Source organism: Gymnoscopelus microlampas (genome assembly GCF_963454915.1).
Source record: "Gymnoscopelus microlampas genome assembly, chromosome: 24".
NCBI lineage: Eukaryota > Metazoa > Chordata > Actinopteri > Myctophiformes > Myctophidae > Gymnoscopelus > Gymnoscopelus microlampas.
Window position 1 is genome coordinate 6,358,666 of NC_139961.1, and position 72,089 is coordinate 6,430,754.

General features: G+C 42.4%; 1 protein-coding gene and 1 long non-coding RNA gene across 2 annotated transcripts in view; both read left to right on the forward strand.

Annotated features, from left to right (window-relative positions):
• Positions 1-705: 705 nt before the first annotated feature.
• anos1a (anosmin 1a) lies at positions 706-59,288 on the forward strand (the record flags this gene model as incomplete). Its single annotated transcript, XM_084050854.1, has 17 exons — positions 706-722; positions 2,029-2,230; positions 7,019-7,087; positions 15,969-16,034; positions 18,056-18,278; positions 19,664-19,848; positions 21,548-21,677; positions 25,587-25,798; positions 31,651-31,781; positions 33,294-33,397; positions 35,952-36,040; positions 36,545-36,716; positions 39,702-39,952; positions 40,882-41,026; positions 51,017-51,227; positions 52,126-52,255; positions 59,214-59,288. 17 exons carry the CDS (start codon positions 706-708, stop codon positions 59,286-59,288), a joined length of 2,412 nt encoding a protein of 803 aa, XP_083906980.1.
• A 9,832-nt stretch (positions 59,289-69,120) lies between these two features.
• LOC311040698 overlaps positions 69,121-72,089 on the forward strand; it is a 9,773-nt gene continuing 6,804 nt past the window's right edge. The window contains exons 1-3 of the long non-coding RNA XR_014600288.1: positions 69,121-69,157; positions 69,253-69,359; positions 70,682-70,757. This is a non-coding gene — a long non-coding RNA (uncharacterized lncRNA). The remainder of the gene's footprint in view (positions 69,158-69,252; positions 69,360-70,681; positions 70,758-72,089) is intronic.

Here is a 72,089-nt window from a genome sequence, read left to right on the forward strand (position 1 = left end):
CGTTTTAGGATTATTACGGTCATTTCCGGGTCGCGCGGCCCAATTATTAGTTACGTTAATGTTTGGGCTGGGATGCTTTCCAGCAGGGGCCTCAGTGCGGCTGCAGAGTTCATGTGCAGGGCTGGGCTGAAGCAGTGAAACGGCCCCCCCGCGTTGACAAAACGCCCCCCCCCCCCCCCCGACAAAACGGGGGGGGGGGCCGGTTCGGACCAAAATGCCAGGGCTGAATTTTGGTCCCAGTCCGGCCCTGATGCACAATATCAGCATCCTGACTCTGTTTGACCAGAATGGAACAGAGCCTTAGTAGCATTGGTAAGACCAGTGACGGAAGTAAGGAAGAGGCCCAATGTCTTGCCAGTATGGCTGGCTGCTGCACAGAGAGCCTATTTCCCCTGTGGTGTCTCTAGGTAACAGCCTCTGGACACTTCCACTCTCATGGCCAATGACAGACAGGTGTCAGCCAAGGCCGTTAGTGTCATTAACTAATGTCAGTCAGGTGTGTGTCAGTACAGAAGCCCTCACTTGTACTCCAGCTAGGAGGCTACACAGAACCAAGACATGTTTAGTGACAGCAGACTACAGTGAGTGGACTAAACATTATTACAATAAATACAATGATGATGTTAACAGTAGACTACAGTAAACATTATTACAATAATCATATGATGTTAACAATAGACTACAGCGGTCTTAACAGGGGACAAGATGACAGAAGAGAGAGGGTAGCTTTTCAAAACAGCAGCCTAATGGTTGGAGGGAGATGTACGCAGTGAGAATTGGTGGTCACTTATTTCGTTTTAAATAACGATATGTAGCCCCAAAAGAACAATTAGAATAGAGGGATGTGTAATGTATAAAATGGTGCTATTGTTTTAAGCATTTTATGCTGAAACTTTCACATCAGCTCTGGTCTTGAAGTGAATAATTATGCAGAGATCGTTTTCAATTGTGTACCGTTGAGCACCACTAGATGTCAGTAGAGATCGATGCAGGACATGAGGACAACATAAGCTTTATACTAGAACAAAACATTGTTATTAAAAAAAGATCGGCTATTTTCAAATAGCCTAGGTATAAAATAGGGCTGAAGTGATTAATGTATGTTTCATAATATATGTATGTTTCAAAGTAAATAGTATTACGTTTTTAAATCATTGTAGTGGAGTAAAAGTACAATATTTGCCTCTTGCCTTTGCCTGTAGAGAGAGAGAGGGAGACAGAGAGGGAGAGGGAGAGGGAGAGGGAGAGACAGAGGGAGAGAGAGAGGGAGAGGGAGAGGGAGAGAGGGAGAGAGGGAGACGGAGAGAGAGAGGGAGAGAGAGAGAGAGGGAGAGAGGGAGACGGAGAGAGAGAGGGAGAGAGAGAGAGAGGGAGAGAGGGAGACGGAGAGAGAGAGGGAGAGAGAGAGAGAGGGAGAGAGGGAGACGGAGAGAGAGAGGGAGAGAGAGAGAGAGGGAGAGAGGGAGACGGAGAGAGAGAGGGAGAGAGAGAGAGAGGGAGACGGAGAGAGAGAGACGAAGAGAGAGAGAGAGGGAGAGGGAGAGACGGAGAGAGAGAGAGAGGGAGAGAGAGAGGGAGAGGGAGAGACGGAGAGAGAGAGAGAGAGAGAGAGAGAGAGAGAGAGAGAGAGAGAGAGAGAGAGAGAGAGAGAGAGAGAGAGAGAGAGAGAGAGAGAGAGAGAGAGAGAGAGAGAGAGAGAGAGAGAGAGAGAGAGAGAGAGAGAGAGAGAGAGAGAGAGAGAGAGACACACACACACACACACACACACACACACACACACACACACACACACACACACACACACACAGAGAGAGGGGGGAGAGAGAGAGAGAGAGAGCTATAGTGGAGTGAGTTCATCACAGCTCCCGCAGACGCAGCGTGAGGACTAACTTCTATCACAGACAGACAGACAGAGAACAGACAGACAGACAGACAGACAGAGAACAGAAGGAGAGAGAGGAGAGAGAGGAGAGGAAAGGAGAGAGAGATGTTGTTTCCAGGTGTGTTCTGCGGTCTCTCCGTGTGGAGCGTTGCTGTGCTGCTCAGCGCTGCTGTAGTGGAGGAGGTGGAGGAGGTCGGTAAGAGGCAGATGAAGGATTCCTCCTCCTGGGTGGAGGTGGAGGAGGACCAGCGGGGTGTCCACCAGGCCAGATGCTCCTCCAGGTGCCTCAGCCTCCGCAGGACGCGAGGAGGAGGAGACGTCTCCAAACATGACCATGTGCTGGAGGAGGTGAGTTCAGCCTCAACTACATTTATATACATTTGGCCGTGGACCCCCCCCCATCTGAAAATGTTTTGTACCAGGGACCCCCATCTGAAAATGTTTTGTACCAGGGACCCCCATCTGAAAATGTTTTGTACCAGGGACCCCCATCTGAAAATGTTTTGTACCAGGAACCCCCATCTGAAAATGTTTTGTACCAGGAACCCCCATCTGAAAATGTTTTGTACCAGGGACCCCTATCTGAAAATGTTTTGTACCAGGGACCCCCATCTGAAAATGTTTTGTGCCAGGGACCCCCAGAAGCAAGGATTTGAGTTAAAATGTTTGCTTAAAAAAATTCAAAGATCATTTTCAAGATTATGAATATTTTGGGGGTTACCCAGTTAAATATGATTATTGTGGGACTATGATTTCATGCCTACCCCTCTGAGAAAAAAAGAAAACAAACGTACAAACAAATAAATAGATACATTAATTAATTAATAAATAAATACATTAAAACAGTGCTGTTTGGATCAAATACAATTATTAGTTTTTCCTCAGCACTGCAATATCAATAAGTCATAAGTGGCATGTTGACTAAGCTTACAGTGTTGACAACTTGATAGATTGATTGATTGGATTGATTGAATACTTTATACTTTATAAACTGTTAATATAGCAGATCTACAAGCTCGTAGCGCGGCACCGAGTGCCGTACTACGAGCTTGTAGATCTGCTATGACTCCCTCGCCACTCAACGGTCCTTCTGGTCGATCGACACGGTCACAACTTTTTTCTGTTCTGGCCCCACAGTGGTGGAATGAACTTCCCACTGATGTCAGGACAGCAGAGTCAATGCCCATCTTTCGCCGCAGGCTGAAAACCCACCTCTTCAGGAAACACTACCCTTCCTCTTTGCCTGGCCTACTTGTTAACTAGTTGTAGGAACTATTGTTGTATTGGATCTATTAGCTCGTGCTCATTTGATTTGGCTATTTTATCTCATGTGTTTATGAAAGTAGATAGCTGATATATTGCACTTTTACCTTAGCGCTAGGTATATTCTTGGTTGCTTGTTTTTACAGGAAATGCACTTAAGACCTCTGGTGATTAGTAGTTTCGTTCCCTACCTATGTTGAATGCACTTATTGTAAGTCGCTTTGGATAAAAGCGTCTGCTAAATGACTGTAATGTAATGTAATGTAATGTAACAGCTTGCAAAAAGTACAGAGGTACAGTTACACACACAATAATGCCAAAAGCCCTGAGGGGCTTGTTTCCATTGTGGTCCAGTGTATTCAATTCATCAAGACATATAGAGACACACACTACTATACAAGAGATCATCAGTACATGGAGCAATGAAGGTATATTTACAGTAAAGCAGTGGGGGGTGATTTATGTTGTCAAGCTAGAAGACTTGTCTAGGTCAGTTGTAAATTGCAGACAGTTGCTCTTTTACGGAGGTTTTGGAGGAGGGTAGGGAGTCACACTTTCTGATGGCTGGTGGTGGTGGTAGGGCGTTCCACATTTTGGTGGCATAATAGTAGAATTCATCCCCATGTTTGTGCCGAATCTGGGGGGAAAGAGATCAGTGCAGCTCCCTCTGGTGTTGTGCCTGTGGGCGTCACACACGCTTTTCAATTAGTCAGACAGGTACATGGGCAAAAAACGAATTGAAACATTTTCAAACACTTTCAAGATCTTTAAAAAAAAATGCTAAAATAGCACATGTACTGTAGATGTTTGTAGATCTGCTATATTGGAGAAACACTGTTCTAAATCCTAAGAGTTTTCTGAAAAACTCATGTTGCGAACGCGGGCGTTCTCGCGTGGATCAGCGGGATTGCGGTGTGCCCCTCATGTGCACACACAAACACACGTGTGGCGCGGACAAACCGCTGACCACAGTCCAGCTGTTGTCGCCCGTGGGCGTGTGCACGAAACGAGCAAACTTCAGGGCTTGCCTCGCCGCCCTTCAAATTCTCAGCGCGTCCCAGCATATCGCCTGCCTCTCATTGAAAATGAATTACTAGGCGCGTCAATCGCTCCCCATCTGACACAGCCTTTACAGTTTTCCTGGGTAGGAGGCTCCACTATCGAAACCTTTTGAGTTAGTCACGCATACAAGTTGTGCAGATCTAACTGGGACTCAACTTGCTGTGCGTGTGCGTGGGTGTGTGCACGTGCACGCATGTGCCGTGCGTGCATGTGCGTGCGTGTGTCTAGTTGACATCATTCACTGAGAAGTGAATGGCAGTGGAACGAGTCATTGGTCAGTTGAAGTGTGCACTGGCAGTGACCTCCTGTCTTGGGGCGAGGGGGTCATTCATGATGATGGCTGAGTCTTCTCTGTCCTGTCATAGATCATATCTGTCTGCCTGTCTGCCTGTCTGTCTGACTGACAGACTGCCTGTCTGTCTGTGTGGTCATAGATCATAGATGATGTGATGTTTTTTCCAGTAACAATGAATGACTGTTAGCTTCACCCTCAACACTGAACTACTCTGAGGGGGGAGGAGCACATAGCACACATTTTCAGGCAGCGCAGAGTGCTGAGTGCAGACACGCACACACACACACACACACACACACACACACACACACACACACACACACACACACACACACACACACACACACACACACACACACACACACACACACACGTGCTTCCTAATGATCAGCAGTGTCACTTACTTTGTTCTGTGTACCCTGGTAAATGTGGACTGTACACACACACACACACACACACACACACACACACACGCTCAAGTAAACACGCACGCACGCCTTTGAGCTAAGCCGAGTCTATTTGTCTCCGTCAGGCTGAAAGCGAGGCCAAGACATTTTTTTTGCACCCTGCCTGTCTGTCTGTCCGTCCGTCCGTCTGTCTGTCTGTCTGTGGACAGCTAATCTCACGGGTCCATTTGGTTCCATTTGCACATGTCTCAGGACATTCAGGAGACAAAAAAAAATAAGACGTCTGTGAATTCATATTTATTATCAATTAACTGTGTGACCTGTGAATCTGCAACGTTCTCTCCACACTACAATGTCCTCTCACTCTGTGTGTGTGTGTATGGTTTGACCTCCAATTAGAACATTAAGCATTACTTTTGTATAAATTAAACTAAGTTGGTTAATCGTCGCTGTCGGGCAGAAACCTCTTATATGTCCATATTTATAACGTGTTGTGTTTCTTTCGTACATTTTAACGGCCTACTTGATCAAACTACAGCGTCACACACAAGCATTAAAAGTAGCGTATCTGGGGAAAGGAACTGGTTGGAATAACGTGTTCCTTCCACTTAGACCAGGAGTCTTCAACGTTTTCAGGTCAAGGACCCCCTATAGCTGAGAGAGAGATGAAGCAGGGACCCCCTCTATATTGAATAACACTGTGTTTTTTTTATTCCATTTTTTTTGTTTTCTTGGTCTGCTCTTTTTCCCCTCTAAAACAAACACCTCTTTGCCAAAAATAGCAGATCTACAAGCCCACAACGCCTCGCGCTGCGAGGCGTTGTGGGCTTGTAGATCTGCTGTTTTTGGCTAAAGTTCTCCTCAGAGAAGGGATGCTAGGGTTCAAGTGGTTAAGGTAAAAAAAAAAAAATCCTATCACACAAAGATTTGGTGGACCCCCTGAAGTAACTCTGAGGACCCCCTAGGGGTCCCGGACCCCCTGTTGAAGACCCCTGACCCCTTAGCAATTGGCACCGGTGAAAAAATGGGTTACAAAATCATGGGATAAAAAATAAAAAAAAATAGCGGATCTACAAGCTCGTTTCTGTCACAGACTTTGTCATTGATTGTAGTTTCTAGGTCTTGTGTTTCTGTATGTTGTTCCCAGCTGGTCTAGCGTCCTTGGTTCTATGTCTCTGTTTGCCCCAGCTGTATCTGATGTGTAATCACCCCTCATGTGCGTCAGTCTAGTTCCCCAGTCAGTCCTTGTCAGTGGTGTAAAGTCACTGAGTACATCTACTCAACTATTGTATTTAAGGACAATTTTCTGGTACTTTTACTTTACTAAAGGTATTTCCAATTTTCAATACTTTTACATCCTACGCCACTACATCTCAGAGGCAAATATTGTACTTTTACTCCACTACAATTGTTTGAAAACTTTAGTTACTAGTTAGGCTACTTTGTAGATTTTGATTATTATTACAAAACACTTAACACTTAACCACTTCAGCCCTATATACATTTCGGCCATTTGAAAATAGAGGATATGCGCATGCTTAAAGTGAATGGCACATTGAGTGGCAAAGCGAGTGGCAAAGCAACATGCAAAGTGAGTTTAACATTGTTTAATGTTGTTTAATGCAATCAGATATGACTTTTCTGTTTGGATGCATGAGCTGTCAAGGCCAGAAAGTATTTTTTTGACACTCAGTAGGGATTCCTGCATAACTTCCGGGTTTGATGATGATGTCACACGCATATCCTCTATAGCAGATCTACAAGCTCACAATGTGTCGCATCGCGACGCATTGTGAGCTTGTAGATCGGCTATTTTTCAAAATTGACATTTTACACATTTGAAAACTTGGTCACATTCTGCATAATGAGTACTTTCTACTTTTGATACTTTAAGTACATTTTGATACCAAAACTTTTGTACTTTTACTCAAGTAAATTTTGAATTCCGAATGGTTCTTAAGTACAGTGCTTGAGTAAATGCACTTAGTTACTTTACACCACTGGATTTGCGTCAGTGAACAAAAGTAACTCATAATCTCTCTCTCTCTCTCTCCCCTCTCTCTCTCTCTCTCTCTCTCTCTCTCTCTCTCTCTCTCTCTCTCTCTCTCTCTCTCTCTTTCTCAGAACAATGGATCCGATTCGTTTGGCTGGTGTCATGACAACAAACAATGCTCAAAGGTAAGCACTAGAGCACTGTTGATTTGTTGACTAAAACTATGACGAAAAATGTTCATCGACTTCCTTTTTTTCACTGACGAAAACTAAATAAAACAAAATAAAAACGAAGCTACGATGACTAAAACTAAGACTAAATATATTGACAATTTTGTCAAAATAAAAACTAGACTCGCAGCGCGACGCGTTGTGAGCTTGTAGATCGGCTATTTTCAGCATTCAACCAAGTGTAAAATCAGCCATTACGACGCCATCAAGGCACCGCCAACATACATTTTAGTCGACTAAATCAGCTGTAGATTTAGTCGACTATAATCTTATGATATTTAGTCGACTGCCTACAGCTGGTAATTTGAAGGTTCTTTTATTTGCTTTTAAATCTCAACATGGGCTAGCTCCACTATACCTCGCTGAGCTCATAGAACCATACACTCCAGCCAGGGCCCTAAGGTCTGCTGATCAGTCCCTACTGATGGTCCCAAAGACCAATAAAAGGACCAGGGGTGGCCGCGCTTTTGCTGCTGCCGCCCCCACGCTTTGGTCGTTCCTCCCTCTCCCCATCTGTTCTACCCAGTCCATTGGGGTTTTCAGATCCCTCCTTAAAACCCACCTATTCTCTCTGGCTTTTAATTGCCCTTGATCCACTATTGTGTCTTAACAATGTACTGTATTTGTCTGTGCGCCAATGGGCGCTTATTGAATTGCGTTGATGCCCTGTACAGCACTTTGGTCAGCTTCTGTTGTTTTAAATGTGCTTTATAAATACAGTTTGATTTGATTTGACTAAAACTAGACAAAAACTAAAACATTTCAGATGACTAAAATATGAATAAAACTAAATAGAATTGAATTCAAAATCAACACTGCACTATAGGCAGCATGCGCCGGTGCATTAGCTTGCACTTGGCTGCATGCAAACAGCAGCCGTCCCTCTGTTTCCCCCCATCGTTTCATATAACCTGTGAAACGTGACCTACACACCATCATCTAGATGATTGATTCATGTATATAGAACGACATACTGGGGACACCAGAGTTTTTATCTTGTGCAATAAATCACAGCACGTACACACACAAGACTGTGTGTGTGTGTGTGTGTGTGTGTGTGTGTGTGTGTGTGTGTGTGTGTGTGTGTGTGTGTGTGTGTGTGTGTGTGTGTGTGTGTGTGTGTGTGTGTGTGTGTGTGTGTGTGTGTGTGTGTGTGTGTGTGTGTGTGTGTGTGTGTGCGTGCGTGCGTGCGTGCGTGCGTGCCTGGGTCTCTTATAAAATGGATGTGTGCAGTGGTGGAAAGTAACTAAGTATATTTACTCAAGTATTGTACTTAAGTGCCATTTTGATGTCATGTTTTTGTTTTTACTTTATTGGAGTAATTCAAATTTTGAATACTTCTACTCCACTACGTCTAAGAGGCAGATATTGTACTTTTTACTCCACTACGATTATTAGAACATTTTGTTACTAGTTACTTTGAAGATTTAGATTATTATTACAAAACATACACTTTTTTTTATGGATTTTATACATTTGGAAACTTTACTTTTGGCACTTGAAGTACATTTTGATGCCAATACTTTTGTACTTTTACTCAAGTAAATTTTTAATACCGGACGTTTACAGAGTATTTCTATTTGGTGGTATTGATACTTTTACTCAAGTAAAAAAAATGTGATTCTGTAACAATGGATGTGTGCGTGTCCTGTCGGCGCGCTCGTACATGTGCGCGCGGGGGCAAAAAAACGCCATAGTGGTTAATACCTATTTCTACGTTCAGAGCCAAGCCGTTCCGAGCCATGCCATTCATCACTGGCGTACAGGCACTTCATTTTCTGCCGCTATACACGTAGACAGTAGCTGGTGGCTCTGGGTAATACATCACTGCTCAAGGGCTGGAGACAGTAATGGATGAACAGGACGTTTTATCCCCATGCTTCCTCTGAGATATGATGATAATATAATATAATAAAACTTAGCCTGATATTACGGCCCGATAATTTAGATAATCCAGTATGCACGAGTGTAGTGCAGCCCTGGCATTTTTGGGGGTATGTTTTTGTTTAACACACGGGTTCTCAAACTCAAGGACACCCAAATTGATATATGTATTTGGCCCCGGACCCCCCATCTGAAAAGGTTTTGTGCCAGGGACCCCCAGAAGAGAAGATTTATGTAATGAAAAAAAGTCTAAATTATTCAAACATTTTCAAACATGTCCGATATTTGTTTTTATATTTTCAAAAATAGCAGATAAGCTCCCGTGCCGTGCTGCAAGCTTGTAGATCTGCTATTATTGAATAGCCAACGTATAAATGGATAAAGTATTTAAGATGATTGTGATGCTATGTTAACTACCTTTGCTGGGGAACCCCTGGAACCCTTCCGCGAACCCCACTTTGAGAACTAATGGTTTAACAGGCCCGCAGCAAAGGTAACGGGCTCTTGACAAGAGGCGGGCTCTTGTCAAGATAGATATTAAGGGTCCGCAGCAGCCTCTCACTTCCATACCCCTGCTTTCCCTGTGTGTGCTTTCCCCCATGTTCTAACCCTCCGATGTTCAACGCCAAAAACACAATTGAAATCGCAATTATTTGTGTGACAATTAATCGTCAAATTAAAACAGTAATCGTGACAGCCCTAGCTGGCAGTGGCTCTGGAGGTGAAAGTTCCGGTCCCCGGTTCGATCCTCAGTCCCCCCCCCCCCCCTTGGCTTTGTGCCGAAGTGTCCTCGAGCAAAGCGCTGAAGCCCTCACTGCTACTGATGAGCCCTGTATGGTGTCAAGGCTGTCACTGACTGTGTCACTCTTACATAAATGCACCATTTACACGCAGACGCACACACACACACACACACACACACACACACACACACACACACACACACACACACACACACACACAGACGATCCTTCCATATGGTTCAATAACATGTGCCACTGCACACCGGCACAGTAAAGACGGGACGCCCCGGGGGCAGGATTCTATACAAGAACATTTGTTGAACTGCTGCTGCTTTTGTGACTTTGTTCACTCAAGTTTGATTTACTTACAAGGTCAAAACCTCCTCTGTCATCTGAAGACTCGCCCCCCCCCCCCCCCCCCCCCCCCCCCCCCATAGCACTTAAGAGATTTGTGTTGTTAGAATGTTTAAAAAATATTCCACATTTTATTTCAAGATGTTTTTTTGTTGGAATTGTTTTTAAATAGCAGATCTACAAGCTCACAATGCGTCGCATTGCGGCACGTTGTGAGCTTGTAGATCGGCTAATTTGAAATACCGGTAGCGATGTGAGATCGGCAACCGCAACCAATGCAGCGACAAACCTCCTGATAGAATGCTCTTCTCCTCCGCACGCTTAATTTTCATGAACGCCCCCCATTGGCGCATAACCTTAGATGTGGTCTCTACTGTAGGCTGTCAGAGTCTCTCTGTGATGACAGATGCTCTCTGAAATATTGACACTGAGCTCCACAGTGCTTTCATCTGACGGAAGCCCCCCTGGATCAAAAGGCAACTTCTTCATTTTGTGGAAGCCACGGCTTGTCTGTGACACGGCTGTCTTTTACCTTTGATTATGGATTATGGATTTCTTTCTGTGTGTCTGCACCACCAGCTATGTTCTTGTGTGAACAATGAGCTACTGTATGGGCTGCATACAGTATGTCGTGAGACTGTATGTCCATTACTTTGGCTCATGGAGCAACTGAGCCTCAAGTTGTCACCATGGTCCCTCTGGTGGTAATGAGAGCTTGTTAATTCATTTAATCCAGAAACACATCTGTGTCATTTTAGATTGTAGTCATATTTTATACTAAATGTGGCTAAAATAGCAGATATACAAGCTACGAGCTTGTAGATCTGCTATTTTTTGAAAAATCTTGAATAACTAAATCTTTTTTAAACAACATTCGTGCTTCTTTTGATGGGGGTCGGCGCCCAAAAACATGTAATTTTGGGGGTCCTTGACATGAAAAGGTTTTGTTCCAGGGACCTCCAGAAGCAAAGGTTTGAGATAAATACATTGTATATATATATACGTTGTAAAATATATGTATTCAAAGATTTGCACAAATGTGCAACTGCAGGAGTCATTCTAATACAAGTTTTATCACAAATCTTAGCCTTACTGGGGGTTCCTGGCACACAATCTTGTGGGGGGTCCGTGGCCATATACATATCAATTTGGGGGTCCTTGACAGGAAAATGTCTGACTTCCACTGATTTACAAAGTGCCACAGTTACAAACTCCCCACACAACCCCTTCTTGAAGATGGCATTAACTCACTGCATTCCCTCTGTGGTTTCTGTGGGTGGGGGTGTGAGGGGGGGGGGGGGGGGTGTGGATGATGTCACTGGGCGTGCCCTCGCCCTGGCCTTTCAGCTTATACGCCTGGGCGATTGTTGTCGAGTGCCTTTTGACGTAAACCCTCTCAAGTCCTCCGTCGTTTAAATAGCGCTTGTCGGTCATGAAAGGAGCACAGCGCTTTCCGTATAGCTTTGTTTTTTTTCCCGACACGCGACTCTGACATCCAGACTTCCTCCACTTGATTCTCCCTCATCTTTTGCCCCTCAACGAACAAACCCAAAACATGGAAGAACGCGTGTCTCAAATAATTCACTCACGGCGTGCTTATAGTCAGTGACAGAGAAACAAAGCCGGTGTCGAAACAGGAAGTTCCGAGACAAAGACGGCCCATTCATTCATTCATTTTCCTGTCCTCCACCGGGGGGGGAGGAAGTCGTTTATCTGGTCGTCCAATCAAGCGGTGTCGTGCGCAGCGGCCTGAATGCCGCCCGGAAAGAGAGGGATTGCGAGCGGTCGTCAGAGAGGTCGCTCAGCGGTCTGCCGCCCAGAAAGAGACACATTATGAGCTGTCCACAGAGAGAGGTCACTCTGACCCTTATCTGTGCTCTGTGTGTCACACACAGACACACACAGACACACGCACGCACGCACGCGCGCACACAGGCACGCAGACAAACATACACACACATGCACACACGCACGCGCCCGCACAGACACAAATACTCACACAAGCGCGCATGGACCCAGACACACATGCACACAAATGCACGCGCGCACGCACGCACACACCCTGACATGACCGATTGCACACTGCAAGCCTTGCATTGTTTCCCCAAATGGACTCGAGCCATGGTTGTTATTTTTTGTGTCCTGCATGATGTTTTGGTTTTGTTTGATCAAAAAGAAGCGATTGAATCCCAAATTACCTCTTGTCTTCCATTATCGGGGGGGACTGTAGGTTATTATTATTATTATGTTTTTTTATTTTTGTAGTCCCCCCAGACCCGCTGCATCTCAAAATGTCTCGAGTAAAAGTTTTGGCATTGAAATATACTCGGGAGTACCAAAAACTAGTCATAACGCAGAATGTCCCATTTCACAAGTTTTCGAAATGTATACAAATATAGCAGATCTACAAACTCAGGTTGTATATCTGCTATTGTCCCAAGTACTGTATATATATATATATATATATAGGGCTGAAGTGGTTAATGTATGTTTTGTAATAATAATCAAAATCTGCAAAGTAACGACTAACTAAAGTCTTCAAATAATTGCAGTGGAGTTAAAAATATATATTACCTCTTGAGATGAAGTGGGGAAAACGTAAAAGTCTTGACAATTGGAAATGCTTTGATTGATTGATTGAATACTTTATTTAGAAGGTTGCAGAGAAAAAGCACATGTAAGTACAGTTTACAATACAAGGTCAACTGAAATGGATCGCCCATGAAAGCAGCAATGGCTTTTTTCATAGGATCCTCACATACTGAATTCATGGAGTACGATTCATGGAGTACGATTCAATTCATGGAGCTCCATTACAGAGTAAAAGTAAAAGGAAAGTAAAGTAACAGAAAGTAGGAAGCTGATATATTGCACTTTTACCTCAGCGTAGGTATACTCTTAGTTGCTTGTTTTAGAAGAAAATGCACTTAAGACTGATTAGTAGTTTTGTTCCCTATACCAGTGGTTCTCAAACTTTTTCATGTCAAGGACCCCCAAATGGACACTTATTAGCCCGACAGACCCCCATTTGAAAAGATACATTTTAAGGACCCCCAGTTTGACAAGCATTAGGGCTACAGACCCCCATTTAATGGCATTTCTATCTCTGGGACCCCAATTCATGTTGTAAAATCAATGTTATCTTAACTCTGAGAGTGTACAAAAGGTTCCATTTGTACACTCTCAGAGTTACAGACCCATAAGGGTCCATTTGGTTCCTATCCATCCTTTAGCTGGGGACCCCCTGGAACCCCCTTAAGTACCCCTGGGGGTCCCCGGACCCCACTTTGAGAACCAATGCCCTATACAGTATGTTGAATCGCTTTGGATAAAAGCGTCTGCTAAATGACTGTAATGTAATCTAAAAAAAATCTTAAAAATGTACTCAAAGTACAGTACTTAGTACAGTAAATGTACTCATGGGGTCGGGGAGGTTAGTCGCTCGATTTGAGCTGGAAATGGGGCGGAAAATGTAGCGACGCCGAGGAAACGGCGGGAAGGACGGGCGAGATGGAGACGCGAGGCCGGATTAGAGATGGTCTGTTTATCTGAGGAGCGGACAGCCTAGATCAGAGCTGACAGTACTGGCTCAGTGCAAGACGCCCTAGGGCAGTGGTCCCCAAACTGACGTTCGGGACGCCCAGAGGGGTCCCCAAAAAAAGTTTTGGGGGTCCCCAGAGGATTAGCTTAATGTGCAACATTGTTTTCTCACTCAACAGTAAACACAACCAACATACAGTATAAGTGTGCTATCTGCACATTTCGTTTCTGTGGAACCGAGTCAAACTAAATGCCTCAATTCAACTCCTACAATTCCAAGTGCTTGTCAGGATGGGGGGTCCCCAGTTCAAATATGATTTTTTTGGGGGGGGTCACGGCCTGAAAAAGTTGGTACATGTATTATAGATCCATTTACAATTCAGCCTTTCACTCAGGTGTGTGTGTGTGTGTGTGTGTGTGTGTGTGTGTGTGTGTGTGTGTGTGTGTGTGTGTGTGTGTGTGTGTGTGTGTGTGTGTGTGTGTGTGTGTGTGTGTGTGTGTGTGTGTGTGTGTGTGTGTGTGTGTGTGTGTGTGTGTGTGTGTGTGTGTGTGTGTGTGTATCAAAATAAAAATTCTTGAAAATATAGCCAAAGTATTTTGAATAGCCAAAGTATAAAAATAAAGCTTTTTAGCTAAAATGTAAAATGACTCAGATGCTTTCCCGGTCTTAATGAGTTAAAGGCGTGTCTGCTTAAAACACATTTATCCACAGTTTCCCACATCCAGTATTACACCTGCTGCACGCATGACACACACACACACACACACACGCACACACACGCACACACACACACACACACACACACACACACACACACACACACACACACACACACACACACACACACACACACACACACACACACACACACACACACACACACACACACACACACACACACACACACACACACACACACACACACAGCGTCGCGTCGCTCTAGAATAGAACACCAGCGTTCCGTGCTGCTGAAACAAGTAGGCTGGACATGGATGAGAGGAAGGACATAACTCTCACAGGACCAAACTCTCCTAAACTCTGTGAGGAAACTATAAGTTCATTTAGAGGTCAGAAGCATGTGTTAACCCCCGGGGGGAACAGGACGTGGTCCGCGTAGAGCTTACACCCCACCACCACCCAGTGGTGTAAAGTAACTAAGTACATTTACTCAAGTACTGTACTTAAGTAACGTGGATGGGAGCTACTGTATCTCCCATACACACAAGAGTTCAAACTCATCAGATATAACCTGGTTTGTCTGTGCTGTGTTACTGTACACATCCACGCTTCTCTCATTCGTGATTGTTCTGATTCAAATTTCTTGGAACGGGTGCCTTTAATCACAACCACTTAAACACAATATGTGTTAAATAGTTTAGAAAATAGCCGTTCATGTTTTGCCTACAATGCCCAAAATAGGGAGGCCAGAGTGAACGAGGTTAATATCCATTCAAACCCAGACAGAAAGGCATGCATGTCACAATCTACTGTCTGTCTAGGACATTGATTCTCAAAGGGGGGGGGGGGGGGTTCCAGGGGGTCCCCAACAAAATGTGTTAATATAGCATCACAATGATTTTAACCTTTTATACTTTGGCTATTTATTTTTTTTATTGTGAAAATTTGTGTAAGCCTTTGAATATATATATCTTCAAGGGAACATTTGTGACTCAAATCTTTGCTTCTGGGGGTCCCTGGAACAAAATATTTTCAGATGGGGGTCCGTGGCCAAATACATATCATTTTGGGGGTCCTTGACATGGAAAAGTTTGAGAACCACTGATCTAGGAGATTTTCCTCTGACAACCTCCTATATAATTTACACTGAGCCACTTGTTGCATGCCTGATTAGTGCTTTATCTGCTAATGATACAGTCACATTGTGAGTGGCTGGTATTAGCGCACAGCAGTGGGCAGCGGTGTAAAGTAACTAAGTACATTTACTCAAGTACTGTACTTAAGTACAATTTTGAGGTGTTTTTTTACTTTACTGGAGTCCAATGTTCAGTACTTTTAGCTATACAGTACAAGCTCGTAGCGCCGCCGCGCTATGTATGAGCTTGTATACCTGCTATTTTTGAATATACTGTAGCCAAAGTATACAATAATGGGTATAGCTAAACATCGAAAATGACACACTTATGCGTTCCTGGTCTTAATGGGTTAACGAGCACCATTGAATCCCCATGCAGAGCTTCAGGCGTCACAGAAGCAACAATTCAGTTGATAAAGAATCAATGAATTGATAATATGAGCTCCCTATGAAACGTGTGGACGAGCTGAATGTTTGTAATGTTTCCTCTCTCCTCTGCAGTGTCTGGAGCCTTGCAAGGACACCTGGGAGATGAAGAGGAAGAGTCAGTGCCGGGACCTGTGTGAGGTACAGTATGATGGCACCGGACTCTGTCTTTTCCCGGTGTTTGGCCCAGGTCGACATGGTTTTGAGGTTAGGTGTAGGGTTAAGGTGAGACATAATCTTTGTGAGGTTAGGTTAAAAGGTATAGGCTAAGTGATTTACTTTGGTTAAAATAAGTGTTAAATAGCTCTATATTGTGATAGTACTCATTGCTATAGAGTGTTCGTTCAGTAAAAGGAAGACTCCTTTTACTGAACAAACACTCTGGAGAGACTCTTGTCTCTCCAGCTCTTTATTAAACAGAAAATGCATTTTCAGTGCTCTCTCCTGATTGGCTTAAAATGTATCACCTACCTGAAAATGTGAGCTGGAGAGACCCCTGTGACCGAACAAACGCTCTGTAGTAATGATTACTATCAGAATATAGTGCTTTAACCTTTTTAACTAAACATTTTTTTTTTATACAAAACATCACTTACCCTACCTTTAAGGTTAGGATTAGGCATAGTGTTTGTGAGGTTAGGATTAAGGTTAGGTTTAGGCATAGTTTTTAAGAGGTTAGGGTTAAGGTTAGGTTTAGGCATAGTTTTAAGAGGTTAGGGTTAAGGTTAGGTTTAGGCATAGTTTTAAGAGGTTAGGATTAAGGTTAGGTTTAGGCATAGTTTTTAAGAGGTTAGGGTTAAGGTTAGGTTTAGGCATAGTTTTAAGAGGTTAGGGTTAAGGTTAGGTTTAGGCATAGTTTTTAAGAGGTTAGGGTTAAGGTTAGGTTTAGGCATAGTTTTTTATTTGATTTGATTTATTTGAAAATCAATAAAACAAAACCACATGGTTTCAGCAGTTCGAGGATAACACTATAAAGTCCTGGGACTTATTTCCATTGAGGTCCTCTCACAGTTAACAGTTAAGAATAAATTACAATACAAAACACATGACAGTAACATGTACAGTACAGTACATACATAAAAACAAGCGCTCCCTTATCTTTCCCTAGACTAATGACCCTCTCTAGGGGAACCTTTTCTGTATGCTTTTTTCTGCTGTTTAAAAGACTTCAGATTGGTCATCAGTTTGACAATGGTTTTGAGGTTGTCCCACTGTGTGGCTCCTATTTAAGTAAATCATCACTTTCCCACAGGATGGCTCACATTTGCCACACTGGTTCTGGTAAAAAAAAAATGGTGTACTTTGTTTACCTGAGTAAAACATGTCCTTGGGGACCTCACCATTTATGAGCCATATTCAATCTGGCCATGATAACCCTGGATTCTACTGGGAGCCAGTTGAGCTCTCTAAACTGTTTCCTATACCTATATGGGTTCTGGGCCCCAACCCTAGTATGACCCTGATCAGTCTATTCTGAGCTGACTCTAGCTTGGTTTTGAGGAACTTGATTAGGCCCTCGAACCAAGATGTACATGCAACATCAAAACGGCACAAAATAAGGAAGTTGACCACCACCAGTTTAGTCTCCCTATCTAAGTACCTTGCTGTCGTGTGGGTATAATTTTCAGTACTTTTACTTCTACTCCACTACATCTGGGATCCAAATATGGTACTTGTACTCCACTACATTTATTAGAAAACTTTAGTTACTAGTTACTTTGTAGATTTTGTTTATTTTTACAAAACACACATTACCCACTTAGCCCTATATTCATTTCGGCCATTTGAAATCACAATGCGTCGCGTTGCGACGCAGTGTGAGCTTGTAGATCTGCTATTTTCAAAAGATTTTTATACATTTCTAAACTTGTGAAAAGGGACATTCTGCATAATGAGTCCTTTCTACTTTTGGTGCTTTAAGTACATTTTGATACCAATACTTTTATACTTTTACTCAAGTCAATTTTTAATTCCGGACTTCTACATTGTAACAGAGTACTTCTACATTGCAGTATCGATACTTTTTAAGTAAAAAAATGTGAGTACTTTTTCCACCACTGGTAATCACTCTCATTTTGAGCGACCTGCCGACCTGGTTGGAGGAGTTTAATAATGAAAGAACTCCCCCCCCCCCCCCCCCCCAACCCCTCCCAACAACGCAGCGCTCCTTCCCCAAGAGGCACTGGGAGTGCGTGACCAGCTGTGAGTTCCTCCAGTCGGTGATGGCGGTGAAGCAGGGCGACTGCCCGCCTCCGGAGAGGGCCAGCGGCTTCGCGGCGGCCTGCGTGGAAAGCTGCGACCGGGACGGCGAGTGCTCGGCCCAGAAGAAGTGCTGCTCCAACGGGTGTGGTCACACCTGCCAGGCCCCCAAGAACCTCTACAAGGGTATGTGGAGACATTAATATTAGCTCTATATCACTGTTGATTTTGACAACAAAATTCTGATTGCATTTTAGTCATAGTCTGTTGAAAAAAAATCTGTTTAAATCTAACAGTTTTTGCCGGGCCGTGATGGCATCGAAATTATTTTCACTTAGATGCATGCCGAAAATAGCAGATCTACAAGCTCACAACGCGTCGCGCTGTGAGCTTGTAGATCAACTATTTTCGGTCTGACCATGATGACTTGTCTTAGTTCTACTGGATCTCTTCTCCACTAGACACTCACTAACATTTTAGTCTAGTTTTTATTTGTTGACGAAATTGTCCATATATTTAGTCTTAGTTTTAGTCATCATAGCTTAGTTTTTATTTAGTTTTCGTCAGTGAAAAAAGGTAGTCGACAGACATTTTCCGTCATAGTTTTAGTCGACGAAATCAACACTGCTCAACTTTAAAAGGAAAGCAAAAGAAAACATGGAACATAGTTCTCAGTTACCACGACTGATTTGAGTAATTTAGATTCCATAAAAGCCAAATCAAAAAGAACCACAGATCAAGGAAAGTAAAACAAATATAGCGTCACAATCATTTTAACCAGAGTGCCGCACTATGAGCTTGTAGATCTGCTATTTTGGAAAAAAAACGTGAACATTTGCGCGCATATTTGAATATATATATGTAGCTTTTTAAAGCGAACATTTGTAACTCAAATCTTTGCTTCTGGGGGTCCCTGGAACAAAATATTTTGAGATGGGGGTCCGTGGCCAAATACATATATTTTGGGGGTCCTTTTTGAGAACCACTGGTTCAAACCACTTGACTCCAACTCAGTTTTTTCTTCCATCTGACTTTGTCATTCTAAACAATATGATGGACAACACAACTATCTCCACATTCCTCCAGGATGAGCGAGAAACCTCCTTACTCCACTACAATTATTTGAACACTTTAGTTACTAGTTACTTCAGATATAAATTATGATATTATGAAACATTACATTAAAGGGATTGTAGGCAAGTTCAAACCCGGTCGGCTGCACTCGGTTCCATTCGGTTTCACTCGAACAGTTCACACGGACACGGACGGACGCGCACATGCGTGCGTTAATTTACGTCCCGGACAAACATAAACTATAGGGAAAATACGGATTTCAGAAAGAGGACTGTGTTTCAATGCAGGAAAACACCCCAGCATCATTATTTAGTGGCTGATAGAGGGGACGCGTCACAACGCGACGCGTTGTGAGCTTGTAGATCTGCTATTTTCAAACATTTTAGTACTTTTACCTTTGGTACTTTAAGTACATTTTGATGCCAATACTTTTGTACGTTTCAATCAAGTACATTTAGAATCCTGGACTTTTACTTTTTTACTTCCTGTGTCCCCAGGCGCTCCGCTGAAGCCCAGGAAGGAGCTGACGTTCGGGGAGCTCCCGTCGGGACAGATGGAGGTGCGCTGGTCCTCCCGGTTCAACGTGTCGGCGGAGCCCGTCGTCTACGTGCTCCACAGGAGGTGGAACTTTGGCATCGGCCCCAGCGAGGACAGCGCCACCTCCTGGCAGGTGGTGGCGCAGGTGGGTCTCTCTCCTATCCTATCCCAACTAAAGAGCCGGACGTGTGTAATTTAATTCACCCTTTTTTTCAAGCCTCGTATTGACATTCAATGTCATTCATTCTTATTTTAAACTTGGTGTCAGTAAAAAGGAACACCTCTGGTGTAGTATAGCAAGGGTTCCCAACCTTTTCAGGCCGTGACCCCCCCAAAATAAGCATATTTGAACTGGGGACCCCCCACCCTGACAGGCACTTGGAATTGTTGGCATTACATTTAGTTTGACTCGCTTCCACAGATACATTTTGTGACAATAGCCGATCTACAAGCTCACAACGCCTCGCACTGCGAGGCGTTGTGAGCTTGTAGATCGGCTATTGTCACAATGTTTGCCTCTTTCTTGCGTGATATTTGACAATTTGGTATGAAAAAGGTCTTAAAAGTCATTCAATTGTCACTTTATAAATGTGCAGATACCCTGTATACACTTACATGCTGTATGTTGGTTTGTTTACTGTTGTTGAGTGAGAAAAACAATGTTGCACGTTAAGCTAATCACACACACGTGCGTGCGTGCGTGTGTGTGTGTGGCCTCATTACAATGCTTTCACGCATGCACGGGCCTCGCAACCAATTAACACTCTCACCATGTAATCACAGCGTCCTGGGATTGAATAATATAGCATGTCTCAAGGCTTGTGTGCAGCACTTCACAAGACTGGTACTTTCTGTCTTATCCACCACTCTCTCTCTCTCTCTCTCTCTGCACCACTTTATCTGATGAAAAGCAGACATTTCTTTGTTAGAGACAGGACAAACATGCACACATGCACGTACACATGTACTACACACACACACACACACATCCCTGAGGCACGCCATGGTGGCCTGATAGAAACAACATAACTTTAATGTTAAATGAGTGGTGGTGAGTATAGTATGATTGGTGGAGGGTATTGTTCAGCTCTCCATTGGTAGAGGAGACCTGTGTTACTGAACAAACACGCTACAGCAATGTTTTATGTCGGAATATACAGCTGTGACCTTTGCACCTATACCCCTGTTTGTGTCTGTCTGTCTGTCTGTCTGTCTGTCTGTCTGTCTGGTTGTCTATCAATCCAGATCTATCTAGGTATCTATCTACAATATCTATAATTTGTAAACTTGCAGAGTTAACCCATTAAGACCTGGAACTGTGTCATTTTTAGATTTGAGCAAAAAAAAACATTATTTTACACTTTAGGCTATTCAAAAATAGCAGATATACAAGCTCATAGCGCGGCACCGAGTGCCGCGCTACGAGCTTGTAGATCTGCTATTTTTTTTAAATCGTGAAAATGTGTGCAAATCTTCTGAATATACTATATATTTTTAAAGCGAACATTTTTAACTCAAATCTTTGCTTCTGGGGGTCCCTGGAACAAAATATTTTGATGGGGGTCCGCGGCCAAAAACATATCATTTTGGGGGTCCTTGACGTGAAAAAGATTGAGCACCACTCATACAGAAACATATGTTTTTCAGAAAACTGTTGAGATTTAGGAGACGTGTAGAATCGGCTTCAGGTCTCAAAGGGTTAACTTATCACCATGGATTTTACTGTCAACCAGATGGCTTGTATCTTATTTCTCGTATTGTACCCCCCCCCCCCCCGACATGCTTACCACACACACACACACACACACACACACACACACACACACACACACACACACACACAGACCACGGAGCAGCTGGCCAGGCTGGTGGACACGCGGCCGGGGCGCTGGTACCAGTTCAGGGTGGCGGCGGTCAACGTCCACGGAACCAGAGGCTTCACCACGCCCAGCCGACACGTCCACACACGCAGAGGTGAGTGTGTGTGTGTGTGTGTGTGTGTGTGTGTGTGTGTGTGTGTGTGTGTGTGCGTGTGCGTGTGCGTGTGTGTGCGTGTGCGTGTGCGTGTGTGTGTCGGTGTTAATTTTGACAGCAAGTGACAAGAAACAGGGAGGGAGAGAGAGACAGCGAGTGACACCCTGCAAAGCTCGCCGGGCCCGGGAATCGAACCGGCGACTCGCTGCCAGGCCGCCATAACCACTAGGCCATAGGCACCCTGCGTAGTCTTTTGAATAAACTTCTATTTAGTCATGTTTTAGTCATCTGAAATGTTCTAGTTTTAGTTGACTAAATATCATAAATAAGAGGTTAGTCGACTATAGTTGACTAAAAGGTAATGTTGGCGAGCCATGATGGCGTCTTAATGCCTGATTTATACCTACTGTAGCTGTGTGCTGAAAATAGCTGATCTTCTTGTAGATCAGCTATTTTCAGAGCACGACAACAGTCCCTCATTTTAGTCTTTTTCATTTGTTGACGAAATTGTCAATATATTTAGTCATAGTTTTTGTCACCAGAGCTTAGTTTGTGTTTAGTTCTTGGTAGTGATATCATCAGATCTACAAGCTCACAAGTCGTCGCATCGCGACACCCTGTGAGCTTCTAGATCGGCAATTCTCGCCTGCACAGGTGAAGTGAGGGAGGTGGGAGATCTGCTTTATTTTCTGCGGCTTTTCAGCGCTATACCGATGTACAGACCGCTGAGCCTAATTCATGACGGTCACGCGCCGAGAAGGGCCGAGAATAGCAGACCTACAAGCTCACAATAGCGTCGCATTCCGCGGCACGTTGTGAGCTCCTAGATCTGCTATTATCGTGGCGGGACCTCGTTGCGTGACGAAGTACGAATCGGGCTTTTAGAGGAGCTAGGATCCAGGTGGTCCCCAGCTAAATGATGGAGAGTTGGTAACCAAATGGACCCTTATAGATCTTTAACTCTTGAGAGCGTAACATGAAACCAAATGGACCCGTTCACGCTCTCAAGAGTTAAATTATTGTCAAACATCTGCATTGCTTAATTCTAGAAGAAGTCTACACAATTAGACAATGTATAAGGATTGTTATTTTGATCATCGTTTGCCTGCTATCTCTCCTATGGCACCAACATCAACACAGCATGGAATTGTGGACACAGGGCCGCATTAAGACCCCTCAGGGCCGTGGAACACCACAAAATCAAAGGCCCCCCCAGTGGCGTAATTTCAGTGCGCAAAGCGCACACGCGCGTTTTTTTCCGGGTCTAATTCGGTCTAATTCGGGTCTAATTCGGTCTAATTCGGTTCTATTTGACCAATATAAATCAACATTTTTTCTTTAAATACACAAAAATTAAATACACAATTCTCACAGGGCCCTGCAGGCTGCGGGCCGTGGAACACGAGTTCCACTAAGTTCCACGGTTAATGCGGCCCTGTGTGGACAAAATCTTATGCAGTGATAACAAAATATTCTACGTTTTGGGTCTGAGAGGCTAAATCTCAATATCAAATGGTGGTCCATGGCTCAAACGCCCAATAAATAATGGACCTTGGTATTAAAAAAGGTTGAAAAACGCTGTTTTTAGACGGGAGCATTGGAAAAATTGCGCGAGCCAAACATCAGTCAGTGAGAGAGACTGGGACCCCCTGTCTTGAGAACCAATGCGCTATACAGTCAATACCGCCTTTTCACCGTCAGGGCGACGGGCTTTTGTCCCCACAAGTATAGCACTTCTGAACACATCTCAGTTCTGCACATTCAAATGTGTGATGTGATATGAGATGCCTCTTGGGCTATGACCGCTAGCCTATTCTATATTATTTTCCTCTCTTTAAGAGAGGAGTTGTGTAGTATTGTCAATGTATTGTGTGTATGTGTTGTAATTGTCTCCGCCAGGCCGAAGGCATGGCGAGAGAGTATGTTTTGCACCCCGTCCGTCCGTCCGTGTGTGTGTCCGTGTGTGTGTCCATCTGTCTGTGAACAGCTAATCTCCCGCACCGTTGGCCTGGTCGCTGCGAAACTGTGCACACACACTCCCTGGATGCCAATTCAGAACCTCTGCCTCAAATTTTTCACATGGGCCTGTTATAGCGCCACCAGGAGACCGATTTGTGCAAAACACATAATTTCCCATTACTCCTACAGTTTTTAACCAAACCTCATGCAAATCGGTACACAGTATCTCTATAGTCATGTGATGAACCCTGATCTGTCCGATTTCCCATATTTCATCCTCATTGGTTAAGGTTGCCATCTAAAGTTTGCAGGATTGTTCCGTTTTGAACAAACTGCCTCAAATCATGAACGCAGCTTGCCATTTTCATAAAACTGCACTGCATTTTTCACATCTGCTTTTTACAGCGCGGAGGCCGACTTATGTACGATACATTTTTGGATATAAATCCTTCAGATTTGATCCAAACATCACGCAAATTGGTACACAGTATCTCTATAGTCATGTGATCAAGATGCATCTGTCCGATATTTCATATTCCATCCTGATTGGCTAAGGTTGACTTCCAAAGTTTGCAGGATTGGTCCGTTTTGAACAAAATGTCTCAAATCATGAACGCGGCGTGCGATTTCCGTGAAAATTTGCACACCCATTCCTACTAGGCCGAGGAAGAAATGCCACCCTTTTCACATTGGCCTATTATAGCGCCACCAGGAGCCCACAATAATTTACCTGACCTGGCGGAGACCTGTGCTCCGAGGAGCACTTTTTCTAGTTTTTAGATCTATCTAACTAGTTCTGGTCCATAGCGTTAGAAGGAGTTCTCCTTAAGGCTATGTTACTTTCTAACCGTAGCCTTAACACACCCGGTACCGCAGTCTCTCGTCTGTAGAAAAATACACAAAAAAAAAAACACTTTTGCTACTCACCAAAACAAAAACGGTTTTAAGATGTTGAAAGCCTACTTTCCTTAGTGGGAACACTCTGAGCCCCCCACCTCATGTCTAAAATACACTTTTTTGACCAGGGGTGCCCGCTGGCCTAGTGGTCCAGGCGCATACCACATACGCTCGTAATCCACCTTTGCTGTGTGTCACCCCCCCATCTCTCTCCCCCACGTTTCCTGTCAAATAAAGCAGTGGTTCTCAAAGTTTTTCATGTCAAGTACCCCCAAATTGACACTTATTAGCCCGCGGACCCCCATTTGAAAAGATAAGCCAGGGACCCCCATAAGAGAAGATTTTTACGGCTCTCTAGCAGTGATTCTCATCCATTTTAATTTCAAGGACCCCCAGTTTGACATGCATTAGGGCTACGGACCCCCATTTAATGGCATTTATATCTCTGGGACCCCAATTCATATTGTAAAATCAATGTGGGTGCAATGTGGAAATCAAAATGGAACCAAATGGACCCGGTAGGGTCCATTTGGTTCCATTTGTACGCTCTCAGAGTTACAGACCCATAAGGGTCCATTTGGTTCCTATCAATCATTTAGCTGGGGACCCCCTGGAACCCCCTCAAGTACCCCAGGGGGTCCCCCGACCCCACTTTGAGAACCAATGAAATAAAGGCATAAAAGCCCCCAAAAATATATTATTAAAAAAAAGACAATATTTCACCGGAAGATCACCCGATTGTTCCTGCCGGTGAAATATTTTCTTTTCTGGCCAAAAAGTGTATTTTAGACGTGAGGTGGGGGTCTCCGAGTGTTCCCACTAAGGAAAGCCGGCTTTCAGCACCTTAAAACCGTCTTTGTTTTGGTGAGTAGCGAAAGCGTATTTTTATTTTTTACTACAGTCGAGAGACTTCGCAGCCTGCGCTAGAAAATACCATAGCGGTAAGGAGAACTCCTTCTAACGCTATGGACCAGAGCGACTATCTATCTAAAAAAAAAACGGCTGCTCTTGAATAACCCCACCCTCCCCTTCCTCTCCCTCTCTCCACCACAGACCCCTCCGGCCCACCGGCCCCCCTGGACCTGCGTGTGGCCAACATGACGTTCGGCCCCGGCCGGGTGGTGTCGGCCAGGCTGCGCTGGAGCCCCCCGGCCGACCCGGACGTCCCCGTCCATCACTACAAGGTGTCCTGGAGCTGGAGGACGGCCCCCTCCTCCTCCTCCTCGTCCTCGTCCTCCATTAAGAGGAGGAAGACCCTCAGAGGGGTAAGCATTCAGTTTGAGGCAAATGTTTCAGCTCAAGACCCAAAAGACAAATTAGACGTTTTTGCCTGGGACCTCACAGCTAGTGAAAATAGCAGATCTTCAAGCTCACGACACATGATTTTGTAATTCATGAAAGGTTTGTGATTTTTTTTTTTTAAAGATTTAAGAAACAGAAAAAAGGAGATAATATCACAACCCATTAAAATGTATCCGAGACCCAAAGATGGGTCCCGACCCACTGTTTGGGAAACGGTGCAGTAGGGGGTTGGGGATCCGGAGGAACCGGAGGGAACAGGATCCAACGTTGAGGAACCTGGAATCGGTTCCATCACATTTAGAACCGGGTTCCGGGTTTTCTTTTTTATCACACTGTCAGAGCTGGTTATGTGGACTTCACATCTGCTGTACAATTACAATACGTGGCTCTGTGTGGAGTTTGCATGTTCTCCCCGTGTCTCCTATGGTAGTTAATACCCTCACACAAACATGCAGTAATCCTGGTCTCTATACTGCCTCCCCCTGGTCAGCCGGGGTGCCTGATGGAGGGGAAAGGAACTGGTTGGAATAACGTGTTCCTTCCACGCGCTACATCCAACCAGGGAAACTCCCCCTTGTCAGGTGATAAGAAGGTCACTTGGCTCTCATGCATTGAGGGAGGCATATAAGCTCGGCTCTGGGCTCCCTAGGCTGGCGGGGGTAGTGTAGCGCCCAGGATCACTTAAACAATTGGCACTGGGTGAAAAAGGGGTTACAAAGACCACCATAACTGCGAGTGTACAAATGGAACCAAATGGACCTGTAAGGGTCCATTTGGTTCCATGTGAACACTCTTATGAATGAGACAAAAACTGTATCCATGAATTCAAGTCTCCATGGGGTGACTAACAGATTTTTTGGGTGAACTACCCCTTTAACTCTATATCGTCCATATTTTGGATGTCTTCTTTCAAATGGAATCCTTGAATTTTATTTTCAGAGGTTGCAGATGAGCTATTTTCGCTCTATGCCGCTAGAAAATAATTATAGGAAACAATGTCACATAGCATGTAGTTCAAGATGATTTATGATATCAAGACACGGTTTGTCGGATAAGTCATATTTGCAGCTGAGCGTGTAAGCTGAGCATTAATTGCAGGCATTATCGAAGGCATAGCGTGGCACGAAACCAGACGTGAAATACAAAAACAAATGATGAATCCTCTCCTGTGCTGGCAGAAATATACACGTCTACCTGTTCTGGAATTAAAAATGCACTTGAGTAAAAAAAAAAAAAATAGGTAGAAAGTACGCATTGTGCAGAAGATCCCATTTCAAGTTTTCAAATGTATACAAATATTTTGAAAATAGCCGATCTATACAAGCTCACATTGTGAGCTTGTAGATCTGCTATTTTCAAATGGCCGAAATATATAGGGCTGAAGTGGTTAATGTGTGTTTTGTAGTAATAATCAAAATCTACAAACTAACTAGTAACTAAAGTTTTCAAATAATTGTAGTGGAGTAAAAGTAAAATATTTGCCTCTGAGAGGTAGCGGAGTGGAAGTAAAAGTATTGGAAATCGGAAATACTCGCGTAAAGTGCAAATACCTCAAAATTGCACTTAACCCATTAAGACCGGGGACGCATCTGCGTCTCATTTTAAGATTTCTTTGGGCTATTCAAAAATAGCAGATCTACAAGCTCATAGCGTGGCACCGAGTGCCGCGCTATGAGCTTGTAGATCTGCTATTTTTGAAAAATCTTGAAAAAATATTTTCCAGATTTTTTTCAAAAAACTGTTGAGATTTTGATTTTTTTTAAGAATCGCCTCAGGTCTTAATGGGTTAAGTACAGTACTTGAGTAAATGTACTTGTAGTTACTTTACACCACTGACAGTAAGCGACAGGAGCTGAGCCATGAGCCATGTGGGTCACACCCAATCTAAGCAGAAGAAAGGCTGCTAATAGCTGCACGTGAAGCCAGGGCAGCGCACGTGAAGTGGTGCACGTGAAGCGCAGGGGCAGGGCGGTGCGCGTCTCACATATTATATACGCCGATGGCCTCTCTCGGCTTGAGGATCAAGCCGTAAAGACGTTTCACACCATCAATTTATGGCAGAGGAGCACGTCAGGCTAAGCCGGTGGTTGTTGGTTTGGGGGGCGAGGTGCTGCTGCTGGGTTTGTGTTTAGTACAGACGTCTAGAGTATAGTCCTCCTGACTGAGACAACCCTGCCCTGGCATGTGAGAGACGAATGCCTCTGGGAAGGGGGGAGAGAGAGAGAGAGAGAGAGGTTGTGCGATTGCATGGATTCAAGGGATAGTTCACCCCCAAAAATATTTTTTCCTTTCGATTAGTCACCCCATGGAGACTTGAATTCATGGATATTTTTTGTCTCATTCCTAAGACAATAATTTGATGACCGGCATCCGGTAGGAGACACAAAGAGTCTCCTTTGTGTCTCCTACCGGAACCGCTGCCAACCGGTCCGCTGGTCATCAAATTATTGGCTTACAAATGATTTTGTATTTCTACAAAATCACAGATCGTGAAGAAATCACAGACATACGTACACATTGTTACATGTTGTATGGGTTTATTTCGTCATAGCGCTACGTGTGGTGAAGTATTGTAATGCAGGTCATTGCAACAACCACCGATCTTGTGAAAAATGAAAACGTGACCAAAAAAGATTGTACACTTTCCGCGATTCTAATAATAATAATCATATTCTTTGAGACACACAGAAGAGTTTTTGCCCGGGTCAAACTAAGGAATAACCTGACATTGATCCCCTTCCCCTATTTGCTCATACTAGGACGTGACATGTGTACTGTAGGCAGAAGAATAGGGAAGGGATTTATTTTTTTATCAGTACCAGGCCTGACCTCGATTATTCGAATAGTCGACTAATCGATCGAGGGAGTCCCGAGTCGACTTCCAATCACTAAGTCAAATTATGAAAAGAGAAAAAAACGAATAGTTTGCCAAAAATAGGATATACATCATGATTTATTGGGAGAAACCAAGCAAGTATATGTTAAAAATCAGACATTAATCACCCCTGCAGCCCAAATGGAATGTTCCTCTATTGCATATATATATATATATTTTTTTTTTACATGATTCGACTGAGAGATTGTCAGTCGAATCACGACTATAGGCAACTTTTGGCCAATCAGATTCGACTAATAGACCACCGAAGTCTGACGTAATTTACAAATCCTTTGTTTCTCTACCTGGTTCGCAGTTTTCCACCCCCATTCTGAATCCCATAGACGTGTTTAATATCGCGTCAAATAAGAACTGTGTTCCAAAATTAAACAAATGACCCCGGCGGTTTGACTCTTATGGATATGAAGCATCAACTGACGGTGAGAAAACGATAATGTTACTTCCGACGAATTAGTTACATTTTCGCCAGAAACGGACTGTTTCAAATATACTGAAAGTGACTGACTATCATAAACGATACAGAACCTCCTCCCTGACAATATCACAGAGACAGTTTGTTTATTTTTGGACCACAATTCTTATATGAGACGATTCTATGATGACCCAATGTTATTCTCCATAGAGACATTACTTTACGAACCTGGGGATGAACGAGTGACGTCAGGACTTCTGTGGTCTATATAAATCCTTAGTCGGGGAGTGGGGACAGGCCTAATCGGTACATCTGTTCTTTACGCTGTCACCCAGGGCTCTTTGGCTTCCCTTGGCAAGCAGATCCTGAGTGACGCCCGGGAGAAAAAGGAGTGTTTTTTTATGAAAACAGTCTTTGATTCAGCCGACCCTTAATCCACTAAGACCGGGACCGCATCCGTGTCATTTTAACATTACTTTGGCCATTGAAGCTACAAGCTCGTAGCGCGGCACCGAGTGCCGTGTTACGAGCTTGTAGATCTGCTATTTAAAAAAATAAAAAATGTGTGCTTTACTCACTTATAATCTTTAAAGTGAACATTTGTAACTCAAATGTTTGCTTCTGGTGGGGGGTCCCTGGAACAAAACATTTTGAGATGGGGGTCCACAGCCAAATACATATCTAAACAATGTTTTCTAAATCCTAACAGTATGTTGCTATATCAGTGGTGCTCCAACTTTTCCATGTCAAGGACCCCAAAAATGATGATGTATTTGGCCGCGGACCCTCATCTCAAAATATGTTGTTCCAGAGACCCCCCAGAAACACAGATCGAAGTTAAAAATGTTCGCTTTAAAACCAAGGGGCAAGGCTGAGATATTTACTATGAGGCCAACCCGGATGTTTAGTAAATGTCCAGCGAGAGGCGCTGTTTCACCCGTGCCGACCTGTGAGTTCAGAAAGAATTTATTTTAACGCAAGCCGATGGGTTTTTACCAACTTTCAGACTCGATTTTCTTACTGTAATAAAAATTGTCATAAATTCTATATGCTTCCAGTCGCTAGTTTAAAGTCTCCTTTCAATCATCAGGATATGCGTTTTGCTAAATTATGGTTCTATTTATTATAAAATTGACGATAAAGTAGGCTATTCTCTAGGAGGGGCGGGATGATTTGATTGACACGCTACACAACCAATAGCATTCATTCCCCGCCCCCCGCTCTTGATTGACAAGTTACCCAACCAATAATGGTCTGAACTCATTCTGACGCGTAGTGAAAGATGGCGGAGCCACAGTCTGCAGCAAAGGATTCATTTTCGGTCTGTAGAAAGCAGCGGAGGGGGTTTGTCCATCTCATTTATACAGTCTATGTTTAAAACACATATATATATATATATATATATATATATACTCTATATATTCAAAGATTTGCAAAAAATGTCCACGATAAAAAAAAAACGGGTCTACAAGCTCATAGTGCCGCGCTATGAGCTTGTATATCTGCTATTTTTTAATAGTAAAAGAAATGTTAAAATGACACAGATTCGTTCCCGGTCTTAATGGGTTAATTGTGGTTTCAGTTACAGAGTGGCTTCTCTCTTCTCTGGCTGTTGAATGATTGCTACAGTAAACAAAAAAACACGCTGCCTGGTTTTCCCTGTCGGAACGTTTTAAGATGCGTTAGAATGTGTGCACGCCGTGCTCGTATGTAGGCCTGTCAACATTATTACATAATCGCCCACTAAGCCCAATTATTTGAGATCCATGTCATAATTGTTTTCCATGAGATTTTTTTTCTTTTTTAAATAGCAGAAATAGCTGATCTGCAGACTCTGCTGCAGAGCTTGTAGATCTGCAATATAGCGGCATTTTAAATGCGGTTTTCTTTGAAAGTATAACGTTATTTAATATTTAAGTCATTGTATATTGAAGTTATTTATCATATCTGCCCTGAGCAATGTTCGCTTACAAAGCCCAAAAGGCAAAAATAAATGTACATTTTATCTATTTGAAATTGAAGGTTAGGGTAAGTGATACGTTTTCAAAATAAATGTGTTTTTTGTTAAAAGGTTGAAGCATATTCTGTAATCATTGCTAAAGAGTGTTTGTTCAGTAACAGGAGTCTCCATCATCTCTTCAGCTCTTTAATAAACACAACATAAACATTTCAGGTGGTTTGCAAACTTTACTTTAGGCACCCACCTGCATACATTGTGATGCCAATACTCCAACATTTGTACTCAAGTAAATGTTTTACCTAAGTAACAAATGAGAGTACAGTAGGTGGCAAGTGACTTTGTCCATTTTCCTTCCACACCTGCTGCATGGAGCGCGTGACCCGAGATGACGTTGGTTCGAATCCAGCACACAAGACCAATAGTTCTGATAATGTGGTGTGTGTGTGTGTGTGTGTGTGTGTGTGTGTGTGTGTGTGTGTGTGTGTGTGTGTGTGTGTGTGTGTGTGTGTGTGTGTGTGTGCGTGTGCGCTGTGTTTGTGTGGTACAGACCCAGGTGGAGCTGGACAGCATGCGGGCCAACAGGAGCTACAGCGTGGAGGTCCAGGCCGTGTCCTACTGGGGACAGAGCCAGCTGAAAGGGCCCAAGACCGCCCTGCATTTCACCACACAGCGTGGTACGTACAATACACCCCCCAGACAGTTCACCACACAGCATGGTACGTACAATACGCCCCCCAGACAGTTCACCACACAGCGTGGTACGTACAATACCAGCCGATACCCACGCAGTGTAGATTTCGTCGACTAAAACTATGACGAAAAATGTTGTCGACCTCTTTTTTTTTACACTGACGAAAACTAAATAAAAACTAAGCTACGACGACTAAGACTAAATATACTGACAATTTTGTCAACAAATAAAAACTAGACTAAAATGTTAGCGAGGGATCTAGTGGAGAAGAGATCCGGCAGAACTTAAAGACAAGTCATTTTATGTTTGGTTGCGCTCGGGTGTTGTGCTCTGCAAATAGCCGATCTACAAGCTCACAACGCGTCGCAGCGCTGCAACGCGTTGTGAGCTTGTAGAGTGTAACAAAGTGTAAATTCAGCCAGTACGACGCCATCAAAATACATTTTAGTCGACTAAATCAACTGTAGATTTAGTCGACAATAATTTTATGACATTTAGTCGACTAAAACTAGACTAACAGTCAAACTTTTCAGGTGACTAAAATATGACAAAAACTAAATGGAATTTGATTCAAAAGACTATGACTAAAACTGAATCAAGTTTTGCTCTCAAAATCAACACTGTACCCACGTTCTCATCCCATTGAACGGGGGGGCTGTGTTATCACCGTTATTATGCCTTAGCTATGGTCCAGTATACTGGCCTACCAGAGGAGGCTCTGGTAAGCCGTTATCAGCCACTTCTCTGGGTGATGCAATGTTAACGTATAGCTATTTGTGTCTGTTGATGACAGCCATTAGTGTGTTTAATATTATATGCTCTGTTTATGAATAGAACGCATAGGACCACAATGGAAACATGCCCCAGGAACTTTTTTTTGTTATCCTTTCAGCCTTAAAGGACAACTTTGTTTTTTTTTACAACCAAGGTTTATTTTTTAGATTGTAATTAAAGTAAATAAAAAATGAGTGTTAAAATGTTTTAACCCATTAAGACCTGAGGCGATTCTTAAAAATGTTTTCTAAATCCTAATAAAAAAAAACTAAAAAAAACCCTAAAAAAAAAAGTTTTCAAGATTTTTCAAAAATAGCAGATCTACAAGCTCATAGCATTCTGTCCGGTGGCTAAATATGTCTTTTTTTAAACAATAACCCGGCGTTTTCTTTATTATTATTTACAGTAGCTCTTCTAGACCCCAATAACTCACATCTCGCCTGGCCATCATAGACCACCATACCTTTTTTATTGTGTAAAAAAAGACAGTATTTCGCCACCGGACAGAATGCCACAGAAAAAAACAAAGTTGTCCTTTAAATGTTTTACTGTACGAACTGATTCAATTATTTTACTGATTAAGTATTCAATCAATTAAATATAAAAAAAAGCCATCTCATGGAAGAGGAGCTGGTCAAATGTTTCCTCACATTGACACACGCTAAAACAACTAAACAAACCTTCCTTCCTTCCTTTCTTGTCTTGTCTGACCCTGCAGCCATCAGCAGTGCTGTCCCCTCAGACCCTCCTCTAGACGTCCTGGACGTGGGGACGCCGTTCTATCAGGACGGCCAGCTTCAGGTCCGAGTCTACTGGCAGAGCAGCACAGGTATGCCGCACACACACATACGCACGCACACACACACGCACACACGGACACGCACACACACGGACACGCACACACACACGCACACACACACACACACACACACACACACACACACACACACCGCCTGTATAGGGCAAAGCAGTTATGGCAGAAATATGTGAAAAAATGTGAAAATAGCAGATCTACAAGCTCACAATGCGACGCATTGTGAGCTTGTAGATCTGCTATTTTCAAATGACTTTTATACATTTTAGAAATTTGATGAACTTGTGAAACAGGACATTCTGCATAATGAGTACTTCTACTTTTGGTACTTTAAGTACATGTTTTTTTACCAATACTTGTATATTTTTATTCAAGTACATTTTGAATCCCGGACTTTTATTGTAACAGAGTATTTCTACATTGCAGTATTGACACTTTTACTTAAGTACAAAATGTGAGGACTTTTTCCACCACTGACACACACACACACACACACACACACACACACACACACACACACACACACACACACACACACACACACACACACACACACACGCGCACACACAGGCACAGCCCCCCATGCGTCTGTCAACATCAGTAGCACAGAGGATTCTCCCGTCTCTCTCTCTCTCTCTCTCTCTCTCTCTCTCTCTCTCTCTCTCTCTCTCTCTCTCTCTCTCTCTCTCTCTCTCTCTCTCTCTCTCTCTCTCTCTCTCTCTCTCTCTCTCTCTCTCTCTCTCTCTCTCTCTCTCTCTCTCTCTCTCTCTCTCTCTCTCTCTCTCTCTCTCTCTCTCTCTCTCTCTCTCTCTCTCTCTCTCTCTCTCTCTCTCTCTCTCTCTCTCTCTCTCTCTCTCTCTCTCTCTCTCTCTCTCTCTCTCTCTCTCTCTCTCTCTCTCTCTCTCTCTCTCTCTCTCTCTCTCTCTCTCTCTCTCTCTCTCTCTCTCTCTCTGCCAGCAGACCCTGTCAGAGTTATGTAAACAACATGAAGCTTATCCTGCGTTTCAAAGGACCAATCATCAGTAATTATACAGCCTGGAACAAAGGGGGCTTTGTTTAGAGCCGACGGCGTGTGATGCACGTGTGTGTGTGCGTATGCGCACGTGTGTATGTGTGTGTGCGCGTGTACGGACACGCGTCCCGTCTGCTGTCTGAGGGCGCCTCTCCCTGCCGTGTACTAGCTCCGCTCAGGAAGCCACAGTGTAACGTAGGCCTTTGTCAAGACAGACAGCTGCCCTGATGAACGTCTGATGTGTTTATGAAAGAACTGCGGTAGCAATTCTTTTTTTTTTCATTTCTTTTTTTATCCCACGATTTTGTAACCCCAATTTTGTACACCCAGTGCCAATTATCTATGTAATCCTGGGCACTACCTTCCCTCTGCCAACCTAGGGAGGCCAGGGCCGAGCTCATGCCTCCTTCAATGCATGAGAGCCAACTGACCTTCTTGTCACCTGACAGGGGAGAGTTTCCCTGGTAGGACGTAGCGCCTGGAAGGAACACGTTATTCCAACCAGTTCCTTTCCCCTCCATCAGGCGCCCCGGCTGACCAGGGGGAGGTAGTATAGTGACCAGGATTACTACATGTTTTTTGTGAGGGTATTAACTACCCTAGGAGACACGGGGAGAACATGCAAACTCCACACAGAGTAGGCCCTTTCGCCAACCCCACCTAGGGTATGGGCACTGATGACGCGGAGGAGAGAACACGCCCCCCAGTGCCCACAGCGTCCCCTGCGGGATTCGAACCCAGGACCTTCTAGCTGTGATGCGACATCGCTACCGACTTTTGTCAGACAGTGAGGAGACTATAGGGGCCAAAAAAGCCGATCTACAAGCTCACAACTTTTTTCACTACTTTAACCCTTTCAGACCTGGAACGCATCTGTGTCACTTTAGATTTCTTTGGCTATTCAAAAATAGCAGATATACAAGCTCATAGCGCGGCACTCGGTGCCGCGCTATGAGCTTGTAGATCTGCTATTTTTGAAAAAAGAAATATATATATGATTTAGAATCTTAATGGGTTAAAATGTTTTTCAAAATAGTAAAACATGCCAAAAATGTTTAGGCATAAGGGGTGACTACTTTATTGGCACAGGAAAGTACAGTTCAATACAAGGTCTGCTAAGAGGATTTTAAACCCAAGAAAGCCTATGGCTTGTTTCCATTGGGCTCCTTTGTACTCAATTCATCGAAACATTTAATGACAGACACACATACAATACTATGCAAAACATCATGTAAACAGTTAGACCCCCCACAACTCTGAGAGAGTACAAATGGAACCAAATGGACCATTTGTACACTCTTAGAGTTGCCAATAATTTAGCTCCCCCCAAGGACCCCACTTTGAGAACCATTGGACACAGACTAGACATATACAAGGCCTGTTCCGATATTTAGGTTTTAGTCAAAATCTCCATGAATTCAAGGCTTTATGGTGTGTGTTATTGATAGAAAGTAAGTCATGTTTTGGGTGAACTACTCCTTTAAGAATTCCGTAACTAAAATCTGCGACAGAACCACCAGAAAGGGTTAATCTGAAAGCCTCTGGTTTGTCCCTCAGAGCCCTCCGTCGTGCGCTACCGTCTGCAGTGGAGACCAGAGCACTGTGCACACAACCACACCACAGCCCTGGAGAAGGTCATCACACAGGTAACCTGTTGATCCAGAACACCCATACAGTACCATGAACTGAAGAGTATAGAGCAGGTAACCTGTTGATCCAGAACACCCATACAGTACCATGAACTGAAGAGTATAGAGCAGGTAACCTGTTGATCCAGAACACCCATTGTCCAATTGTCCATACTTTTACTTCTACTCCACTACATCTCAGAGGCAAATATTGTACTTTTACTCCACTACAATTATTTGAAAACTTAAGTTACTAGTTACTTTGCAGATATAAATGATGACATTATAAAACACATATTAACCACTTTAGCCCTATTTTATACCTAGGCTATTTGAAAATAGCCGATCTACAAGCTCTGCGACGCGTTGTGAGCTTGTAGATCTGCTATTTTCAAACATTTTTGTACTTTTACTTTTGGTACTTTAAGTACATTTTGATACCAATATTTTTGTACTTTCACTGTGTGAGGGGTCTGCTGTTCTCCTGTAAGATAGTGTGGTTGTGTGTGTGTTGTCTTATAGGAGAGTTTTGCCAGCCTGAGGGGTCTGCTGTTCTCCTGTAAGTACAAGGTGCTGCTGCAGCCTCTCGGCAGTAAGCTCCGCCTCCCGGTGGAGAGCGCCACCTTCCTCACGCCGCCCTGCGCCGCCATCCAGGCCAAGAGCTCCAGACCCATCGCCTGTTCTGCACAGGAGGGTGAGACACTGGCATCAACGCCTGATTCATTGAGTGAGTGAGTGAGTGAGTGAGTGAGTGTGTGAGTGAGTGAGTGAGTGAGTGAGAGAGTGTGTGAGTGGGTGAGAGAGTGAGTGTGTGAGTGAGTGAGTGAGTGAGTGAGTGTGTGAGTGAGTGAGTGAGTGAGTGAGTGGGTGAGTGGGTGAGTGGGTGAGTGAGAGAGTGAGCAAAAAATGCAGCTAATTGTCCCAAAAGGGACCGCAAAAGATTGCTGCTATTTTCTTAAATTATTTGTATGTTTTGACACTTGCTTTACCAATGTAAGCATTATGTTTTCTCATGCCAATGAAGCTTCTTTACATTCATCTAGTCTCCGGTTTCCTGGTGAATCATGACCATAAAATATAATATAATATATAATATATATATTTAATTATATTATAGGCTACAATATATTTAATAAATTACCCTCTTTTTTTTTGCTGTTTTCAAATATCTTTTGACACAGAATCAAATGCTTTATGGTTATGATTCACCAGGAGCCCCATGGATGGCTTGGCTCCAGGCTTAAAATAATTAATATAAATCTTTTCGGAAACCTCTACGGGGGGGACAATGTAATGGTCTTTATGTCTCCCCGGGACTCGCTAGTTTCACTACTTCTTAAAAGTATTTTTTGTCCCTCTTATTAATGGATAAAAAAATAAATAGATATATATACATATGGAATTATTTAAAAAAAAAACGTTTGAATTTGTTTTTAATATATACAATATTGTGCATTTTTGTGATAAAAAAAAAAAGATATATATATATATATATGTGACTGGGTACAGTGCTTTATGCCGCATGTTGGCATTTTTCATTTTTGATTTTTTTACATATTATTAAAGTACAGAATATAGGCTTTCATATGATGTATCATTCATTGAAATCGGAACATATTTGAAGAAGATGTGTTCATTTGAATCTGGTTAACTGTAATAGTGCAAACTGAGATAATCCCTCCTAAAGAATTGTCACTTCAGAGGACCTCTCAGCTCCAGGTAATGGGCGTGAACAATGGGTAATTTATTCAGCCTAGCCACTCCTCTAATCACTCCCCCATTGACACCTTTCAGCTGTCCACTCTGTTTAGTGCCAGGGACCCCCATAGAGGATCTGTGTTCTAAAAAATAGGCATAAGTAATCATCATCATAATATATTTAATAAAATATTTATTTAAAAATAGCAGATCTACAAGCTCACAATGCATGCTTGTAGATCGGCAATTTTCAAATAGCCAATGTAAGTCAATGTATTGATAAAATCCAGTTGCTGGTGTTGTTCTGTGAGAGAAAGCTATGAAGTCTATGAAAAGTAAATGTACTTAGTTACTTTCCACCACTGCAAACAGCTTCACGTCGTCGTGACGTGACGTCTTTGTTGAACTGCAACATGGCGTTTGCACTTTGTTCATTTACAGCCTGTACATCTACATAAACGTTCGGATTTAAAATATAAAGTGCTTACATTATGGCCACGGATGTTACACTTGATTTCGGGTGGGTGTAAGTATCTGTATCTTCCGTATTGTTCAATAAAGGGCAATTTGATCCGATCGGCGGCCATTTTCTCATAGAGTTATAATGTATCAGAGTGCAATACACCTCCCAACCGATGCGGTCGCGTAGTTGAAAGCAAATGGATAAAATGGCCACCAATCATATTAAAATGCTTTTTATTGAACAATACAGAAGATACGTGTACTTATGTGGGCCCCTACATAATTGTAACATCCGTGGCCATGGGTTAAGCACTTTATATTTGAAATCTGAACGTTTATGTAGATGTACGGACTGTAGTTCAGGCAAGACACTCGCCACTACGAGCTAACGAGGCTATGCTATCTAGCCTCGCTACACGTTGTGGAATACAAACGAACGTCGAGCGGCCTGTTTAGCTAAAAGGTTGGTGTAGCTCAAAATGGGGGGGGGGGGTCATCAAACAAACGGAGGAAAATGAATGAATAAGAATAATCCTTTCTGATGAGCAGATCAGAGCAACTTTCGCTATGCACCGTCCTAAAGTTAAACAACAACACCAGTGTTGCCAGATTCTATGAGAGAAATAAGCAACCAGGTCTAGGACAAAAAGCCCAAAATAAGCGACTATGGGCCACATGAGCATTTTAACCCTCCTTATTGTATACATCAGCTATTTGAAAATAGCAGATCTACAAGCTCGAAGATCAGCTATTTTCAAATATTTAGTACTTTTACTTTGGTACTTTAAGTACATTTTGATGCCAATACTTTTGTGCTTTTACTCAAGTAAATGTTGAATTCTGGACTTTTACTTGTAACAGAGTATTTTTATATTGCAGCATTGGTACTTTTACTTAAGTAGAGACTTTGAGTACTTTTTCCACCACTGGAGCTTATACTTATAGATCTGCTATTTTCAAATAAAATCTTGGGGGGCCGGCTAACTTATAATAACAATAACTGGCAACACTGGCTCTTGCGCGCTCAGACCATCGGCTCAGGCAGTGAAACCGGAGTACAATGCTTAGCTAGCGACCAATCGAAACCACTATGCTAAATCTCGGCCAAGGGTCTCTCCACCCCCAAATACACAGACAAACTCGCAAAAAAGCAGCCTACTTTGCTATACTAATGTAACCATTTAAGGATTCTAAAACGACTAGCTTTTGCATTACAAGCCTTCTTCAACATTCGAACTGTGTTAATATGAAAAAAAACGAAAAACACCAACAAAAAAAAATCGATCTAAATGTTCCATTATCTACTGATTGTCACCTGGCGACATGAGGCACTTTTGACCAGTAGCAGTCACATATAGGAAACAAAAAATAAAGGGGTATTCACTTAAAAAAATCACATGAAAATGAATCTGCGACCCAAATGTGGGTCCCAACCCACTGTTTGGGAAACAGTGCTCTATATCCCCCCACTTGTCCTTGCTCACCTCAACCACCCATCCTGTCTCCTCCCTCCCGCCAGCCCCTCCCATGCAGAAGCTCCTCCTGGCCCGGGCGGAGAACCTGACGGCCTCCTTCCAGGTCCGGGGGGACAACGTGACGGCCGCCTTCGGCTGGGAGGTGTCCGGCGAGCGGCCCGCCGGGACGCTGGCCGGCTACCAGGTCACCTGGACCGAGGTGAAGACCACCTCCTCCTCCGCTGCCGTGGGCGCCCCCCCCCACAAACAGCTGCCCCACCACAGCCTCATCTCACAGTCCCAGATCCTACCACCAGTAAGTAACAGTGAAACAAAAATAGCAGATCTACAAGCTCTGACACGGTAACGCGGTAAATCACGGTTTTGGTACCTAAGCGTTACTCTTTGAAACACGGTAAAAAACGATTTTGGCACCCAATGTGTTAAGACAAATTGCCAAATATTATGTAAGAAAGAGGCAAACATTGTGAAAATAGCCGATCTACAAGCTCACAGAGCTTGTAGATCGGCTATTTTTCACAATATTTATCTGTGGAACCGAATCAAACTAAATGTATTGCCTCAACTCCGACAATTCCAAGTGCAGTTCAAATATGATTATTTTGGGGGGGTCACTGTCTGTAGGGAGTGTTGGGCGGGAGGAGTAGGACGAAGGCCCTACGTCCTCCCGGTGGGGGCTCCTCACTGGCAGGTAGTCAGTAGGATACAACAGTGACAACACACATAAATGTGTCTGCGGAGGAAATAATTGGCATAACGACTAAATTGGGGAGAAAAAGGGGGTAAAACTATTCCAGAGTGTTAATAAAGTGTGACACTCAAACTCTTCCCTTTTCATCAGCGTCTGCCTTGACATTGGCCGTGATGTTACAGCAGATGGTGTGTGTGTGTGTGTGTGTGTGTGTGTGTGTGTGTGTGTGTGTGTGTGTGTGTGTGTGTGTGTGTGTGTGTGTGTGTGTGTGTGTGTGTGTGTGTGTGTGTGTGTGTGTGTGTGTGTGTGTGTGTGTGTGTGCGTGCTGCGATCTGAGTTGACAGTGATTATAAAAGCTCTACTCACTTCTATCCAATTACTGTGTGTTTTGTTTGGCTGAATCTCTACTGGTTGTGCACGCACGCACACAAAACACACAAGTGGAAAGCAGAAATATCAGGAATGAGTTTTGTTTGTGTGGTATATGACTAGGACTCTCCTCTCTCCTCTCCTCCTCCCCCCCCCTCATACAGGAGCGTACTGTCCTGGTGGTCTCTGGACTGAGACTGGGCAGCCTCTACAGACTGGAGGTCCAGGTGATCGGGACGGAGGGAGAGGGTCCCGCCACCAGTCGAACCTTTCAGACGCCGGGCTCCCACACCCACCATCTCAAGCACAGTAAGAAACAATGCTGACACTGTTTTGTTTTTCTACCCGTTTTCTCCCCAAAATATATATATATATATATATATATATATATATATATATATATATATATATATATATATTGAAAGATTTGCAAAAATGTTCCTGATTTCTTTTAAATAGCAGATCTACAAGCTCATAGCGATCAGATACATATTTTAATGTACTGTTTATGTTTAAAATATAGTATTAAATGCACCGTCTGGCTGTCATCTTGAGTTGGATAAAGAACGTAGCAGCCCAAGCATATGAATGTATTATAACGCGAGCTGCGTTGCGAGCTTGTAGATCTGCTATTTTTCCTTATAGTTTGGGTCCCGGGTAAACATCTTAATTTCTCTTTTGGGTCCTCAGCTAAAGAGTTTGGGAACCACTGATATAATGATGTTGTGACAGTCAGTGACCCGGCAAATGTAAATCAATGTCATTCCAGAAAGCAGACTGGGGAAACATCACCATGCACAGCCGGTCATCGAGAGACACTGAGCCCAGAGCGGCCCACGATCCAAGTCCCAACGGACGGATCAAGTCTCCCCAAAACCTCAGGACTCCGGAGATACCATCAGAACAACCAGTTCCTCCTTCAGAAAAAAAGTCCTGTTCACTGTTAAAGGTGCTGTAAGTGTTTTTTTGTTCAAATAATTGTTAAATTATATTTATGTTAAATGGCTCTATTTTCTGATATTAATCATTGCTGTAGAGCAGGTTCTCAACCTTTTTAGACTGAGAACATTATATTTGGCCACCGTTTAATTACCACCATTTAGGCTTGTCACAATTATTACATATTCGCCTAATGGTAATTATTTGAGATAATTGCAATATTTGTTTTGGCATGATTGTTGAAAACCTTTCATATATTTTCAAACATTTTCAAAAATAGTGAAAATGACGTTTTTTTTGTCATATCTGCCCGGCCCCTGTGCACCATTTTTTTGTTTAAGAAGCCTAAATGCCAAAGAGAAATGTAATTTTGATTCATAATAATTTGAATGCAATTAAATCGTTGACTACTAATCGTCAAGTAAAATGTCATAATCGGGACAACCCTACCAGCATTATGGCCGATGTTAAAACACAGTAGACGTAGTCCTACCAGTTGGTTAACGGGTGCGTCTGACGGCCCTGAAGAAACTAGTGTAGTTAACGATATCCACCAAATCAGTCTATTCAGTGCTGCTCAGAATATTCTTCTCCGAGTCCGCCTTTATCTTCCTGATAGTTCTAGTTTCGAGCCACGATTGCACCATTTTAACTCTGCTGTTTATTATCTCGCCCGCACGTTTAGTTTGTTATCCGTTGTAATCGCTGCCCGACACCTTTAGCCAACATAAACACAGCGCGCAGCAACACTGCAGGAAAGCAAAGCGTTTTTTTTTTTGTTTTTTACGATACTATGGTTAAGTTATTTCCATTCTTTCAACAGTAGCCTAATTGTGTTTTTATATAATTTTATATTAACATCACTCCACCTCTGTGTACCACCAGAGGTACCGCATACCAAATGTTGAGAACCACTGTTGTCTCTAGCTCTTTAGTAAACAGAACATACCATTTTAGGCTGGGCACCAGTTTTATCCAATCCAGGAGAGTGAACTCGTACAGGATACAGGATAAACAAATTCAATGTTGAAGTGATGCAGCAAAAACTGAATTGCAGAATTACTATCAGAATATAGAACTTTAGCTTTTGTAACAATAAACTTTTTTTAATATATATTAAAAAAATGATATCACTTACACAGCACCTTTAACTTAACCTTAAAGGGATATTTCACTTTCAATCATGGTTGGGTTCATTTTAAGGTCTACTCAGGCTTGTGTGTTTCACGCCATATGAATCCCTTCTTATATAGACCCATAAAATAAATAAAAATAAATGAAAAATGTAATTGAAAAAACAGGCCCCTCACGTATTAGAAGGACAATATCAGTCAGAACAAAGGACGGGTCTTTTCAATGAATATAACACCGTTAAAATTGAGTTTTAAGTTGCAATGGGTTTGTATAGGAAGGGGGCAGGTCTGATAAAAAGGAATATCCAATATCTAAATACTGAAACACAAAAGCCTAGAGTAGACGTTAAAATGACCCCAAGACATGTTTGAAAGTGAAATATCCCTTCAAGGAAAATGTACAAGAGAAATGTAAGGACAAATGCCATATTCAAAATGTAATTAATATCGAAGCAATAAGGTTTTTATGCAAATATCCTTCTGGTCCAGTTGAAGAATTAGCATGTGAACCCCCCCTCACCCAGCTATGCTGCTCTTTGTGTGTGTGTGTGTGTGTGTGTGTGTGTGTGTGTGTGTGTGTGTGTGTGTGTGTGTGTGTGTGTGTGTGTGTGTGTGTGTGTGTGTGTGTGTGTGTGTGTGTGTGTGTGTGTGTGTGTGTGTGTGTGTGTGTGTGTGTGTGTGTGTGTGTGTGTGTGTGCGTGCGTGCGTGTCACGTGTGTGTGTGTGTGTGTGTGTGTGTGTGTGTGTGTGTGTGTGCGCGCGCGCGTATACTTCACAGTAGCATGTACAGCTAGTAGCTAACTAATGTCACCCTACTGTATATCAGGTCCCGTTGATGTTTCCGCACGCAAGCACCCACATGATTTAGCATGGTGTCCCTGTCCTTTCTCTCACAGACAAAAGTTAAACAACTATTGCCAGACATTGATTTAATAAAACTACAATCCTGGACGTATTCTGGTGATGATATTTTTTTAACCATTCTGTGTGCAATACTGTAACTAGTACTGTACATGTGTGCAGTGGTTGGAGGTGGTCTACCCTACTCATTCTTTGAGGCTGTTTTTCAACTATTTAACCCATATAGACCTGAAGCCAATTCTACATGTCTCCTAAATCTCAACAGTATTCTGAAAAAAGTTTGTTTCTATATCAGTGGTGCTCAGTCCTTTTCATGTCAAGGACCCCCAAAATTATATGTATTTGGCCGCGGACCCCCATCAAAATATTTTGTTCCAGGGACCCCCCAAAAGCAAAGATTTCAGTTAAAAATGTTCGCTTTAAAAAATATATTATTCAAAGATTTGCACACATTTTCACGGTTTTTCAAAAATAGCAGATCTACAAGCTCGTAGCGCGGCACTCGGTGCCGCGCTACGAGCTTGTATATCTGCTATTTTTGAATAGCCCAAAGTGTAAAATAATGCTTTTTAGCTCAAATCTAAAAATGAGACAGTTCCAGGTCTCAATGGGGTTCAAAATGTTTTTCAAAATAGTGAAAAATGCCTTAAAAAGTTTAGGCACAAGGGGTAAGGCGCGCAAGCTAGACGGGCCCTTATGACTACTTATATGGGACTACTTCTGGTTGACAGTGTCAATAAAGTTATTTGAAGTAAGACGGCGCACCGGATTGGACGATAGATGTGCCGCCATCTTTATTGTAGTGCGGACGTAGTTGCAACAGATGCAAAGTGTGCGTGATTGTGGTTTTAACAAATCTCTAGTCCTATAGCCTATATCCTGTATAATGTAAATGCTGTACATAGCGTTTGTCTGTATTTATTAGTGGTGGCTTTGTGTCTGTATGAGTGTTTTACTGTAAACATAAATATATCTCTATACCGTGTCTGTGTTTAAACCTTTTGTAAACCACTCACAACTTTGTAAAAAGTGTTTTTCTTTTTTAAGTAAAACATTATTTCCACTTGAAACGTCAACGATTCTATTCTTTTTATTTATTTATTCAACATTCTCTGACCCGTCTCCCTCTGCTCTTTGTTTTTTTAGACTCAGCAGTGACCTTTAGTGTGTACTAGTGATACTTTATCAGGGACGTGCACAGATAGACTCTAGGTGGTGCTAGAGCACCTGCCCTTTGCCCTCTTGACCAGAAGTGCCCTTTTGAAGTGTGCCCGGTTTACAGCAGGGGTCTTCAACAGGGGGTCCGGGACCCCTAGGGGGTCCTCAGAGTTACTACAGGGGGTCCGCCAAATCTTTATGTGATATGATCTTTCTTTTTACCATAACCACTCGAAACCTAGCATCCCTTTTCTGAGGAGAACTTTAGCCAAAAATAGCAGATCTACAAGCCCACAAGCGCGAGGCGTTGTGGGCTTGTAGATCGGCTATTTTGGGCAAAGAGGTATAGGTGTAGAGGGAAAAAAGAGCAGACCAAGTAAACAAAACAAAGTATAATTTACTTGAGCACCTGCCCCTCAAAATGTCTGTGCACGCCACTGTCATTTATTATGGACGGCAGTGAGACCATGAATGCATGCCAATGGGAAAGTACAGCACAGTACTGCATAGTACAGCACAGTACAGTACAGGGGGATATGCGCTACTGTATGTTCACACACGTGCATTGTGCACGTGTGCACGCACACACGCATGCACAACGTACATACACACACACACACACACACCACACTTTATCCCTCCCAGACTTATTTTTTGCTCGTGAGATTGTGTCATGTGTCGTCATCTTCTGGGTATGTCATAAATAGGCGAACACTGTGCAAAAAGAAAAACAAAACATTGGTGAAAATAGCAGAACTAAAAATACACTTTACACGGAAATAGGCAAACACTTCTGCGAAAACGGACAAACGTTCGGTGAATATAAAATGAACACTCGGCAATAGTAGCCGAACATTCAGCAGAAAATAAGTGAACATTCACAGAAAATACGCAAACTCTCGAAGAGAATTGAGGAAAATGGGCGAACATTTGGCAAAAATAGACACATATTTGGAAGATTGTTTTTTTTCCATTCTCCGAAAAGAACCAACCTACAAGCTCGCAACACGTCGCGCCACGCTGGGAGCTATTTTTGCTGTTTGATGCACAACAAGGTATACTATACAACAAGGGTCTTCAACAGGGGGTCCGGGACCCCCAGGAGGTCCTTAGAGATACTGCAGGGGGGGGGGGCTGCCAAATCTTTGTGTGTTTTTACATTAACCACTTGAACTCTAGCATCCCTATTATGGGGGGGGGGGACAGTACTTGAGTAAATGTACTTAGTTACTCTGATGGTGTGTGCAACACAGATTGAAGATTCTCCACAGGATGAGGTATACTGGGTATACACCATCTCACCAGCCGGCCTGTCAGCACCATCTACCCTTTACGCTGCTGCTTAACGCTCTGCTTATGTTCATTTGCCTGGGAGGGCGTATAGTCTAGGGACTGCTTGACGGAGTATACCATCTAAAAAAAGCGTGAAAAGGATGGATGCACCCGGTGGCTGCAGTACTCTGTACCCCTCCCTGCCAACACCAGTCCATTTGGATAAGGAATAGCTGCGGCCCCGGGACGTTATGGCCATCTCTACTCTGGATTTATGAGCGCTCCAAGGTCCCTCTGTTTCCCCTCTCATTTCCTCCACCGGCTCTAAATACATTCACTGTCATCCCCCAGAGAGAGAGAGAGAGAGAGAGAGAGAGAGTTGATAGAAAGGAACAGAATGGAACACAACTCTCAGAGACAGAAGTGTGACAGACTTATGAACTGACCCATAGATATAGAAACCTAGATACCTCATTGGCCTCTGCAGTTCATCATCCGGTCTTTTCCGGGACTTGTCAGAATCTAGTTGTATAAAAATATCACGTAAAATTTTATACAACTGCATTCTGCCTGCCAAGTCCTGTAAATCCAAGCCTTTATCAGAATGCAACTGGACCGGCGCTGACTGGGAAGAAGTGGGCATGCACACACCGCTTGGCAGGGGCACTCGCACAGCTATAGGGACCAGGGACGCCCATACAAGATTTGTGTTGTTAGAATGTTTCAAAATATGTTCCTTTTTTTCCCATAATTCTTTTGAAAATAGCAGATCTACAAGCTAACATGTCGTGAGGTGACACATTGTGAGCTTGTTGATCTGCTATTTTCAAAAAGCCGTTGTAAAGTGGTAAAACTGAGCCTAGTTGCTTCTTTTGGTCTTGCTTTCATTGACCTGGTCGCTTGTTTCTTTCGCTAAATCTGGCAACACATTGATTACCTGCGTTACACCTGCTGTAGCCTACTAGGGAGGAAGTGGACAGATATTGAATGAAGCAGCACAACAGAGGGAAAACTCAATGGCGCCCCATGTAAGAGGCAATGGCGGCGCCCTGGAGAAGGCCAGGAATAAGGTGACATTAATGCATAATCAATAGACACAGGTGGACCTGTATGGGCCATGTCCTGCAGTATCAGCGCTATCCCAAGAGTCGCAGTACACAAAGGGAGGACTTCAACCTGAATGGCGTAGGTACAGGGGCCTTCGACAGGGGGTCCGGGGGACCCCTAAGGGGGTCCTCAGAGTTACTACAGTGGGGGGGGGCACCAAATGTGGCAAATATGTGTGATAGGATTTCTTTCGTTTTTACATTAACAATTTGACAATGCTGAGGTTAACAATTCTGAGGGTAACTTCAGCCAAAAATAGCCGATCTACAAGCGTTGTGAGCTTGTAGATCTGCTATTTTTGGCAGAGGAGGCTTGGTTTAGAGGGGAAAAAAGAGGAGACCAAGTACAGAGCGAAAGGTCATGTTTTTGTGGTAAAATGTCTGAAAATGCACGTCAACATGGATCCAACACTGACGATAGTTGCTGTCAAACAAGTCTGTGACGCTATCTATGAAATCTATGAACTTGTTTAATCTGTACAGCAGTTGTATACAATATGTAGTGTGTGTGTGTGGGGGAGGGGTCCCTGCTTCATCTCTCTCTCTCAGCTAGGGGGTCCTTGGCCTAAAAAAAAACATTGAAGACCCCTGGCGTAGGACGATAGACAAGGAACACCAGCAACATTGTCAGAGAGCTGGGGGACCATAGAGAAGATGGACAAAAAGACACGATGGAAGTGGAGAGATGTTGTTGCTGCCCCTGCCCCTGCCAGCCAGCGTACTTACATGGAGATATTAAGTAAGTAAGTATGTTCACCTGTGACTAAGTTAGTGTTTGTTCTATAGTGTCCTTTGATTCCCGGTATCTATTGTACGTATCTTTAGTATTTTTTCAGTATAGTTTTGTTTTCCTTGAGCAGTGGTTCCCCAACCTTTTCATGTCAATGGACCCCCAAATTGATATGTATTAGGCTGCGGACCCCCATCTGAAAATATTTTGTTCCAGGGACCCCCCAGAAGCAAAGATTTGAGTTACAAATGTTCGCTTTAAAAATATATATATTCAAAGATTTGCTAAAAATGGCACTATTTTTCAAAAATAGCAGGAAAGTATAAAATATGGATAAAGGGGTTAAAATGATTGTGACACTTTATTAACAATACAAGCATACAAGATTTGTGCAAAAAAAAAAATCCAAATGTTAAACATTTAAACAGTTTAAACAGTTAATTACAGTTACAGTTAATAGTCTAGTAGTTAAAAAAAAAAGTATGATGCTATATGTATAGCTAAAATCTAAAATGACGCAGATGCTCTCCCAGTTTTAATGGGTTAATAAAGTCACTTTGTATATTATCAAGCCTGACAAAAAGTAAATCCTCTCCCAGGCTGAGTTTATGATGTGTTTTACTGTATGTTGCATAATATTTGTCAGGTCTACACGGGGAGAATGATGGAGCGTGTCAGCCTCACAGTGAAGTACATGAGAACATGTGTTTATGGCCGGGGGGGGGGGGACTATATAACATCATGTCTAAACAGTGTCATAACTCGGTTGTTTTATGAGGCGGATCACTTTCACAATGCATGGTAAAAAAAAAGACTTTCCGTTTAACCCATTAAAACCTGAGGGTGATTCAGCAAATGTCTTCTAAATCCTATAGCAGTTTTTTTTTGTTTTACTTATGCTGCTATAATATCAGTGGTCCCCCAAAATTATATGTATTTTTACTTTTATATATGTTTTTATTACTCAATCGATCAGAACTGCACTGGCCAATCAGTGGGGGGCAAATGCCCCCCCCCCTATAAAATCGCCAGTGTGTACATGCGTTGCATGTATGTGATGGCACCCCGTGGTATCTCACAAACACACACACACACACACACACACACACACACACACACACACACACACACACACACACACACACACACACACACACACAACGCACACCCTGCTCATTCTCACAGACCATCTGCTGTAACATCACAGGCCAAAGTCAAAGCAGACGCAGATGAACCAGGGAAGAGAATCAAAGAGTGTAAGCGTCACACTTTATTTCACTTAAAGCTGCACTATGTAACTTTCCTCCTCCACCCCGGATTTGAACCCGGTTTCCTGCGCAAGTGCCGCTGACATTTTTACCATTGAGCTTAAGTCTGACACCGTCTACACACATTTCACAGTGCACACGTGCATTCACACACTCTCAGTGGTGGAAAAAGTACTATTTTTTAAACTTAAAGAGCAAGACCACTCTGGTAGAGGTTTGGGTTGTGTAGTTACCTTGCCATGATGTCACTCCAAAGGTGGACGAGAAATCAAAAATAATTGCTCCATTGATTAGAGATTGATGATACAGCATGGTAAAACAGCTCTCAAATTCGCTATTTTCGCACATAAACACACACCCAGTATGTTTTGTTTTTTTTAATAAAAAAAATGTTAAGAGACTCTCTGCTATGTCATCGAACTTTCAACCCACAGCTTTAAGCAGTGGCTCAGCGGGCAGGGCGGTCGCTCAGGAAAAGGAAGCTTCTTTGTTCGATCCCCTGCTCCCCGCGGGGGACAGTATTGGCACGATGTTGAAAATGCAGCCAATATCCATTTATTTGCACGGTCAAATTGTCCGATATCGACATTGGAATACATGTTTCCATAGAAACCTGGTATAGGCTACAGTAACAGATCTGCTATTTTCACTACTTTGGCTTCCGGGGCAAACTTTTTTTTTTTCTTTTGGGTCTCGAGCTAAAAAGTTTGGGAACAACTGTCCTTCAGAACACTCAGGTTATGTAAACAGATGAGACACGCTTGTTATTTATTATTAAATGCTTTCCCATGGTTGATATACTGGTGCAGGCTCCACATAGACTGACAATTAAGAGTTCATCTGGAGTATAATTTCCCTTGAATACGTGGCTTACACAGCTCTGGATCCTATACTTTATTATATCCATCCAGTACACCTTACTCCCTCGAGTCTAGATTCTCTGCATTTCTAAAGCACCTTTCTCCCACAGCATTTTACAAGAGGCAGGGAGCAGTTTTTTTGTGTGTACAGATGGAACCAAATGAAGTTCCAGGGGCTCCCCAGCTAAATGATGGATAGTTAGGAACCAAATGGACCCTTATGGGTCTTTAACTCTGAAAGTGTAACAAATGGAACCAAATGGACCCTAACGGGCCCATTTGGTTCCATTTGTACACTCTCAGAGTTAAATTCACATTGATTTTACGATATAAATTGGGGTCCCAGAGATTGAAATGCCATTAAATGCGGGTCCGTACCTTTATGCTTGTCAAACTGGGGGTCCTTGAAATTAAAATGGTTGAGAATCACTGCTAGAGCCGTAAAAAATCTTCTCTTGCGCCTGATTGGCGAATTCTGAACATTGCTGGCCCACACTAACCTACGAGACCTGTGCTCCGAGGAGCACTTTTTCTAGTGTGTTCATTCTGTGCAGCACTTTGGTCAGCCTTTGGTTGTTTTTAAAAATGCTCTTTAAATAAAGTTTGATTTGACACCGTCTACACACATGTCACAGTGCACACGTGCATTCACACACTCTCAGTGGTGGAAAAAGTACTATTTTTCAAACTTAAAGAGCAAGACCACTCTGGTAGAGGTTTGGGTTGTGTAGTTACCTTGCCATGATGTACAGTAACTCCAAAGGTGGACGAGAAATAGAAAATAATTGCTCCATTGATTAGAAATTGATAATACAGCTTGGTAAAACAGCTCTCAAATTCACTATTTTTTTTTATTTTACTATTTGAAGATCCGGATCCACGGATCCAGTCCTGCAAATTCAACAGGAAATTAAGATTTTTTAAATAAAAAACAAAACAATACTGGTTTTAATTTCTTGTCCACCTTTGGAGTTACATCATGGCTCAACAAGATCATTAAGAAGGCCAGCTCTGTGGTTGGCCTCCGCATGGAAGGGCTGCAGTCAGTCGCAGAGAGGAGGATTAGGGACAAACTAAATTCCATCTTGGCTAATCCCTCCCATCCACTCTATGGCGAGCTGCAGGATAGGGTGAGCACCTTCAGCCAAAGGCTCACTCTCCCCCCTAACATCCACACTGAGCGGTATAGACTCTCATTCATGCCAACTGCCATCAGACTCTACAATGAGCAATGACTCTGACTATGAACTCTCCCTAAATGCACCCTGGTCTATGTTGTGTCCATCTGTTTCGTTGTGTTTTTTGTGTCTGTTGTTTACTGTTATTGTTACACTGTGCTGCTGTGACACCTCAATTTCCCCTTGGGGATATTAAAGTATTTCTCATCTCATCTCATCTCGGTAAGTGCACAACCCAAACCTCTACCAAAGTGGTCTCGCCCTTTAAAAAAAAGTATCAATGCTGCAATGTAGAAACACTCTGTAACAAGCAAAAGTCCGGTAACACAAACTTTAGTAAAAGTACAAAAGTATGGGCATCAACATATACTTAAAGTAGGCCTGCCTAAAGTAAATTTGTACTCATTATGCAGATTCCCAAGGTATCATAAATGTATAAAATGTATTTAAAAACATGAAAATTGCAGATCTACAAGCTCATAATACGTTGCATCACGGCACATTGTGAGCTTGTAGATCGGCTATTTTCAAATATTCAAAGTTCAAATAGGTGATTAATGCATGTTTCGTAACAATAACTAAAATCTACATATTTGCCTCTGAGATGTAGTGGAGTAGAAGGACAAATATTGAAAATCGGAAATACTTGTACCTCAAAATTGTACCGTACATACGTAAGTAGGCATGTACTTAGTTACTTTCCACCACTGCGCGCGCACACACACACACACACATACACACACACACACACACACACAGACACAGACACAGACACAGACACACACACACACACACACACACACACAGAGACACAGAGACACAGACAAACACTCGACACAATCGCATGCGATAATCCCCCCAAGATTGGTGTGATGGTGTCTTTGAATAAGTGCCCTCTGGCAGTCTCGTCAGCGCTGATTTGTGTTCCGTAGACGAGTCCAACTCTCGTCTGGGTCAGACCCTGAGGGAGACCCGACCATTGTATCCATCCAACGCTGAGGAGACGAGGAAGAACAGCCTTCTCCTCCTTGATGTGATGCATCACATTTATAATTGATTTTTATTGTTTTTACACCTCGCATTTATTTACCACCCATCATAGGAGCAATCACTTCACGAGTCGTGTGTGTGTGTGTGTGTGTGTGTGTGTGTGTGTGTGTGTGTGTGTGTGTGTGTGTGTGTGTGTGTGTGTGTGTGTGTGTGTGTGTGTGTGTGTGTGTGTGTGTGTGTGTGTGTGTGTGTGTGTGTGTGTGTGTCATTTTCAAAAATTGCAGATCTACAAGCTCATAGCGTGATACTCGGTGTCACGCTATGAGCTTGTAGATCAGATTTCTTTTTTTTTGGGGGGGGGGGGAATCGTGAAAATCTGTGCACATTTTTTGGATATAAACGTTTTTCAAAGCGACATTTTTTAACTCCAAACTTTGCTTCTGGCGATTCTACAAAATGTCCTCTGAACCCTAAACATTTTTTTTTCATGTCAAAAATCATATGTATTTGGCCGCGGACCCCCATCTCAAAATATGTTGTTCCAGGGACCACCCCCCCCCCCCATGCAGAAGCAAAGATTTGAGTTAGAAATGTATATATACTAGAAGTCGGGCCGCTACGCGGCCCGAACGTCTAGCGTGACGCGTCGTTCACTTTGCAGTGCCACCTTACAGGCACCTCACAGTGTGAGAGAGAGTTTTGTGCTCTCCTAAATCCACGGCAGGCTTTGAAAGTACCCACTTCAGAAAGAGGTGACGTGCATCACCTCTCCAATGACCAAAACCCACATTGTGATTACTCAGACCTGGTATGGCAGACCTGTGGGGAGTGTGCAGTGGTGTACAATGTGAAAAGATAGTTGAAATCGCAGGAGATGAAGTTAGCAGTTTATTTGTGTAAAGGGTCGTCGGCGTGGGTTGTGTTGAGGATGGAAGCCGTCGAACTGGTGCATCCTACCTATTTATAGGTAGGATGTGATGTCATGCTGTCGTGAGATTACGTCACACTGGCGTGTCTCATCGTGATGTCACGACCGTGATGTCATATGACGTCACACTGGCTACATACATACATACAGACATGGCGCAGGATTCAAATTGTATATATAGATATAGATATATATAAATTCAAAGATTTGCACAAATCCACATTTTTTTCAAAAACAATTTCAGATCTACAAGCTCGTAGCGCGGCACTCGGTGCCGCGCTACGAGCTTGTAGATCTGCTATTTTCTGAAGTCCATGTCTGTACACAGTGTCTGCGTTATAGGCACAGACCTTTATAACAGGCATTTGCACAGTAATGAGAGCATAGCAGCATCTCCTCTGGGCTGAAGCTGGGTCAGAGCTGTCAGGATGCATGGCCTCATTTCTCCCAGCTTCTCTCCTCACAAAATGTCACTGTCATGGTTGGGCTCTGAACCACACATAGACAGTGGTGGAACAAGTACAGTGGTGTCAAGTAACTAAGTACATTTACTCAAGTACTGTACTTTTTGGGGTATTTTTCTTACTTTACTGGAGTATTTCCAATTTGCAGTACTTTTACTTCTACTCCACTACATCTCAGAGGCAAATATTATTATTACTTCTCACTACAATTATTTGGAAAGCTTAGTTATTTTGATTATTATTACAAAACATACATTACCCACTTCAGCCCTTTCGGCCATTCGAAAATAGCCGATCTACAAGCTCTGAATGCGACACATTGTGAGCTTGTAGATCTGCCTTTTTCAAAAGATTTGTATGCATTTTATACATTTGAAAACTTGTGAAATGGGACATTCTGCACAATGACTACTTTCTGCTTTGGTCTTTAAGTACATTTAAAACAGTTTTATAAAGTAAATAAAAGATGAGTTATTCTTTTTTTCCATTTACTGCTATTATAGTTATAGCAATTTTCGCTATCTTTTTTTACAGTGGGCGGCGGCATTCTGGCAGGTGGCTAAATATGTATTTTGTTTACACAATAAGAAAGGTCCCGTGGTGTTTGATGGCCAGCTGTGAGTTATTGGGGGCTAGAAGAGCTACTGTAAATAATAATAAAGAAATTGTCGGGTTATTGTGTAAAAAAAAGGCATATTTAGCCACCTGCCCGAATCCCACTGTAAAAAAAGATCGCGGAAATTGCTAAAACTATAGAAAGCAGTAAATGAAAAAAAATAAAATTACACTCATCTTTTATTTACTTTAATTACAAGCTAAAATATAAACCTTGGTTGTAAAAAAACAAAGTGTCCTTTAAGGGATTGTTCACCCCATTTTTTCCTATTGATTAGTCACCCCATGGAGACTTGAATTCATGGATATTTACTTGTTTTTTGTCTCATTCCTATAAGCCAATAATTTGATGACCAGAGGTTCCGGTAGGAGACACAAAAGAGACTATTTGTGTCTCCTACCGGAACCTCTGCCGGTCATCAAATTATTGATTTAGGAATGAGACAAAAACAAATTCAAATCTCCATGGGGTGACTAATGGATAGGAAAAAAAATAATTTTGGGGGTGAACTATCCCTTTAAGTACAATACTTGAGTAAATGTACTTGGTTACTTTCCCCCACTGGAATGGCCCTGTGCTCCTGAGAGTGTGAGTGTGTGTGTGTGTGTGTGTGTGTGTGTGTGTGTGTGTGTGTGTGTGTGTGTGTGTGTGTGTGTGTGTGTGTGTGTGTGTGTGTGTGTGTGTGTGTGTGTGTGTGTGTGTGTGTGTGTGTGTGTGTGTGTGTGTGTGTGTGTCCGTGTGTCCGTGTGTCCGTGCGTGCGTGCGCTGGCTGGCCGGCTTTACAATTAGATTGATTCCATCAGCGCTCATCATTATGGCTGATTAATCAGCCCACGGATCAGCCAATCATGTCCAGCTTGGTTAGCGTCCGCCCTGTCATTGAGCGAGAGGAGAGGACGACTCGCTATAATCTCTAACCCCCGATCTCTACACATGCAATCTCTGGATTAACCCATTAAGACCGGGAACGCATCCGTGTGTCATTTTTAGATTGATTTGGCTATTGAAAAATGGCAGATCTACAAGCTCATGAACTTGTACTGTAGATCTGCTATTTTTTGAAAAATCGTGAACATTTGTGCAAATCTTTGAATATATATATATATATTTATTTTTAAAGCGAACATTTGTGACTCAAATCTTTGCTGCTGGGGGGGTGGGGGGGTCCCTGGAAAACATTTTCAGATGGGGGTCCGAGGCCAAATACATATCTAAAAATGTTTTCTGAATCCTAACAGTATGTTGCTGTATCAGTGGCGCTCCAACTTCTCCATGTCAAGGACCACCCAAAATTATATGCAGTTTCCCGCGGACCCCTATCTCAAAACACGTTGTTCCAGGGACCCCCCCAGAATCACAGATCGGAGTTAAAAATGTTCGCTTTAAAACATAATGTGTGTATATTCTATGATTTGCACAAATTTTCATGATTTAAAACAAAATAGCAGATCTACAAGCTCATAGCGCGGCACTCGGTGCCGCGCTATGAGCTTGTATATCTGCTATTTTTTGAATAGCCCAAAAATAAGATCTGAAAATGACACAGATGCGTTCCCGGTCGTAATGGATTAAGCCCACGGCTTCCAAGGCGTTGAAAAAAAATTGATTATGAATGATTGATAATTATGGCGACCCGGAGAGGCCGTACATCACGCGCTGTCACGTGTGTGTGTGTGTGTGTGTGTGTGTGGGGGGGGGGGGGGGGGGGGGTTGTAACATCTTATTGACTCACAGATGACTTGTCACAGATCGGGGCCCGCCGCCGCCGACAACGTTATCGGCCAAGCCGTAACTCACACGCTCCGCGGCTCATTGAGACGGATTGTTCCACTTAAACGGCGCTGTCATTTAGACATTAAGCCGGTCAAGTCAACCCAACGGCCATATTTAACATTTATCGATCGCGTTGTGAGCATAAATCACGAGCGATGACAATCTCTGACTCCATGATTAAATGTATTTTGAATCTCATCTGTCGCATTAGTATGCACGTGCGTCTACCAAACACGTTTACCTGTACAACATGAAGGGTTAACGGGATATTTCACTTTCAAATAAAATAAACCTAAAAAAATATATATAAAAAATAAATGAAAAAAGTGATGGAAAAATCACATTCCCCTCACACATTAGAAGGACAGTCTAATGCGTGAGGGGGTCGTGGTTTTTCCATTACAAAATATCCCTTTAATTGGCAAATAACTATAAAGCAACTTTGAAACATGATAACCAAGTATAAATATACATTCTTTTGACCATAATTGGTTATGTGGCGACACGTTCTGAGCTTGTAGTTCTGCAAATTTTTCGCTAGTTTTGGAAATCTTTGAAGATTTGACAGTGTATTGACATGCCCAAAATAGGGAAGGGATGCCGAGTTGAAAGTAACTAAACCATGCGAGAGTTGTCTTCAAGCTAACGTCAAGTGATTGAGTAGCCTAGTGCGGAAAAAGCCTCATCCATATAGGCTACACTACATACTGTGGATCAAGGGTTCCCAGACTTTTCAGGCCGCGACCCCCCAAAATAAGCATATTTTAACTGGGGACCTCCCCACCCTGACACGCACTTGGAATTGTAGGAGTTGAGGCGTTGTGAGCTTGTAGATCAGCTATTTTCACAATCTGTGCCTCTTTCTTACGTAATATTTGACAATTTGATATTAAAAAGGTCTTAAAAGTCATTCAATTGTAACTTGCCAGATACCCTTGTATGTACACTTATACTGTATGGAATGTAGCGAAATATATATATATATATATATATATATATATATATATATATATCGTTGCATATTCACAGGCTCCGGCTATACACTTGTGTGGCGTGTAGAGACATCATCTGTCAGCTAATAACCAGAAAACACCTGAGGCCTCCATGTTCCATCATCATGTGTCATGAGCATAGTGTAGCCGGCGAGGTTCTATGCTGTACACGTGATTCACTGTATCGTGTTGTCGCATTCCTATAAGCCAATAATTTTGATGACCGGCGGCTGTTCCGGTAGGAGACACAAAGAGTCTCCTTAGTGTCTCCTACCGGAACCGCTACCTATCGGAACCGCTGTCCGCTGGTCATCAAATGATTGGCTTAGGAATGCGACAAAAGCGAAAACAAAATCCATGAATTCAAGTCTCCATGGGCTGACTAATCCATAGAAAAGAAAAACAATTGGGTGAACTATCTCTTTAATTTAATTGACTACATTTAACATATATATTATTTTACACCAAATATCCTCTCTCACACTTATGCCAGTGTGCCCGTGATTATATCCTCCCCCTGCATGTGACAATGTTGGCACCCGTGCCTAAGGTTGCCTATACTCCTGCAATAAACGATAAACGAATAGCTCAAGACCAAAGCAGTCGTTTACTCCTCTCTACGCGCAGGACAGCAGGGGCGTCAATTGGGTATGGCAAGGTATGGCAGGTGCCATACCTTGTTGTGAGCTTTTACTCAAGCAAATTTTGAATTCTAGACTTGTACTTGTAACAGAGTATTTCTATATTGCAGTATGGGTACGTTTACGTAAGTAAATAATTTGAGTAATTTTTTTCCACCACTGGCCTGCACTTAGCTTGAAGGAAGGAACATTCAGACGTGTTTCCTCTTCCTCCTGCCCTTCATCGCGGGCCGGAGGCTCCTCCGGTTCGACATTTTGATCGGGCCTTTTTGTGCTCGCCTATAGATATATAAACTCTATTATCTGTTGTTGTCCACGGGCATCTGTGACAGTCCGCCCCCCCCCCCCCCCCCCTGTCCTGTTTTCACTTGCGCGCTATATTTCTCAGTGATGGAAAGTGACTAAGTGCATTTACTCAAGTATTGTACTTAAAGGGTTAGTTCACCCAAAAGAAAATATTTATTCTATCAATTAGTTACCCCGTGGAGACTCAGTTTTTGTCTCATTCCTAAGACAATAATGTGATGACCAGCGGACCGGTAGGCAGCGGTCCCGGTAGGAGACACAAAGGAGACTCTTTGTGTCTCCTACCATAACCACTGCAGGTCATCAAATTATTGTCTTAGGAATGTGACAAAAACTGAAAAAAATATCCATGAATTCAAGTCTCCATGGGGTGACTAATCCATAGAAAAAAAGTCATTTTTGGGGTGAACTGTCCCTTATGTACACTTTTGAGTTTCTTTTTTTACTCCAATATTTTCCAATATTCAATATACTCCACTACATCTCAGAGAAAAATATTAGTACTTTTACTCCACTACAATTATTTTAAAACTTTAGTTACTTTGTAGATTTTGATTATTATCACAAAACATACATTAACCACTTCAGCCCTATATACATTTCAGCCATTTAAAAATAGCCGATCTACAAGATAGCTACAATGCGTCGCGATGCGACACATTGTGAGCTTGTAGATCTGCTATTTTCAAAAGATTTTTTATACATTTTGTACATTTGAAAAAAGCACAATGAGTACTTTCTACTTTTTTGGTACTTTAAGTACATTTTGATACCAATACTGGTGTCCTTTTACTTAAGCATATTTTGAATTCCAGACTTTTAATGGTAACAGAGTTCTACGTTGTGGTACTGATACTCTTACTTAAGTAAAAACATATTTTTTCTACCACTGCTATTTGTCCTAATTCTGTCGAGTGTGTGTGTGTGTGTGTGTGTGTGTGTGTGTGTGTGTGTGTGTGTGTGTGTGTGTGTGTGTGTGTGTGTGTGTGTGTGTGTGTGTGTGTGTGTGTGTGTGTGTGTGTGTGTGTGTGTGTGTGTGTGTGTGTGTGTGTGTGTGTGTGTGCGTGCGTATGCGTCTCACACTGCTGGAGGCTGTTGATGTCTTTCATGGCTGTGTGACCTTACAGTGTGTAATTGGCGAGGCTGTGTGTGTGTGTGTGTGTGTGTGTGTGTGTGTGTGTGTGTGTGTGTGTGTGTGTTTGTGTGTGACCTTAAAGTGTGTAATTGGCGAGGCTGTGTGTGTGTCTGTGTGTGTGTGTGTGTTTGTGTGTGACCTCACAGTGTGTAATTGGCGAGCTGGCCGCTGGCTGCCACACAGTGAACGCCTTCAACCGTAGCGGCCTGCCGCTGCTCTGAGATGGAAGTTATAGCATATATTATTTCATCTTTCTATGGTTATTTTTTCCTTCAGAAATCAATGCCCTATTTTCCACTTAGTCAATCAGTGGATTTGAACCCACAACCTCCGTGGTGAAGGGCAGCGACTTTACCACTGCACCAGCTGAGCGTCAGTTTAACTTCAATGCTCTATTTCCTCTTTTTTTATTTCTGCACAAGACGACAGAGCCCAGGTACCTCTCCAAGACCTTGGTTCTGAAAGTGGGGTCCCCAGCCAAAATGTGTTAATATGGCGTCACAATGTTTAACCATATTTTATACTTTGGCTATTCAAAAATAGCAGATCTACAAGCTCATAGCGCGGCACCGAGTGCCGCGCTATGAGCTTGTAGATCTGCTATTTTTTGAAAAAGTTCCTGGCACAAAATATTTTGACATGAAAAAGTTTGAAAAAAACCTGGTGGTCCCGACGGAGTTGAGGTGGGCGGGGGCCAGGGGGGGATAGGACAGACGGACAGACCTATCAGTGTACAACAACCCCCCCCTCCTGCTAATTTAGATACTGGAGAGCTCTATCTGCATCCTGGGTGGGCTGCTTGCATGGCTGGCTCCCCAGAGATGGACTGATGGACCGACCGGCCGGACCAGTGGTTCTCAAACGTTTTTGTGCCAAGGACCCCCCAAATTGATATGATATATGATATATGTACAAAAGAAAATCTGCTATTTTTGAGTTATAGCCGACATAAGTGGATAAAGTGGTTTGTGATGCTATACGTTAACTACTTTATCTGGGGACCGCCTCATGGAGTGTGAGAACTATATACTGATTTAGAAGGCATTTGTAGAATGGGCCTAAATGGGTTAAAGGTAATTATCTTCTTCTACCACTGCTGAGGGGTCGTCTGCTGACACGAGGGCCCCCCCCCCCCCCGGTCCTTGGTATGAAAGTGAGCCCCCAGGCAGCAGATAGCTGGGAGGGGGACAGCCTGGACCCCACAGGGTATTGAGTGAACATGTCCAGGGGGCTGAAACAGGAGCCCGGCCTCTGGGAGGGCGGTGACGGCACCGCAGGTGGCCATGAAGTCTCACAGTCATGTTTGTCAACTGCATCATGACAGTGACCTGCTGTTACCGGTTTCAAACCCTTCACCTCCACCTTCTGCTTCTGGACTTCCTGTGCACAATCCAATGCTCACTCTCTGCCACCTACAGACCTCAGGTTCACCTCATTGTTCTCCTCCCGAGCTGGCGAGCTGACTTGAGTTTGGCACTGCACACCTGTTCTCATTCTGAAATCAACACCCGAGTCTTCAAGAACCCTGCCCAGCCCCCCCACCTCCCCCACTCCTCACCAGAGCTTCCCATAGAAATACCTGGCATGTAAAGTTGCTGTTCGCACTTTCATTTCATTTCAGACCTTTATTTATTCTCACAGGACATTGAGGTTGCACTCATTTTCAGTGTCGTCGAGATACATCACAGTACAATATCATTTTCATTTTCACATTAATATTCATATCAATGACAAAACAAAACGGAAACAAAACAAAAACTGCAATGTTCCCCTATCGTGATACACATTTAGGTTTTTTAGACAAAGCCCAGGGGCGAGTATACTGTCTGTACAGTACATAGCATCTTCTTCATATATTCTATCACAAAAAGGACAGAGATGAAATGTATATACATACCACATTCCCCTATCCCACCCTTCCCCCACCCTCAATCCCCAGGGCAGTTGTAGGACACAATCACAAGATAAAAAACACACATTTAAAAGCAGTTGCAGACACTTGTGGGTAGGTGTAGGTCTGCAATCAAGGATTTAAATCGACCGTATGTTATGGGGGAACAGATCTTAAATTTAAGCTGTAGGTCATTCCAAGTGGTTGGGGCACTAAAACAAAAATCTGTTTTCCCAGTTCAGTCTGTGTGTTTGTTTCGCCTGTCGGCCAAGGAAGGGCATTTTGTCTTTCTGCTGCAGTGTTGCAGATTGTTTTTCTCACCCTCCAGACCCGGCTATCTGCAGTGCCACCCCTTGCTTGCCGTCACCATGGACTCTGACTACTCTCCTGGATTTCCCTAAGTATAGCTTGTATATTATATATCTACATAGATGCTTATATATATGATATAAATATTTATATTTGAATGTGGGACCCCGCACCCTGACAAGCACTTGGCATTTTAGAAGTTGAGGCATTACATTCATGTAGTTTGACTCTATTCCACAGATAAATATTGTGAAAATAGCCGATCTACACGCTTTGCGACGCGTTGTGAGCTTGTTGATCAGCTATTTTCAAAATGTTTGCTTCTTTCTTTTTTTCGCTTTTTTTTATAAAGACATTTTTGGGGCTTTTTCTACCTTTATTTGAGAGGAAAGTAGGCTGACAGGAAATAGGGAGAGAGATGGTGGGGTGACACACAGCAAAGGCCGTCGGGAGTCGAACCTGTGACATGCTGCAAGGCCTAGGGGGGCTGTTCTTTGAGGGGGTTCCAGTGGGGTCCGCAACAAAATGAGAAACGGTTTAAGCCCTTTCGGCTGTTTAAAACAAGATGTGGCAAATGTTGACAAACCTTGAGGGTCCCCTGGGACAAAGTGTTTTCAAATGGTGGTCCGCGGCCTAATACACATTAATTTGGGGGTCCTTGACAGCTATGAAATGCCAGTTATTTTTGAAAATTGTTGCAGAAAAAAGAAATGATGATGACAAATGTTGACAAATCTTCTCTTACGGGTGGCCTCTGGCACAACATCTTTTCAAATGGGGGTCCGCAGCCAACTACAAATCAATTTGGGGGTCCTTTACATGACAATGTTTGAGAACCATTAGTGGTCTAATAACTCTAAATGAACTCAAGATGGGTTTATTTGTTACTCAATCATGCGGGTACAAGCAGCACAATGTTGGTGTTCACACAACAATAGCAGATCTTTTTTTTTAGAGAATACCTAATCTAAAATCTAAAATAAAATAAAAAAATACATAATAATAAACTGATAAGACCATTACTACATCAAAACCAACAAACTATACTATTAAAACAGAATTCAAACATTGGCCCAAAGAATGACAAATATTACCCAAGAAAGTAGCCGATATACGAGCTTGTAGTTCCGCTAATTTAAACATTTCTGTGGAACTGAGTCACACTAAATGTAATGCCTCAACTCCTACAATTCCAAGTTCAAATATGATTATGTTGGGGGGTCACTGCCTGAAAAGAACGGGAATGATACACCTCCTGAAGGCAGTTGTGATGTCTTCAGCAGCAATGGGGGATGTGCAATAATGCAGAAGGCATCAATGATGGAAGAATTACTCACATGTTTTTACTCGGGCTGGGACTCGATTAAAAATATATATCATACTATAATTCTAGTAACCTCTGTAGTGGTGGTGAGTACGTGAGTGAAGACACCCGGTTCTCCTCACTGGCTGGACCAATTGCTCTGATTTTGCACACAGCCATTGACCATTACCATCTGAACGCAACTGTGAAGCCCGTTTTTCAATTTCATCAAATCTCAGCTTCTTATTAGCGTTTTTCTGTCAAACACTGTCGCCATGGTTACGGGCCTGCCCAGCTATGGGACGAACTGCCTCCCGGGTTGCCAGATCATGTGCGCATATCCCCCCACGGATGCGCTGCACCGACGGGTATGGTCTAGTATAATTAATTAGAGGCTTTGTAATTAATTCATCGAAAATGTATCGCATGTTTAATCGCATATCAATATTTCACCTGAGAAGCAATTTATTTTCAGTTAAAACTGATTTTGGTATACGAGTGAATGAGTGAATACATAAGTTTAAGCAACATACGTTGCAACATATATTTACAAATTACAAATTTGTACACTCTCAGAGTTAAATTAACATCGATATAACAATAGAAATTTGGGTCCCAGAGATAGAAATGCCATTGAATGGGGGTCCGTAGCCCTAATGCATGTCAAACTGGGGGTCCTTGAAATAAAAAACAATGGTTGAGAATCACTGCTAGACCTGTAAAAAATCTATTATTTCTATGGGGGTCCCTGGCATATCTTTTCAAATGGGGGTCCGCGGGCTAATAAGTGTCAATTTGGGGGTCCTTGACATGAAAAGGTTTGAGAACCACTGGTCTATATTATTCTTATATTTTGTCTGTCAACAGTAATTATTCTAGCAGCATATGATGACTTTTTGGCTGCATGTGAATTGGATTGCTGAGCACCACTGCCCTCTGCTGGCGAGCAGAGGCAGGGGCACACAGTAGATCCACACACAGTGGCTCTCAACCTGTGGGGCCGGGGCCCACTGGTGGGCCGTGAGGATATCGCAAGTGGGCCCCATACATATTTAGCAAAAAAATAGGATTTTAATGATAATGCAACATTCATATTTAAAATAAAGTGATATAATACTAATGAATACGAACTTAAAGTATAGGGGCCGGGCAAAAGGCGTGGCCAAGCTTAGGCTGAAGTAGTTCCGGTGGCCATATTAGGGGAGCTCCATAACAACAGCTCGTATCAACAACATTGACAGTTACCCACGAGTCACGACGTGTCCTGAACTACAGCAAATTTATTGGTAAAGGACAGAAGATGGACCTGGCAATGCGTGACAGAGAGTTACCATACAGAGAGAAGCTGAATGCAGACGCAAAGGCACGCTACTTGGAAAAAAGTCATTACATCTGTGCCCTAGACGGCTAGACCAGATGTAATGACAGTGCCCAGTCAGTCACAATCATTCATTTTACCTGAAAAGAACAACGTTTTGTTGCTTAGTTGTGTAACCGAAATAAAATATAGTCATCTTGAGTACTGATTATTTATATATATATATTTATAATATTATTATAGCGAAGTATTATTATTAATTTTATATTGTTCATTGTTGATCATTGAGAAAGTGCACAACGGACCTTTTGCGATCAGTGTTGCCATATTTTGCGAGAGAAATAAGCAACCAGGTCTATGAAAACAAGCCCAAAAGAATTAAGTGGCTTAGTGACATCGGCTACTTGAAAATAGCCGATCTACAAGCTCACGTGAGCTTGTACATAGGTTATTAAAAAAAACTCTTGCAATAAAATAAAGAATATTTGGAATATTTTTTAAAACATTCTAACAACACAAATGCTCCCTGGCACAAAACATTTTTTATGAAAAGATTTGAGAACCACTGGTTTAATTTTTATTTATTTTTAAGCCTAAATAAGCAGGTACCTAAATAAGCCTAAATAAGCAAGTACACTTTATAAATAAGCCACACAAAACTACTAATTTTACAAGCAACTTCACAGAAAAAGAAGCCCAAAGTCGCTTATAATAAGCCGACATGGCAACGCTGATGCTCGCCTCGCCTCGCCTCCAACAGATGTTTATATGTTTGATTGTGTGCTGTCAAGCTCGTTTGAGCTTATATGTGTTTGGGAATGTTGTTGAAGGTTATGTTATTTCGTCAGCTGACACCCAAGCCATACTACATTTATTTGATATTTCCGACGTCTGAACACTTGCTGACAGACAGACAAGAGTCCCTGGCTGTTTACTCAGACACCGTGACCGTGAGCCACCCACGTTAGACAGTTTCTCAGACTGGACACATAGAGAAACACAATTTAGCTGTTAGCTCAATGAATCTCATTGTACTTAAGATACCCATGCCAAGACGTTTCTTTGATATCTCCGACATCTGATCTCCAACAGCTTTTCCTCCAGGTTGGAAATGTGTGCAATTTAACTTTTTTAATTTAACGTCTGAAACCTTGGCATTGCATCCGATAATGCAGCACTGTCGTACCATTGCTAAATTAGAGCAACAGACAAGTTAGAGATAGATAATAATAATGTACACCGTCTACTTGCTGGACAACAAACACAGGACTACAGACTACACTACACTACTCTACACTTGTGGCAGCTGTCAATCTACTCCCTCAAGATGGGGGTGAAAGTGGGCTGATTTAACGGCGTCTCGACCCTGTGACGTCGCTATGCCCGGCCCTACTGCGTTGCATTGATCCAAGGTGGAACACAATCGATCGATTCATTGATCGATCCTTCAAATAAACACGCTCTGAAAATGCACGCGGCCCGCTAGGTTGTATCGTGAGCTTGTAGATCTGCTATTTGGGGTCCCAGAGATAGAAATGCCATTAAAAGGGGGTCCGTAGCCTAATAATGCACATCAAGGGGTCCTTGAACTTAAAATGGTTTCTGCTAGAGCCGTAAAAGAAACCCCTCTCTTATGGGGGTCCCTGGCTTATCTTTTCAAATGGGGGTCCGCGGGCTGATAAGTGTCAATCTGGGGGTCCTTGACATGAAAAGGTTTGAGAACCACTGAGTTATTACATTATACGTAGGTTAGGTATTATTCCCCGGTTAGCAGTGGTGGAAAATAACTAAGTACATTTACTTCAAGTTGCAATCAAGGATTTAACTTGAATGTGGGACCCCGCACCCTGACAAGCACTTGTCATTTTAGGAGTTGAGGCATTACATTCATGTAGTTTGACTCTGTTCCACAGATAAATATTGTGAAAATAGCCGATCTACACGCTTTGCGACGTGTTGTGAGCTTGTTGATTAGCTATTTTCAAAATGTTTGCCTCTTTCTTTTTCCCCCTTTTTTTTATAAAGACATTTTTGGGGCTTTTTCTACCTTTATTTGAGAGGAAAGTAGGCTGACAGGAAATAGTGAGAGAGATGGTGGGGTGACACACAGCAAAGGCCGTTGGGAGTCGAACCTGCGACATGCTGCAAGGCCTAGGGGGGCTGTTCTTTGAGGGGGATCCAGTGGGGTCCGCAACAAAATGAGAAACGGTTTAAGCCCTTTCGGCTGTTTAAAACAAGATGTGACAAATGTTGACAAACCTTGAGGGTCCCCTAGGACAAAGTGTTTTCAAATGGTGGTCCGCGGCCTAATACACATTAATTTGGGGGTCCTTGACAGCTATGAAATGCCATTTATTTTCGAAAATTGTTGGAGAAAAAAGAAATGATGATGACAAATGTTGACAAATCTTCTCTTACGGGTGGTCTCTGGCACAACATCTTTTCAAATGGGGGTCCGCAGCCAACTACAAATCAATTTGGGGGTCCTTTACATGACAATGTTTGAGAACCATTAGTGGTCTAATAACTCTAAATGAACTCGAGATGGGTTTATTTGTTACTCACTCATGCGGGTACAAGCAGCACAATGTTGGTGTTCACACAACAAGACAATAATAAAATAATAATAAATCAGAAGAAAATTGCACATTTCTAAAGTGACAATTTAAGGACTTTTTTTTAAAGAGAATACTCTAAAATAAAATAAAAAATATATAATAAACTGATAAGACCATTACTGCATCAAAACCAACAAACTATAGCCTACTATTAAAACAGAATTCAAACATTGATCAAATATTACCCAAGAAAGTAGCCGATCTACGAGCTTGTAGTTCAGCTAATTTAAATATTTCTGTGGAACGGAGTCAAACTAAATGTAATGCCTCAATTAAGTGCTTGTCAGGGTGGGGGGTCCCCAGTTCAAATATGATTATTGTGGGGGGTCACTGCCTGAAAAGAACAGGAATGATACACCTCCTGAAGGCAGGTGTGATGTCTTTAGCAGCAATGGCGGATGTGCAATAATGCACATGCGCATCAATGATGGAAGAATTACTGTTTTTACTAGGGCTGGGACTCGATATAAGGCTTTGTAATTAATTAATCGAAAATGTATGGCATGTTTAATCGCATATCAATATTTCACCTGAGAAGCAATTTATTTTCAGATAAAACTGATTTTGGTATACGAGTGAATCAATGAGTGAATGCATAAGTTTAAGCAACATACATTGCAACATATATTTACAAATGGAACCAAATGGACCCATTTGGTTCCATTTGTACACTCAGAGTTAAATTAACATTGATTTGACAATATAAATTGGGGTCCCAGATATAGAAATGCCATTGAATGGGGGTCCGTAGCCCTAATGCATGTCAAACTGGGGGTCCTTGAAATATAAAACAATGGTTGAGAATCACTGCTAGACTTGTAAAAAATGTATTTCTATGGGGGTCCCAGGCATATCTTTTCAAATATGGGTCTGCGGGCTAATAAGTGTCAATTTGGGGGTCCTTGACATGAAAACGTTTGAGAACCACTGGATATTATTCTTATATTTTGTCTGTCGACACTTATTAGTGTGGTTGCCCTAACAGGGCAAACAGACTATAGTACTCTATGTACTTTATTAGTGTGGCCACAAATGCACAAAATGTAACCGTTTGATGCAAAAACATGATTATTTTTGGACCATTTGCTCCATTTAAGCTACACATGATCTCTGATGACATGTGACAATGTAATTGGCTTTCACAATTAATGGGTGGGGCCTACAAAAAAAAAAAGCCTGTGACTTCATTTGGACTAATAAATATTTTTTATTTTATAATTAAAAAAACTTTTATTATTTAATTGATATTTATTGTTGATTAAATCTATTAAGAAATGGTTTAGGAGACATTTCACAGTTCCTGGGAGGAATCTACCTGGCTTTTGTTGTTTATTATATAATAATGATAATTATTATTATAATAATAATAATTATTATTATTGTTGTTTCTTTATGTTCTTTAAGTTTTTAGTTATAGCAAACTAAATAACTACATTGAAATATTTCAGTAATATTCCCTCTTTAAGATTAATGTATTAAAGGATAATTTTCAGAGGTTAGAAAATATTTTTCTTCTTCTTAACTTCTTTTAGTCTTTACTAACTTATTTTTTAGTTACATTTACGTTTGTTTTTATGCTGTTCTATCATGCAGACATTCAGCTTAGTTGGCTGCTGTTTATTTTATTATGATTATTAATACAATATTTGATTGTGTATTACATGTTTATGATTATTAATATTTTTTTATATATACATATTTATTTATATATATTATATATATATATATATATATATATATATATATATATATATATAAGTTGTGAGCTTGTAGTGTAAAGGGTAAAACAGTAAAACCCTTCGCATGTGGAGGGCAGCATTACACGCGTTAGTGTACAGCCTGCCGGAAACCCAAAAGAAGAAGAAGATTGTAGATCGGCTTTTTTCAAATAGCCTAGTCAGGGACGTGCACAGATAGACTCTAGGTGGGGCTAGAGCACCTGCCCTTTGCCCTCTTGACCAGAAGTGCCCTTTTGAAAAAAAGGGAAAAAAGTTTTTTTTTTCCAGTTTACAGCAGGGGTCTTCAACAGGGGGTCCGGACCCCTAGGGGGTCCTCAGAGTTACTACAGGGGGTCCGACAAATCTTTGTGATATGATTTTTCTTTTTACCATAACCACTCGAAACCTAGCATCCCTTTTCTGAGGAGAACTTTAACCAAAAATAGCAGATCTACAAGCCCACAACGCCTCGCGCTGCGAGGCGTTGTGGGCTTGTAGATCGGCTATTTTTGGCAAAGAGGTATAGGTGTAGAGGGAAAAAAGAGCAGACCAAGTAAACAAAAAAAAGTATAATTTACTTGAGCACCTGCCCCTCAAAATGTCTGTGCACGCCCCTGAGCCTAGTGTTTAAAAGGCGAAGCCGCCCCCTTCCCCCTCCTTCTTCTCAGAACTTTGTTTGCCAGTCGGAAACGTTTGTGCGAGAGAAATGGCAAACAATTAAACTTCATTGAAGTTGATCTGTTTATTTACGTTATTTTGGGATACCTTTATTTTGACACTTCCTGTATGTTTGGTTTACCTTTATTTTGAAACGTCCTGCCACCGCACCGGCACGCACTTAAACCAGCTCGCTTCACACACCCCCATGCATTCACACTCGGTCTGTGACATGAAAGAGACGGCGTGTGTGTGTGTCCAGCACAGAGCAACACGGTATGTTTGTTGGAAATGCCTCGCACTTATTTCGATAAATGTTGAATCCAGACATGTGTAGCTTCAGTGTACTGAGCAGTTTGTATTTTCCACAGTGCTGCTGTGATCAATGTTGACAGGCAACTATTATGATGGGTGACGATGAATGAAGGTTCCAGGTGGCATTCAAACAACTTACTAGCCCCTCGATAGCCGGAGCAAGGTATAGGATTGTTTGTTTTGGGTTTTCATTTGTTATTTACTTTGGGCTTAATTACTTTGTTTGTTTTGTTTGGGTCTTTGATGTTTTGGCTATGATGCATTTTGCTTTATGTCTTTTTGGGTTTCTATGTTAAATGACTTTGCTTATATTGAATCACTGAATTACAATCGACTTAAAGTATTTTATTGTTGAATTGTACTGAAGTAATTCATTCAAATGCACTGCTTTTATTGTTGTATGAAACTATGAAATATTTGATACATTTTGTAAAAGTATTTATTCTCTTTTTCATAGTTTTCACAGTGTTGATCCATGGTGCTTCCAAAGAAAATAAAAACACCCGTTGAAACCAATCCGCTTCATCCTTTACATCGAGGGCGCTTACAATAATTGTTATATTATAGTATAATCCGTCCATTAGCCGATATGCTAACTTTCCAAGCTAACGTTGCATCGTCATGGATGAAGTCCAACCTGCTGTTTGCACTTTTCCCCGTTTTGTTCCGTACATCTACTTAAACGTTCACATTTCAAACAAAGGCCACGGATGTTATAATTATGTACGGTCCACCAGAAGCACCCGTATTTTCCGTATTGTTCAATTAGAAGACGTTCAATCAGATCGGTGGCCATTTTCGCATAGTTATATTGAGTGCAATACACATCCCAACCGATAGGGTCACACGGTTGAAAGCATGGGGGAAATGCTGAGACTGGCCACCGATCGGATTAAAATGCTTTTTTATTGAACAATACGGAACATACTGGTACTTCTGTGGGCCCCTACATACTCTTAACATCCGTGGCCACGAGGTAAGCACTTTATATAAGAAATGTGAACGCTTATGTAGATGTACGGGCCGTAAATGGACAAAGTTTAAACACCAGGTTGAATTTCATCCATGACTGTCATGTTTCATGGCTAGTTCTGTAGGTTAAGCTACGACTTTGCATTCGTTTTTTATATATTCTGTTAATACTTGTGATTAAGACCGACAACTAGCCACTATCAGGAGAATGTAGGACTGAAGTGTGTGTGTGTGTGTGGGTGTGGGTGTGGGTGTGGGTGGGTGGGTGGGTGTGTTTTTGCAACATTTACAGATTGAAAAGTAGCAGATCTACAAGCTCACATGTGTGCTTAGAATAAATTACCTCAATGGAAAAAGCACATTTAAACAACACAATATAGCAGATGTAGAAGCTCACTTGTAGATCTAGATAAGATGTGGTGTGAGCAGCTGTCTATGTAAATCAATAACAAATGTATCTTCTAAAGTTTAACGTTTTGTCTAAAATAAAAAAATGTTTTAATTCATTTGCAGGTGTGGTGGAGATCTTCTTTGTTGGTGACAGAGAGAGCAAACAGACCTCTTCCAGACTAACACTACTGCAAGCCAGGTTTGTTTAACATACAAACCTGACACATTTATAATCATCTAATGTTGCCATTATGGAAATGGTCTTGGGGTCAAAATGGCAGATCTACAAGCTCATAGCGTGCCACTCGGTGCTTCACTATGAACTTGTAGATCTAGTATTTTTTGAAAAATTGTGCCAATCTTTGAATATATATTCTATAAATAATTTGAAAAACACGTATGTTGCTATATCAGTGGTGCTCCAACTTTTCCATGTCAAGGACCCCCAAAATGATATGTATTTGGCCGCGGACTTCCATCTCAAAATGTTGTTCCTGTTCACGGTTTTGAAAAAATGGCACATAGAAGCTCATGGCACGGCATATTCTTTTTTACAAGTGACCTTGTAGATCTGCTATTTCGGCTTTTCTCACTATATTTGATATATATGATGTGTGTGTGTGTGTGTGTGTGTGTGTGTGTGTGTGTGTGCGACGTGTGCGCGTGCGTGTGTGTGTACTATACACACACACTCGGTGCCGCGCTATGAGCTTGTAGATCTTCTATTTTTGAAGAGCCAAAGAAATCTAAAATTGACACACAGATGGGTCCCCGGTTATAAGGTGTTGAAAGCAGTTACTGTGTTAACCCAGAAGGTGCATACTAGCAGCCCTACATAAGTAACACTGTCTGCATACTGGTACAGTGCTGGTATAGTTGCTGATGCATCTCTGTCATTTTAGATTTCTTTGGCTACTCAAAAATAGCAGATCTACAAGCTCATAGCGTGGCACAGAGTGCTACGCTGTGAGCTTGTAGATCTGCTATTCTTTTTAAATCGTGAAAATGTTCTAACATTTTTAACTCTTATCTGTGCTTCTGAGGGTCTGGAACAACATAGTTTTGAGATGGGGGTCCCCGGCCAAATGCATATATATATATATATATATTGGGGCTTCTGGGGGTCCCTGAACAACATATTTTGACTACGATCTGTGCTTCTCGGGGTCCCTGGAAGAACATATTTTGAAATGGAGGTCCGCACCCAAATGCATATCATTTTGGGGGTCCTTGACATGGAATAGTTGGAGTACCACTGATTGCACAGAGTGCCGCGCTATGAGCTTGTAGATCTGCTATATCTTTTTTAAATCTTGATAACTGACGCAAATATTTGAATATATTTTTTTAAAAGCTAACATCTGTATCTCAAATCATTGCTTCTGGGTTGTCGCACTATGAGCTTGTAGATCAGCTATTTTTGAAAAATCTTGAACATTTGCAAACATTTTTAACTGTCCCTGGAACATCATTTTGAGATGGGAGTCCACAGCCATATACATGGCATCATGACATCATTTTGGGGGTCTTT